General features: G+C 38.6%; 5 protein-coding genes across 6 annotated transcripts in view; 1 reads left to right on the forward strand and 4 right to left on the reverse strand.

Annotated features, from left to right (window-relative positions):
• Positions 1-1,807: 1,807 nt before the first annotated feature.
• Positions 1,808-10,001, reverse strand: LOC121416530 (uncharacterized protein C1orf131-like). The gene is made up of 6 exons (XM_041610021.1): positions 9,905-10,001; positions 7,517-7,881; positions 6,879-7,049; positions 5,084-5,170; positions 4,617-4,672; positions 1,808-2,236 (listed from the first exon to the last, which is right to left on the reverse strand). The coding sequence occupies exons 1-6, from the start codon at positions 9,957-9,959 to the stop codon at positions 2,086-2,088; spliced, it is 885 nt and encodes a 294-aa protein (XP_041465955.1). The 5' UTR covers positions 9,960-10,001; the 3' UTR covers positions 1,808-2,085.
• Positions 10,002-23,429: 13,428 nt separating this feature from the next.
• LOC121417577 lies at positions 23,430-24,182 on the reverse strand. The gene has a single exon (XM_041611311.1). It carries the CDS (start codon positions 24,180-24,182, stop codon positions 23,430-23,432), a length of 753 nt encoding a protein of 250 aa, XP_041467245.1.
• A 332-nt stretch (positions 24,183-24,514) lies between these two features.
• On the reverse strand, positions 24,515-25,798 carry LOC121417578. Its single transcript, XM_041611312.1, has one exon. The coding sequence runs from the start codon at positions 25,796-25,798 to the stop codon at positions 24,515-24,517; it is 1,284 nt and encodes a 427-aa protein (XP_041467246.1).
• Positions 25,799-27,959: 2,161 nt separating this feature from the next.
• LOC121417087 lies at positions 27,960-39,721 on the forward strand. 2 transcript variants are annotated; one of them, XM_041610653.1, is made up of 6 exons: positions 27,960-28,050; positions 31,793-31,931; positions 35,693-36,124; positions 37,096-37,188; positions 38,225-38,382; positions 38,938-39,721. In XM_041610653.1, the coding sequence occupies exons 2-6, from the start codon at positions 31,806-31,808 to the stop codon at positions 39,020-39,022; spliced, it is 894 nt and encodes a 297-aa protein (XP_041466587.1). In that variant the 5' UTR covers positions 27,960-28,050; positions 31,793-31,805; the 3' UTR covers positions 39,023-39,721. The 2 variants fall into 2 exon arrangements, with proteins under 2 accessions (XP_041466587.1, XP_041466586.1); XM_041610652.1 differs by having other exon boundaries at positions 31,787-31,931; positions 38,938-39,719.
• A 10,546-nt stretch (positions 39,722-50,267) lies between these two features.
• The window catches only part of LOC121417579, a 23,624-nt gene continuing 1,802 nt past the window's right edge, over positions 50,268-72,089 (reverse strand). Inside the window, exons 2-15 of the mRNA XM_041611313.1 lie at positions 71,107-71,219; positions 69,223-69,849; positions 67,569-67,787; positions 66,891-67,027; positions 66,317-66,398; positions 65,675-65,877; positions 64,004-64,949; positions 63,292-63,543; positions 61,732-61,800; positions 60,395-61,198; positions 57,198-58,019; positions 55,940-56,146; positions 52,497-53,249; positions 50,268-50,637 (exon numbers count right to left, since the gene is read on the reverse strand). Of these exons, the coding sequence (XP_041467247.1) occupies positions 50,381-50,637; positions 52,497-53,249; positions 55,940-56,146; positions 57,198-58,019; positions 60,395-61,198; positions 61,732-61,800; positions 63,292-63,543; positions 64,004-64,949; positions 65,675-65,877; positions 66,317-66,398; positions 66,891-67,027; positions 67,569-67,787; positions 69,223-69,849; positions 71,107-71,191 (5,463 nt within the window). The 5' untranslated portion in view covers positions 71,192-71,219 and the 3' untranslated portion in view covers positions 50,268-50,380. The remainder of the gene's footprint in view (positions 50,638-52,496; positions 53,250-55,939; positions 56,147-57,197; positions 58,020-60,394; positions 61,199-61,731; positions 61,801-63,291; positions 63,544-64,003; positions 64,950-65,674; positions 65,878-66,316; positions 66,399-66,890; positions 67,028-67,568; positions 67,788-69,222; positions 69,850-71,106; positions 71,220-72,089) is intronic.

The raw sequence follows: 72,089 nt of genomic DNA on the forward strand, positions 1-72,089 counted from the left end.
GGCCCCTGATATCTTTGTTCACCACATTCTATTAAAGAATGGGAATTCATGTCAATGATTCATGGGGGAGCTGCCTGCATATGACTTTTTAAAAAAAATCAAAATTCATAGCTCTTTTATTCTTGAATGGATTGTCATTTTCCTTCACTAATATTTTCTTTTATTAAAGGACAAGTCCACCTCAGAAAAAAGTTGATTTGAATCAATAGAGAAAAATTCAACAAGCATAACACTGAAAATTTCATCAAAATCGGATGTAAAATAAGAAAGTTATGGCATTTTAAAGTTTCGCTTATTTTCAACAAAATAGATGAACGAGCCAGTTACATCCAAATGAGAGAGTTGATGACATCACTCACTCACTATTTCTTTTGTATTTTATTATATGAAATATGAAATATTTTCATTTTCTCATCATTGTCATGTGAAAGGAAGTTTCATTCCTCCCTGAACACGTGGAATTCCATTATTTTAACATTTTGTGCTTCAGGCAAGGAGGACCTAATCGTCAAATTCGTAAAAATTGAAATATTGTATAATTCAAACAATAAAAAACAAAAGAAATAGTGAGTGACATCATCGACTCTCTCATTTGGATGTAACTGGCTCGTTCATATAACTATTTTGTTGAAAATAAGCGAAACTTTGAAATGTCATAACTTTCTTATTTTACATCCGATTTTGATGAAATTTTCAGCATTGTGCTTGTCTGATTTTTCTCTATTGATTCAAATCAACATTTTTCTGAGGTGGACTTGACCTTTAAAACCAGCTCATCAGGTTAATTGTTCCTCTTATCTTTTGATTCTGCCAACACCAAATTTACATCAAGGCCATGTTTCATAATACTTGTAATCGATGGTAAGTTCCAAGCTAATGTTATAAGCTATCGAAAGCCTGCAAATTGATTGGTCATTGGCAATTTGTCATGGATCTCTAATCTAATTTGATGACAAGATTTCTGAAACGGGGCCAATCAGATTTACCCTTTAATAGGAGAATTTAACAACAATATGAACAATAAACTACCATGAATATAAGAGATATTATACATGTATTTGTTTACTCAGGAAACAACTTGTGACTTGTAAAAACAAAGAATGAGAATGATAACAAAAAGAATTTTTACAATTGTGATAAAAATTACAGAGAAATTGGTGGAAATCGCATGGGATAATAGAAATATATGTTTAAAAACAATGGGGTCTATTGTGTAATAAACATCCATCACAGTGATTTTTAGGTCCTGTAGTTAAACATTTCCTTGTTAAATTAATACTGCAATCCAAAATGCAGTAAAAACTTAATCCAAAAATTAAGTTCATCTTCACAAGCAAATCATTTTCAAATGAAATGATAGATTTTAAAAAGAGTCTGTTTGACAAGCATTGATGATGCCCCCTAACTCTTCTTCAATTCCTCAGAACTGTAATCTGTTATTGAGACTACAAACAAAAATACAGGAAACTAATAATTATTGCCATATTTTACCTAAGTAGCCACTTCAATTATAACTATTCTGCCAGAGAAAATAAATATAAAGTAAAAATTAACATTAATAAAAGTAAAAACAAAAAGTCTTGTAGATAATACTCATCAAATCGTCGTACGCACCACGAACCGTCCTCTCTGCGCACTTCGATGCGAAAGTTAGTTTTGCCCACTGTAGCGTAAATAATTCACTTCAAGAAAATATAAAGATATGGGGTGGAACTTTGGAACCTGAACTATCAAACAAAGACACCAGTAAATAATTTGCTCTCCTTGTAGGTGCACTTATTGCTGGTTTTAAAAAAGATTTTCTTTAAATGCCTTTTCTGCCAAACTAACTTTCGCATTGAAGTGCGCAGAGAGGACGGTTCGTGGTGCGTGCGACGAAATGTCATCTAGCTCAAATCCTGCAGTAGTCTAGTCCTAGCAATATCCATATGACAATCCAAATACACCGTGAATGTTGCATCACTTTTCATATACCGAGGCCATGATAAAAGTTAATAATTATTTAATATTCTTGTGACAAGATGTGTCCTTTACATACTAAAGGCATGATAACGATAAGATTTCAAGTTTTTGTGTCAAGCCACGTCACCTCTTCCCTTTTCTCTTTCCTGTCTGATTTTTAATCTTCGCTATGTCCCTCTTTGAGAAGACCTGCACACCCCTCTTGTATTTTCCAAGCTGCCCATCCACATAGACTCCTTTCCGTTGTGTCTTGTCTGTCCAAAAGCCTATGTTCCTGCAAGAGGAGAAGAGAGGAAAATAATATACAATGACATTCAATAATATAATGAATGTTTATGAGTGCAATGGACAGAATACTTCATGAGGTGCAAGATGAAATGATCCATTCAACGAGACATAGCCGAGTTGAATGGATCATCCATTTCATCTTTTACCGAATGAAGTATTCTGTCCATCACACAAATGAAGGAACATTCATAATTTGGTTTATATGACACTTAAAACTAGATTATTCTTCAGAGGAAATTTATCAATTTTGATGCAAAATGTGATCATGCAGTGGACAAAATTGTATGGATCCAAAATTGCACTATAAATGGTTTCTAATTGCAGGGTCGATGACGCCATTTTAAAATGGTCCGATTGAATGCCAAGGATCTATCTAGGTGTCATATAATGCTTGTTCAACTTATCAGCATATTACCAGGGTTCCAGATCCCCATTTTGGGGCTTATTTTCAATTGGTCTAATACCAACTCGTCTATAATCATGTGGTCTACCATCAGTTTGTCCAATATCCACATGGACTATTTGCCAATACGTCCACTCAATATTTCTTCTAATAAATAGTTGGTCCAATTGCCATTTAGTCCATAATCATACCATTTGGTCTAACTGGACTTGGTGTTAATTGGGTGAAATGAATGAAAATAAAATGAATAGGAGACCAACTGGGGCCTGTTGCATAAAACTTTTTACCTGAGAAAACTCTGGTAAAAACTGAAAACTAAGGTTAGTCTGATTTCTCCCATTGACTTTAACACAGGGCAAAAATTCTGGTAAAAACAACCTGAGTTTTCTCAGGTAAAAAGTTTTATGCAATGGGCCCCTGGTTATGAGACAAACTGCAGATTAGACGTAGTGGTCATTGGACCAAATGGTCAGTGGACAAAATGGTTGTTAGACGAATTGTTGATGGATGGAATGGCATTAGATTTAATAAAGGTAGACCATGTGATGAGTGGACGAGTTGGCAATAGACAACTGGGTAATTTACCCATTTTCAGACCTGAAATCTGTTAATATCAGAAGAAACAGAAAAAAAAATTGCTCCAGAGTAGGAATGTTTTATTTCAAGAGGTGATTATTGATTCCACATTAGGTCTAGTGCTGAATGTTGGGCAAGGTTTCTTTCATTTCGGGGATTACCCTGGTGCAAGGGACATTATGCTATAAAAGCTAAACTCATTACGCTGCCACAAATGGATATTGATTTTCCAAAAATTTTTTGAATATTGTTAAGTGCCTGATCTTGGGGCAACTTTAGAAAAGATGGTTGCCCCAACGCATTCCATGTCGAAAATTAATATGGGCCGTCATGAAAGCGAATTTGCCCTTGTGTATTTTCTATGCTGGCTTGTTCAATTTATTCATTAGCATGCTTAGGGCCCCAAATCCTCTGTTTTGGGGGCCTGAAATTTCCAACTTTGAGAACCTTTTAGATGATCCCCTGCCCTGCCATATCCCTTCTATTTTATGAACCCCCCCCCTACCCCAGTGCAACAGTATTTCTCCATCACTGAATTCAACTTCATTTATATAGACCAGTTCGTAGTTACTTCATGGGCAATTTTGGTCAAATGACCTTTCATTTCTTTCATCATGATAGGCAGATTCCAAAGAAAGATATTACGTAAGCTTGTCTTACATAGAAGGATGAAGAAATTGAATAGACCAGGTGACTAGAATTGCACACCAATGATCACTTAATGAAGGTACTTGTTACATTCCTACTTTGAATGCATATCTTAGCATGTTTCACAATGTACTTGACAAACTGTGAAATACCAGACGTTCGTGGAAGCGTTGTTGTTTTTTGTGGATGTAAATGAAAACGACAATTCAAAGGAATATGAATAATCAAGACATCAAAGTTGGTGCTTATCTCATTAGATTTTAAAGCACCATGTCACTTTAGTGCAAATGACCTTCTTCTGATCATGCGTAGAATCTTTTGATCATGCGCAGAAAGGAACTACGAACTGGCTTATTGTTGGTGATTTGGGAATATAAAGAGCTGGTCTCATTTGCATAAAAGTAACTATTATGGTAACTTTGCCATCCAGTGGTAACTACCATGGTAATGCTGATCAACAGCCAATCAGAATCAAGGATTCCATGCAAGTTACCATTGCATGACAAAGTTGCCATAATGGTAACTTTTGTGTAATGTGGCCCTGTTATAAAAGTTTTTTGTGCACATCATAAAAGTGTCATTAGGTCAATTTCTCAAGAGTCTTAAAACTTCTGCAGATAAAAATACAAGACATCATAATGTTTAACATGGAAATGACAAGATAGATCAACTTTAACTAATGTAGCTTTACGACATTTAGGATTTACTAAAAAAAACAAAAAAACAATGCTTTTCTTACTGGAGTTGTATCTTTTCATCTTTCTTCTTGGATGTTTTTAATCCCATCTGTCGATCCTGCCAAAAATGAGAGAAAAAGTGCAATGTTACGACAAAAACTAACATCTTTCTAATGGAGCTAAAAAAAAAACCAAGGCTCCATTACACCAAAGATATGCGATTAATCGCTTATTTGAAAGAACGATTCTGATTGGTCCCTATTCAGTCAACTGAGCAAACTGCGCATGCAACGGATGTCTTGATAGGTCAGTTCATTTAGCGATTAATCACTAACCTTTGTGTTACGGAGCCCATATTACTCTAATAAAGACGCATACATATCTATTTCATATAATACATGAATGCTTCTTAACGTTCATTTCATAGCTACTCTTATACCTAATTTCCTGTTTGCATTATCATTCCTGGGTATTTATTCATATTTCTTTCTATCCTCATAGACGAGTCAAGACACTTTTCCCTACTTACAATTTCTCTTTGCTGTTTCTCTTCAATCTTCTTTTGTCGCTTGGTTTCCATTAGCTCTTTGTAATTCACAAATGCTCTCTTCGGGGGCTGCAAGATGGAATAAAACAATTGACAAAAATAGCACCACTGTCCCTAACATCAATTTCAGATAGGAAAATAAACAACAACTCAACTTTAACATACATTATAGTTACTTGGCTATTTTTAAGCCTCACATCTCAAAATTTCAGAAATTACAAAATTTTGACAGCTCAGAAAAAGTTCGGTTTTAAAGTTATGATTACCTATGGAAATTATTTAAACACAAGAGACTGCTTTCAGATACACCTATGTTTCTAGCTCTCCTCAAAATTTTGTAAATTTTGAGCTGCAATGTTTTTAACACCCAACAATAATAAGGTGTAGCTTGTCTGCATATGTGTATCTCTGCAATTCCAATCAAAGAAGATATGCAATGACAATTTAATCTTTTTATCTGCAAGACATAAACAAATATCTTAGTCCAAACTGGGCATGATATTGACTTTCAGGCATTTCATGTGTAAATGCATATATGTAGTCTCTCTGATTAAACTCCATAATAATGTGTGAAATAATGAGTGCACAACCATTTTTTAAAAGGAGTCAATATACTTTGCTCATAGTTTGACGACACTTTTGGCACACTTACTCTTGAAAATATGAGGAAAATATCAACTTAAACCTTGGAAGACCTCCAAAGCCTGTCTTTGGCTCCCCCCCCCCAAGAAAAAAAAACAGTCATTACAATAACAAGGAAACAACATCTTAAAAAAAACACAGCTAAAGCAAGACAGGAGTGTCCAAGCAGTGCCTGTTGTAGTCTCGCCACATGAGAACTATCGCTTACGTCTTGCTTAACAACATCAGACACTTAACCCATTGTCTACTGAAACGGGGTGATTCCAGTACAAAGTCTTTTAAGAAATAAATAATTCAGTCGTCAATGGTTTAAAGATAAATACCAGGGCTACGTAACACAAAGATAACCGATCAATCGCTAAATGAACTGACCAATCATGATCAATGTTACACACGCATAGGGTTTAAAAAACTGACCAGGGACCAATCAGTGCGGTTCTTTCATATTTGCAATTCATCGCAAACCTTTGTGTTAAGGAGCCCAGTTGTGTTTTTGGTCTAAAAATGAGTTCGAACAGAATCCAATAAAATAACCACCCAAGTGTTGTATGCCAAATGACTGGAAAAATGTGTATTTGCCAAGAAATACAAGCACAGAATTCCATCAAATGTCTGGTATTTTTCCAAGCAATATTAATTGTCCCACATATATGCCTTTTAGTGTAAGTGACCATCAGAATTATAGTTTTCCAGCTAAGATTTGTTTTATTTCACAAATATCACCTTTATTTCACTGTTCCAGATCTATGATAATGATGACCAATAATCTTGATTTTAAAGAACTTTCTCATGAAATAATTGTTTGCTGCAACTTCTTTCTTTTACCTTTCATACGATAAAAGAAAAGACTCAAGACTCTAGTCGCAGACTCAGTCAAGAAGATGGGCAAAGTCCTCTCTTCAGACTATAAATTGGGGGGTGCCTAACAAATAAATTGGGGGTGCCTAACTGGGCGTTGTGGCGTGCACGTGTAATCCAAGCTGTGGGGAAGTTACAAATTGATGCAGAGGTTCGAGGTTCGAGCCCTGGTCACGTCTTTCGGATGGTGACGTTAAAGGTCGGTCCCAGACGTAAATAATCATATCTGATTGATACACGTCTGAAAAAACTCGAATACACACACACACACACTTGCCTTTGCTCCTAGTTGGACAGCCTTAGCCGCTTCATGCTTCTCTTTATCTTCGAAGGATAGTCCGCTAATGCCAAACTTCCAGACCTCATGTCTTGCTTGGTCCAGGTCCACCTCTCCCTCACTCTGTTCTCTGCCCTTGGGTCCTGCACTAGCCTGCACCTTGGACATGTTCTGTGCAGAAGATAAAACCTCGGATAATAATTCACAATAGGCACAGGAATAGACGCTTGAATCTTCTAAAAATCTTCGCAAAAAGTTTTTTTTTCCTCTCTCTCTAGATGCTCCTGGAGCACTCTGCAGGGTGGTTTTGGTGCTTTATAATTCACAATTTATCATTTATTATCTATTTCCTAATTTATCGATTTCATAATCATTATCATAATTATTATTATTATTGAAAGTCAGGCAGGGAGATCACTTCCTTCCTTGCACCCAACATTTAATGACAATTTCTTTAAAGTGTCATACAAGTTTTGAGACCAAACTGTGGTCAAGACATACATTATGTTTGCATGAAAGAGAAAATACCCATGTTATTTCTAGCTCTTTTTTTTCAAATACCCTTTTACTAGTTTCCCAGGAACAAAAATCAAAGATTAATTCATGGGATATCCACAGAAAGAAATCATCATCAATACCTCTTTTTTCCTCTTGGTTGGATCATTAAATACAACCACTTCTGGTGGTTTTCTCTTCTTCTTCTGTTCATCACAGTCTTTCCTTCTGTCAAGCTCAATATTTTCTTCCACCTCTAAATCCTTCTCCTCCTGCGCTGCCTTGAACAATCTCAGTTCTTCGTCAAAACTTCTCAAAGAGTTCTGCTTGCCTTTGTGACATTTGATGTCAGTTGCATCCACAGATACGGCCTGTTTCTTCTTCTTCTTCTTCTTAACCTTTTTCTTGGAGACCGACTCCCCTTTTTCGTTCGTACGGTGATGGCAAGCTTTCCTTCCATTCTGTGTTGTGTGGTGACCAGGCTTTGGGTCTTCGAGTACGCTGTCACCTAAAATATTTAAAAGAAGTGGATATAGTTTTTTTCAATGTATAGATCTAGTCGCTGGGTTGTTAAAAACTTGTTTATCAATTTATTAATTTGAGGAGTGCTCAGGAAAAGTTTCATTCGAACTCAGGTCTAAAATTGTGGTTTAATTTAACTATGGATAGCAGATTGTGACATAAATCTCGAACAAGAGATGTTCATGTTATCAACTCATTTGACTCTTGAATCATTCTCAACTGTCTAGGAGTGGAAGCATGAAGATAATTGTATTCGCTATTAAAGAAGTAGGAAAGGGCACAGTAAACATAAGTAACATACCATGTGCACAAATTTTTCCATGGTTGCATGCCACCAACTTTTGTCATATTTCTACCTACAGCTTTTTCTGCATGTCTGAGCCATCATCGATCTTTTTTTAAAAATAAAAATGCATACCAATTTTGTATATTTTGGGCAAATTAAAGATATTAGTCACTCATCAAAATTCATGCTCATTAATTACCCTCTTATCTTGGCAGCCGCTGCTGCTATTGTCTTTGATTTTACAAAGTCTGTTGCTGTCATACAAAACATAAGCTGTGGAAGTCTTGTACTGCTTTACCGCCTTGGCTTTAGTGAGGTTTTTTTAATTATAGTCGAATGTCCAGACACCATCCACTCACACAACATGCGAGGTTAGTAATACTAACCTCGCACAACGCATGTGGTTTCATAGTGGACTTTGACGTTTTCATTCATCACACGAATGTGAGGGAATAAAAAACGCCAAACATTTGAGTATTTCTCCACTAATGGAAATTTGTTTTTATGATTTAACTTTTTCTTTTAATGAATTGGAAATTATTTATAAAAGTGTTTTTATCGCTTACCTCCAAGTCTCAACCAGGATACTCCGTTCGATCCGTCCTTAATACTGCGGTGGAAAGTACGCAAACAACAATCGAAAAGCAATTTTTCGTATCGAACATTCTCAATTCAAGTCGTCAGCGCATAATAGGAAATTGTACCAAAAATCAACAGGTTGCATCTCATGTATATACTTATTGGTAAAGTACGCCATCTTTTGACAAGATGATGATGAAAGTGGATTGAACGAGCAAGAAAATAATGCTGATCGCCTAGAATGCAGCTAGCTTGCAACACCGTAAACAAAGGTACCGTAGGCACTTAAGAACCAAGTTTGAAAGGACACTCGTAAAATTACGTCACTCTCGCGATGAATAATCATTAGATCGTGGTCGTGCGTGTTCAATAAAAACTCTCTGCATGCATGCACTCAGTGTGTATTGAACACGCACGACCACGATCTAATGAATATTCATCGGCGAGAGTGACATAATTTTACGAGTATCCTTTCAAACTTGGTTCTTAAGTGCCTACCGACTTTGAAATAATATCGCGCGCCCTCTTTAGGCAAAAGTTGATATCAACGCTGATCAAGAGGCATCTACGTGAAGATCACGAAAAATGCTCTTATTTTATTAAAAACAACACCAAACAGAATTCAACAAACGACCCATATGGTATATGGTTCGGTAAGTGTCATAGAATAAATATAATGCTTAGCTACGATGTAAAGTCATAGTTATTTTAGTAAAAAGGGTGTGAAAGATTCGCGTGCACCAGGTGCATATGAATCCTTCACACACGAGACGATTTGAAACCATGAGTGGACACCATCATGACCATCACCATGATCACAGCAGTTTGTAAACTTGTTTTTTTGTATTTATTGTAAGAAAAAAAAATACACCAAATCCTGTTCAAAGCCCATCTTGCTGAGTAAATATTATCAGTCTGTTTTAGTGAATACACATTCATATATTCTAGTAATAAATAGGATTAGTGGTACTGGTACTGGTAGCCATATTTTGGGGGATTACGGTATCTAACGTGAATTTCAATGCGTGGGGCACGTGACTCAGAAACGCTATTTTATTATCGTACAGTTTCTTCATAAATCCACAATTGACCACAAAGAATTCAACTTTATTTCATATCATATTTCTTTCTTTAGCTTTCTTACCATACTCCATTAGCTTTTCTAGAATCGTTCTCTCAATTTCGTCTCCGATATCCATGACTTTTTATGTATTTTTTTTACTCTGAAGCGTGTCAGCATAGTCAGCATTCCATATGCTATGACTATATGGAATGCGAATATATTCGTGCCTCCCTTCCGTTATTTTCCGTCTCCTCCTTCATAATACTTCTCCCTTCTTCGGAAGTTCCTATCTTTCTTTCTATCTCTATAGGCCTACTTAGTTACCTTTCTCTATTTGTTTATTTATGTTATCAATTCTTTCATATTTTCTCACATCTTTTGTTTTTCTATGTTTATTCTTTCCTTTTGTTGCTTATTTTTTTACAGGGCGGCCCCTTCTTTCTTCTTTCTTAAATTTCTTTCTTATCTTTGAAATAAAGTTTACGTAAAATAAATTCCAAAAAAATTTCATATTATAGAAAATGCATAAATTTCAATTTGTTAATGGTTTGTGATTACTTAAAATTTTCTTCTGTCAAGGCAGGGTGTGAAATATTGTCTGCTAAATGCAGTGGCGTAGACAGGTCCTTAGACCTGGGGGGACGATCCCTAGCTGGGTCATACTTTATATATATATATATATATATATATATATATATATATATATATATAAAGCAGACGAGTTAAAGATAACAAAATAACACGATCTGCCTCATGGATTATCTCGTGTGTCTTTTAATCACTTTGCTTTCAGCAATAAACAGGGCATCCAGTAATAAACAAACTTCCTTGCACATTTTTCATGGCAGTAATCTTTTGTTTGATTAATGACAATGAGTAAAGATGATCATAAGAGAAATGTCATTTGTCGGATGTCTAGTTATCATCTTGGTCATGACAGTCCTGCTAAACATGATCTAGAATAACTAGTATTCCTTATTTTACTAGTATAGTAGTATACTCTTTTAAAAGTAGCGATATTGTTAATGATCAAACGAATGAATCAACAACTAAAGGAATAAACAAATAAACAGCCAAATAACTAAAAAAATATCAATTACAATTATAGTAATAGGGGTAAAATAAAAAAAAAAGCTCAACATTATATTTCTTATCCACGTGCAGATATGCGGACACTATTAATGATAAGCACACTCTGTTTAAAATTACCGACAATGAACACGCTGAGGGTCGAGTTAGGCTTGTTCTGTGATCTTAGACCATAAATTAATCTTATCCATGGATTGATTCAATCTGCCTTCGTGAATTAAGGCATGTCTATATTGGATGATTCTACCTTCTTTGAAAAGCGCAAAGTACTCTGAAAAAATTAGTGAAATAGTTCACTCTTTGAGGAGTGAATATTGAGTGAAAAAAAACCGGATATCACTGAGGCCATCCAAAATTTGCACTTTCATTCCAAAATCATTCATTTACTAATTCGCTCCTTAGAGACTGAAAATTTTCACCTTTCCTTTGCAAAGTAGGGGTTGAGGACATGGCCAGCAGGGAAAAGGGTCAGTGTATGTGTATAGGTAATTTCTTATTAATTCGTTTGAACAGTGTTAATGTGTTATGAAAGCAATTGCTCTGAAAGGGAGTGATTAAGCGACACTTTCTTAAATATGTAATGAAATATTTTGAACTTATCTCCTTTGCAAATACATAATTATTATAAGGAAATGTACTTGGTGAAACTCTGAATAACGATCCTTAAATGTATATGACGACGCAAGACAGTTGTTATTACTTAAATCTTGCAAGTTGTAAATGCATATAAGATGAATGACTCTGAATAAAAGTCCAATTTTGATCATGTTTGTCATTGCTGTACGTTATGATTATTACTGCTATTATTATTGATTGATTTTAACTAGCATTCATTGCTTTATTACTGTATAGTTTTGCTTCTTCCCCCACAGAAACCTGGGGGGATGATCGTACACACCATCCCCCCCACCTAAAATTTGGGGGGATGCATCCCCCCATCCCCCCGCTATCTACGCCCCTGGCTAAATGATAAAACCTATTTGTATTTTTTAAGGGAATTACTTTTGATTGTTTTTTTTTCAATTCACGATACATGGGAAGCTGCTCAGATATGACTTTACCAAATTAAAAAAAACTAATAATTTTTCAAAACTTTTATAAATTATCATCAAACCTTCCTTGATACTTTTTTTTATATTTTCTGTCATTATTACAATTTTGGGGGGTGAACTTCCCCTTAAAACATAAAAAAAAATAATAAATTGGTATGTAGGGGGAGGGTAGAATGCTCGCTTGTCCCAATAATTCATTCTGCTCATACATTTGTGCGTTTACAAGAAATGGCTAGCAAAAACAAAAATGCTTCAACTTCAAAGGAGGGGGCATTAGGTGGCTCGTCAGGGATCAGTTGTGACATCAGGGGCCGGGGAACAGAGATACGTCCCTTGCATGGGTTGTGACTCGTCAGGGGGAGGGGGACGAAAAAAAATGCAAAGAAAGGTCTTAACGGCATTTTACATTACAAATTTAAATCGTGCCTCTCAAGGGAGGCAGGGGCCGCCCCCCCCCCCTCCCCCTGGATCCGCCATTGGCTGGCAGTTTAGTGTCATATGATTCAATTCGTGTTTTTTTTTTAAATAGCCGGCACATCATTTTATTAGGCATTGTTTTATCAATCAGAATCATTAATTTAATGTTGAAATATGACCGCTGAAACACTGACTTTCCCCAAAGCTAACATGGCTAATGCCAATTTTGGCCCAATAACCAAAATTACTATAGGGAGCCAATTCTGTCCATAAAGCGTCGTCTTCAAATTACTTCATTAACGATGTTTTTATCAATAAGCACAAAAAGGAAACAAAGGGGTGTCCACTTTGACATCAAAATCCATTCACTTTTCAAACAGCACTTCATGAATGTTGTCATCCATTTCTGTTCCTATAAGTGTCCTCTCCCAAAAATTATGTAATTGATAGGCCTATGTAATTGAAGTTGGATCCCCAACAATGTCCTTCTTTACTGAAACTCGTTGAAGAGTAAATGTAAATCTTACCTGTTAAATAATTGTAGTACTCTTGAATAAGCCTGTCTGTTATTTCTTTGTCTTTCGTTTGTTTTTACTTTTTTTTATTGCTGTTCATATGTTCTACCAGTCTACTGATTTGGTTTGGTGTTGAGATCATTGTTTTCAATCTCAAAAGTTGATTGGAAGATAATGTTTTTGGGGGTTAGTCAGTAATGAATGTAGCCTATTAGGCAAATGGCTTTTTGTTACTCCCTCACATATACTCTGTTTTTAATCATTTTTTGTCTAAATTGTACGACTGTCATTAATTGTTTTTACTCTATCGCATTAAATCACTATGTATTGTATCCTTTTTTAAGAGATGTGAAATAAATGAATTTGAATATTGAATACATGAAAAATACGTGGGTCACCTTATTCTTCAAAGTTTTAAAGAAATACCTGTTTCACTTACCTACAGTAACATACGTACACCGATACCCAATTAAGCCCCCCTATAAAAATTCACCCTCCCCCTAAACAAATATTTTCGTTACGAAACGAGCTCAAATTTGTGTTGCAGACCTTTTTTATCTCATCATTTTTTTTTTAATCTATGGTGAAGACCTTTTTTTTCTTGCTTGTCCATTCTTTTTTTTTTTGGGGGGGGGGGGGGTACCCGGGGGGATACGAAACGGCCTCAATTTTTTGTGACGGCCCGCTTTCTTTTTTATTTTGCTTAATTGTCAACTATATTCATTCAGCTTGAACCCCCCTATATATTCACAATATCACATACCTGGATCATAGTGGGTCCCCGTCATAGAGATGTATATATCTCTATGGTCCCCGTTCAGTTTTTCATTGGGGAAAAGGAAATCACCCCCCCCCCCCCGGCCCCCAGGCGCCCCCCCCCCCCCCCCCCCCCCCCCCTTTCGACTTCGATGTCGAGCGCCCGTCCTCGCCTTCTACTACCGACCAATCGGATGAGCGGTGCTAAATGAATACAATCAGCTGTTTATAAGACACCCCTCCTGATTGGTCGATTCTAAGTGATTGATGTTTGGCGCTCGCACGCGAGGTCTGGGAAAATTTTGAAACCACAACAAAGGAAGTCTGGAATAGCCGAAACATTCGAGATTTCAGGTATGTTTCTAGATGATACACCAATGTATATTATGAGGTGAATGGATGGAATAAATAAGCGAAATGAGTGATTCACTTTACTCGTGAAAAGGTGCTTTTTTTCTGGTGTAATTGTGGTCGTTCCATTGTTTGAATCTTGTGTGAGCGGAGTGTGATCTCGAGGTCCAGTCTCGGCATTGCCGTTTAGGACACGTGCGATTTCGTTTGCATGCAAGTGAATTGGCGATAGCACGTCTCTGTGCTGGATAAGTTGATAGTTAAACTTTAGCTTTGCCTTTGGATTTATTGTCTCCGAATTAGTCAGGCCCCTCTTCGTAGAAGACACACATTGTGATATACCAGCCTATTTATATTAAATACAGAAAAATAATATTAATACAAAGTTTACTTTAGTTTTGTAAAAATGAGAGTGAAGAAAAACTCAGAAATGGCAGATTTTTACTAAAATTTAGTCAGCTGTAATCTGCTGTTTATGAGACCATGAAGACAGCTGGCAGCTGTCTGTTTTGAAGAGTATGTTATGGACTCAGTTAGCGATGCCAAACCAGCCGCGCGTTCGCATCGGTATGCTCTGACCCTGTGTAAAACATGGTCTCAGAAAACTCTTTTCCAGTCTTTAAATATTAATTCAGTAACACTCTGACCCACAAAAATCCGAAGATTATTAAATTAAAATAGGAAATTTTCACTTTACATTCTGATTTGAGGTTAGAATCGCCAGATATTTTGCATTTGAAATGTGTCTTGAAACCTGCCTGATCGTACGATGCGCGCGGCCATTTTGAATCTCAGAAGCCAAAAGTGGAAAGTACTGCTCATGTCATAATCATGTGACACACAAGATTTTGACTTCCACCAGTGTTTGTGGCAATTTGAATCGTTAGTTTAGTACTTTTGCTCTGAAATTATGTCTAAAAAATCCGATTTTTTTTGCATTTTGATATCGTGATTTGTTGAGATTTTGTTGATATGGTGATTTGATGATGACATGAATGTTTTGACCCCTTTATCGTACCCCTACACATAAAAAAACCAAAAAACTCCCAGCATCATGAGATTCTTTGAATTCTAAGCTTTGTAATGATACCAAACTTGTTACCAATTAGCAAACCGCGAATTACCGCCAGCGGGAAAGATAAGGGCTTGCACTGTCCCCAATCTGGAAAATTCAGGGTCAATACAGAGACTGTATAGTCTGTTGAGTAGGGTTGTTTGGTTTTTGGTGATTATGTAACAGATGGTGATGTACCTTTCTTGCCCTTTTAAACCCTGATTATGGTCCAAGGCCCCATTTTTTTTTTGTTTTTTGCCTGATTTATTATGTCTAGATCTATGTTTACCCCTTCCATAATTTGCCCCAGGCCCCTGCGTGGCCTATATGTTTGCAACCCGCCCCTCACCCATAATTGCCATTATTACTCGTCCCAACCCTATTTCTTTTTTTTGGGGGGGGCCTGTAACACGGACCCCAAACTTTATTGGCCCTTGCCCCCTGACCCCATTTTTTTTTTGGGGGGGGCTACCCATTATCGGTACTTGTCCAACGTCACCGGCCTGGCGGCCCCTACCTATCCCGACCCATTTTTTTTAGCTACCTTTAAGCCGTCAAATATTACTGGCCCCCGCCCCTCCCCCCACCAGCCCAATTTTTTTTAGCTTTCTTTAACTTGTCCAACCTTACCGGCCCCTGGCACCCCATCCCGGCCCCTTGGCCCCGACCCAATTTTTTTATTTCTTTTTTATTTTTAGCTTTCTTTAATTTGTCCAACCTTACCGGCCCCTGGCCCCCCTCCCCCCCCCCCATCACGGCCCGTGGCCCCTGACCAAATATTTTTTTTTTTTTTTTTAAGTTTTCTTTAACTTGTCCAACCTTACTGGTCCCTGGCCCCATCCCGGCCCATGGCCCCTGACCCATTTTTTTTTTTTTTTTATAGCTTTCTTTAACTTGTCCAATCTTACCGGCCCTGGTCCCCCTCCCCCCATCACGATCACGGCCCGTGGCCCCTGACCCAATTTTTTTTTTTTTAAATTTATTTTTCTTTAACTTGTCCAACCTTACTGGTCCCTGGCCCCCCTCCCCCATCCCGGCCAGTGGCCCGACCCAATTTTTTTTTTTAGCTTTCTTTAACTTGTCCAACCTTACTGGTCCCTGGCCCCCATACCGGTCCATGGCCCCTGACCCAATTTTTTTTATAGCTTTCTTTAACTTGTCCAACCTTACCGGCCCCTGGCCCCCCTCCCCCCATTCCGGCCCGTGGCCCCCGACCCAATTTTTTTTTTTTTAGCCTTCTCTAACTTGTCCAACCTTACCAAATCACTTTGGAAGGCCAGAAAGGCGATCTTGTAATATCCTTGATGTTGAATATACGTGTTTGGGGGAAAAATAGTATAACAGAATACATCTTTTCACAAGTGAACATTCGATCGTCTTTGAAATGCAGATGATACGTGTGTGGAATACTTTACCACTGACCAATTCATTGATCAGGGATCAGGCAAGTTTCTTGCATAATGATAATAATCAGTATAATGGTATTTCATTTCAAGAATGTTAGAAGCATAAACTGAATTGTACAGAGCTTTTACATGTAAACAAAAGAAAATGTAAACTGCATTTTAGTACTTAATAAAAAATAATATCAAGTTGTATTATACAAATATACATGTATACAAAGCATGAAGAAGCATAAATTTGGTAATGAATGCAGCTGGACAAGTACTTCTGCACTTGAATTGTTCATTACATATTCGTCTCATTTGCATATTTACCACTTTTTGTACATGTAGAAGATAATATTCTATGAATTTGTTCTTGTGCAATTGAACATCATATCACTGATGATGATACTATTATCCAATTTATTTGTAATGAAATGCCATACACAAGAACAAACATCATTGTAACATATATTGTACTACATGTATATTGCATCATAATCTCATTTGCATATGCATTTGCATATTTAAATACATGTATTCTGTTTGAATATTAATATATTATAATAGTTTAATCAAGGAATAGGCCACTTGACATATTGTTGGTGGTTAATTTCCTCATACATGTAGTTTGAAAAGAAATATTTTTAACATACATGTTTACAATATGCATATCATTGGCTTTGCATCATAACCTCATTTACATAAAGATATATGGTATTTTAAATTTGCATATTTAATTATATGAAACACTCTTTTTTAATATTATATATTGGTTTAATCAAAGAATGGGCCAATTGACATATTTTGGTGGTTAATTATCTCAAAATCACTAGCATGGGTGAAACTACAAAGGCAAATACACATTCCGCATGAGCGGCAGACATTTTTAATGATATGCGTGCATATTTAATTAGATATTTGCCTAATTTGCATATATTAAGAAAAAACCGTAGTCTTATTGTGAAGAGCAGGTCACAAGCTTCAAAATGAATGGTCACAACATATGTATACAGTAGATATTTTAAAATGATGTGGCATCGCTAACTCAGTCACTCAATCACCATATAGAGGCGCACGGCCAATATGGGAGACTCTCCAATAGGGGAGACAATCTCCCACATATGAGACTTGCTTTGCAAAAGGACAAAAGAAACAACACAAACAAAAGCATGATTTTTTCCACCCAAAATTTTATCTCACTGAGGTCAGAAGCCCATTTGTTCTGTGTGATTGACAACAAAAATCCTTATCAAAACAAAAGTAGACGGTGAATTTTTAAAATAGACGGTGAAAAGGGGTAATTTTTCATGAGGAATCTGCTTATCACATATTTATTTGCCACCAAGGTAATCCTTTTGCCGCAAATGTAAACAAAGGAAATTGGTCTCCAAAAATGGAGACTGTCTCTGAAATTGGATACCCAAATTCTTCACAAAAGTCTCTGATATAGGAGATAATCTCCCACATTGGAGACAGTCTCCAATAATGGCCGTGCGCCTCTACTGCCATACTTCTACATCTCACATTCTCGTTGTTGCAATGAAGAGACCTTATATCAGTAGAGGCGCTGGTCAGAAAATTGGGATCGTCCCAGTTTACAGGGACTGTCTCAGTTTATAAGGATTTCTTCACACAAGAAATCTAGGAATGTTCATTCACCTGTCAAGTGCCGACACCAATCAAGTGTGCTAGTCAATGTAAACATATCAGGTTTCATAACAAGATTATTGGACGACGGTAAGTCATGAAAAATAGACGGTGAACTGGGGGGAATTGAGGTCACTGAATCTATTTTTAGCACTCTCAATTAATGTTGTAACCCGCACCCGTTGCGGTACGGGTTAACCTGCCGGTATGCCTCCGATTGCGGGCCGGGCCGAGTTCATTCTCAAACCCGCAGACCGTCATGCGAAAAAAAGGGAGAATAAACGACGCATAATAAAAACATTCACAGTGAAAATTGAGTTAAGATCATGTGCTTCTTACGTGGCAGATTCTTTTAGAGACGTAGATATTTCCTTTTAAAAATGCCGGCGTATTTTTGTCTTGTGAATAGTGAACAGGACTGAGTCTGAGACAGTTCAACATGATAAATACATCGAGTTGCTCTATTTCAAAGGCCAGCGCCAGTGCGTGCATGCAGCGCAGTCAAAAGCAACCGCATGGGCCAATGAAACTCGATGTTGAGTTTCCCGTCCCATTTTTTCCAGCTCATAATGAGGAACCGATTTCATTATTCATTATTTTTCAGAAGATGAAAGTTTGACCTTTTGTAACCTTTTAATGCACTTTATTCTGTGGAACTTGAAGCCAGGGAAAAATTAATCATTTTTTTGGGGGGGCTCCATTTTCATTTTTTTAGCAATATTTCAGGGGCTCTTTTCAAATGCTACGTTTTTGTATTTTGAGGAATACCTGTTCACTTATTAAATTAATTATTACTTGTTGTTTAATATTGTATGATTTTTAAAGTTTTTTTTCATGCCTAGAATCTTGGATGTGGGTGTGTTTGTGTGGGTGAGACTGTGAGTTGAACTTGATATAAATGAATTTAATATCTAAATTTTACTCCATCTAATTCCAGTACTTGGCCATGTAATAAAGGCCCACATACCCTTACTTTTCCTGAAGTTCTTTGAAAACGCAGATCTCCACGAAAATTTTATTTCTCTATGGGGGAGTCTAAATTTGGTGAGAATGAACTCATTAATAACTTAAATATACATGACAATGAAGAAATCATCAAACTTCATTGGCAGTTTTGAAAAATATACCCGAAATATAAACTCTGTCTGAAGCAGAAAATCACCATCATTGAGGCCTTTACAGAGCGAATTGTCCCCCAGAGCTCTGGCAGAGAGACAGAGCTCAGACTAGCTAGCACAAGCGCCCATGCGTACGTGGGTGAGTCTCCCGTCGGCCTTGTAACAGATTGAGCTTTGATGATTTTTTTGTCTGATATTTAACTCATCCCCTGGAAAAATAAAACAAATGATTTTTAAGTTATAATTAGCAAATAAGATAAGTTATTTTGGATGAGTACTAGGCCGTATGATAACTCACCAACGCGAGTTTACTAGACTTTGGGATTTATTGAGGTAGCTCAACCATACCTCGAGCGATGTTCGTGCAGGCTCCACCACTTCTACGGTTGTTCAGTGGAGCCTGCACGAACATCCCTCGAGGTATGGTTGAGCATGCAGCGTCATTCCATTCACAAAAAAAGAAAGAAAGAAAAGATTTGCAGGTATTTACAAGATATACAAGTAATTGTCTTACAGAAAAGCTTATATTATGTTTTAAATCAGTTTTGAATCTAGATATCCAAATAGTTTATTTTCAGAATTTGATTTTCAAACGCGGGCCAAATTTCATAACGCGGGCGACGGGAAACTGAACATCGAGTTTTAGCGGCCATATTATCGAATGAAATACAAAAACAGAAGGAAATAATATAGAGATAAACGAGAAGAAAAAATTGACTGTATCATTATCCAGGTATTTATTGCAATTTTGATTACTTTATAGACGAGGTCCCATGGAATTGAATATTGTAATTATGATTGTTGTGAGTCGCATTGTCGACCGACCTGGACTGAAAAACAACATTGCCGTCTGCCGATCCTTGCTGGGCAGCCTGGGCTAGCTAGCGCGCTGAGCTGCGGCTCGCTAGCTCCGATCCGAGGCGTTAATTGCGTAATGCTTTCAATTTCGAGATCAGAGCAGACCCATTTCGTGGTACAAAGTCACCCAAAAAACATTTTCTCTCCGGAATAAAAGGCGAATTTGCAAATTGTAAGTAAATTCACTCTAGGCTAGGTAGTAGTAGACATATATTTTCCTGATTTGAGCCTGTATAGTGTGGGGATTGCAGAAATAATGTTTTTCATTTTTCAAAGATAAATTGACTTGCGGGTTAAAACCCGACGGGTCAGCGGGTCCCGCTTGCAAATTATTGGATTATACGGGACGGTACGGTTCGGGTTTTCACTTGCGGGTTACAACATTACTCTCAATTTCCGTAATTGCTGTCTTTGTCCCGTAGGGGGAAGTGAAAAAAAAACGTCCCCATAAACAAGGACAGTCTCAATTTATCAAGACATGATTTGTCTTGGTTTATGAGGATATCCTTGTTTTCTGGGGAAATCCCAATTTTTGGACCAGCGCCTCTACTGTATATAGAACAGGCGTATAATGAGGTTCGTGTTGCAATAAATCCATTTACTTTGTTGTAAATAACAATAAGTTCCATTTTCATTCTTATTGTTGAACATTTCATATTTATCTCTTTAAGCTTCTCCAAAAAGAGTGAATACAATGAATCCAAATAGAGTGAATACAATGAAATTATGTTAATACTCAATTTCTCTTATACCACTTTTAAATGTATTTCTAACAATACTCCACCTACTTCCAAACTGCAAATTTAGTATATTTAAAACTTGCATTTGTTTACATGCTAAAGATGCATCTTTAAAACCATATGGTTTGGCTGATAAACTGTTAAGATAAAAGAAATGATCAATTTGCTTCTTTTCTATTTCTTTTAGCCAAATCTAAATGTATGTGTTTAAATAATGCATAATTGCATCTATAACAAATTTGTATAAAGCGCCTAGAATTGAAGTCTATACGGAGGCGTATCACACTAAATTTCAAGGAAGAATATCACTCCGCGGTGGACATTGTGCGTAAAGCTTTCACTATGGAAGCTCAACCAAAAATATAGTTCCCTTTTTCCAGTAAAGAATGAATATAAACTCATTTCTAAATGTTTGAACCTTCAAATATTTAGCTAAAGTTAATAATAATCTTTGGCTTTCATCACTACTCTTTTCAGCCCAAAAGTTTGAAACAAATCACTTTCACTTTCAATGTCCACTGCGTGAACCTCTACGGCTCTAACTTTACAATATCAACGTACGATACATTTTACATTGAAATAAACGGATTGTTGTAACCTGATACGTGTCATAAAAAACCTAATAAAATAACCATTTATCACATATTTTGTCCTAGAAGTTTAAGTAAATACTCAAAAAACATACCTTCAGGTGTGGGATGAATCCCGTTGAAATTAATAAAGTTTTGGAGTCATAATAAGCAATCTGCTAACTGGACTTTCTTGGCAAAACTGCCGCTGTGGTACCAAAAAATGTGATCTCGGCAATTGCACAATTGTATGCTCGTAGTTTCTTTTACCAGTCGCCTAAAAACAAATATAACTGTGAACGCTACGATAACGTTAAGTTTTACTTGAGTAGAGCGAAGCTTCTAAATATTTGCAATGATTCGAATTTCGAGAGATTTCTTATTATTTTTTATGTGCCAAGATTTTAAAAAATATTAGCTAAACATATTATTCAAAGGATTAATTACATATATATTAAACAAGTAAATGCATGCTGCAATTTAACATATTCATTTAGCAAATTATTCCAAAAAAATATGTTGCCATGACATTCCGACCCCCCAAAAGCGACGGGACGTCAAAAAATAATGTTTCTCAATACAATACTTGTCCGTAAAGTTCAAAACGAAGTCTAACACAATCTCCTGATCGATTAAACAGTCTTTCAATGTTGTAATCTTCTATTTGAAATGTCCGTTGAAGATGATGAAAATGTCACCGCATAATACTGTTGTTGAAAATACAAAAGTGAGCGATTGTCCAGACCTTTATCGAAAACAAGATTTATAATCAGAAATGTTTGGAATGTCACTAGTTTTAGTCACCTAAATCATCTCGCTCTGACCTTTTCATTAGAGACACAAGTTTTGTCACCGGCTTTTTCGCGATTGTAGGTCAGTGGACTTAACATCTACAATTCTTACGAGATCATCTTGCCCCGGATAGCATTTCACGACCTCTGCCATCATCCACGAGCCTTACTATCCCCAATGACGAGAACTATATCTCCTTCAAGATTCTCTGTTGACCTTTGCCACTTGTTGCGTGGCGACAGTTTGTGAATGCAGTCCATCCATCTGCGCCAGAACCCATCCACCATCGTCTTGCATAGTTCGCGACGCTTCCGCAGGTCTCCCCTGTACTCCTCACAAGGGATGTCAGGGCAGCTCAGATCTCCCCGACCAATGAGGAAATGGTTAGGTGTTAGAGGTGGCTGATCAAGTGGTGACGCCGACATCGCAGTAAGTGGGCGACTATTGATAAGTCCCGAAATCTGGCAGAACACTGTCTCCCACTCAACGAAGGTTAGCTTATCAGCTTTCACAAGGTGCCTCATCGCTTTTTTCACCTCTTGCACCATGCGTTCAACAGCTCCCTGATGATGAGGTCCCCCTGGTGGTCCGAATTTCCATTCCACCTGGTAGTGCAGACCAAGCTCTCTGATTTGTTTCTTATCAAGCTTCAAGTTCAGCTCGTTGATTTTGTTGTCTGCTCCACGGAAGCAAGTTGCATTGTCACTGATCATTGTAGCTGGAGCCCCTCTAATGCTCACAAACCTTTCTAACGCCTGGAGAAATGACTGTGTAGAAAGGTCCTGCACCACAGTTAGGTGGACGGCCCTGGTGACTGCACAAGTAAACAGTGCACAGTACCCCTTCGTTGTGGTATTCCTGTTTAGTTTCACGTTGATTGGGCCCAGATAATCCACTAGTGTAGTTTTGAATGGCGGTGCACAAGGAGGTACTCGAAACGATGGCAAATCAGCCATTCTTTGTTGGACTGCTTTTCCCTTGTACCTCTTGCATGTCACACAGTTTCGGACAAAATGTCGTGCTAGAGATATGTCACCGATAATCCAGAACTTCTTACGGACTTCAGTAGCTGTTCTCAGGTAACCTCCATGGACGGCGTGTACGTGACTATCTCGCACAAGAAGGTAACTGATATGGCACTTCTTCGGGAGAAGGTATGGATGACGCAGGTCATACGACAACGGTGCTCTGTCCAAACGTCCACCAACACGATAGACACCGTCTTCATCAAGGAATGGGTCGAGTTTCAGAATGTTAGGGTCATGAAAGTTGATATCTTTCTGAGCCTGACGAATCCAGTACCGCTCTGCTTCCCGTATGAATTTGTGAGATGACCACTGCAATCTGGATCACGAGTTGCTTCAACCACTGGCTTTTTGGCAGTTCTCTCACAGACAATACTCTTGCGGTGACCATCTTGAGCTTTGTCCAGTTGGAGTACTTTGTAGCATCCAAGATTGGTTTCGTTTTGTCCTCCATCTTGACACCTAGTGCATATGTCTTCGCATTCCGTACATGGAACTTTTTCTTTTCTTTGTCTTTTGGATCTGTAGGGATATTCTCGGGTGTCTTTGGCCACATTGATGGAGAAAGTTTTAAGAACTCTGGACCATCTATCACTCGCTTCATCTCACTTGCAGTACCTCTAGACACCAGGTCAATTGCATTCTGGGCAGATGGTACATAGGCGACATCAGAGATAGGATCAAATCTAGTGGTGATTTCGCCTACCCTGTAGGCGACATACATGTAGGCACGGAAGGATTTGGACTGACCCCTCAACCAGCTGATGGCAGTCATACTGTCAGTCCATATTTTCCAGTATGCTATGTTGATACGGAGGGCATCTCTGATCGTGCACATCAGTCTCGACAGCAAAAGAATTGCTTGCAGCTCTTTCCTGGGCATGCTCGATTGCTTCAGCGGTGTAAGCCTTGCTCTCGCACACACAAAGGACAACTCTGCCCCTGTTCCTTCCAGATGGGACCACCTGAGCCACACTCCCATGCCCATCGCGTCTTCAGATGCATCACTTAGTCCATGTAGTGACACCTCAGGCAAGGGTCTCGTTCCTTTAAACTCCTCTGGAATTAGGCATCTCGGTATCTCAACATCCACTACTTCCTCCAGGTCCTTGTTTATGGCATCCAGTGTTGCACAGAGTTCTTTTTGGGAGTCAATAGGCGTATCCCAATCCAAATTGAGTTGCCATAGTTTTTGCAGGAGGATCTTTGGCCTCACCAATATTCCAGACAAAACTCCGAAGAAATCGTAGTATGATGCCGTCTGTTTCAGAATGCTGCGCTTCGTAGGTATACCCTTGATTGGTTTCACCTCTTTGACGCTCAGCTTGTCTTTCTCCAAATTCCATTTGGTCCAAGCACTGTTGCAGACTTCATATCCTCGGTCTCATCACAAACCTCTCGTTTGTTTGACTGCCACTTACGTAGATTGAACTTTCCCTTCTCTAGGGTCTTTGTGAGCTTCGATTTGAGTTCAAGAGCTTGCTGCACATCAGAAACAGATTCGTTCAAATCGTCCATGTAGAACTGGTGGACAACTACATCTTTCAGTCCTTCATCTCTTGGAGCATGTTCCTCGACGACATGTCGCAGTGTGAGGATGGCAGCTGTTGGTGAGGGTTTGTCCCCAAAAGTCACAGTGCTGAGCTCGAAAACCTGTAACGGGTGACTTGGGCTCTCTCTGAAGACGTAACGATGAAATCTGGCATCATCTGGTTTGATTTTGATGGCTTGGTACATCTTGCTTATATCAGCAATAACTCCAACCTCATTCTCTCTGAAGCGCAAGGCGACTTCATACAGGTTTGAATTAACATTCTCTCCTTTCATCAAATAGTCATTTAGTGCATGACCTTGGAATCGTGACTTTCCATCATACACTACCCGCACAGGAGTGGTAGTTGAGTCCTTGGTGACTGCGAAATGTGGAAGAAACCACATTTTCTTTCCTGTAGCGCGGTCTTGTCTCATCTCTTCGTCTGTCACGTGTCTGGAAACGCCCCTCTTAACCTGATCTCTCATCTGCTTGCAATACACCTCCCATTCAGCAGGCCTGTCAGCAAACTGCTTCTCGAGGTGTTTTTGTCTTTTCACGGCATACTCATAATTGTCTGGTAAACTCTCAGGGGGTTTCTTCCATGGAAGTGCGATCTCATAGGAACCATTTGGGAGTTGAGACACACTTTGCTGCATGACCTCTGTGGCATTTCTGTCCAGAAGGTCTGTTGAACATTTACATCTTTTTGGTTCCAGACCCATAGTCTCTAACCCAATAAACTCTTCAATTGGACCGATGGCAGATACATTGAGGTAGTTGAGGAGTGGGGTAGTACCGCACGAACGTCCTCCTTGGATATACCATCCCAATGGACATCTGACTGCAACTGGATCATCACATCTCGGGCCCCTGATGAACTCTTCCCAGATCATGAGGTACGTATTGTCAACACCAAGAAGAACATCGATAGTTGTCGAAGGAGCAGTGTTGACCTCAATTTCACTCAAGTGGGCATACTGCTGTATAATATCTGCTTGAATGACTTGAGCGTTTCCACATGGCTTATCAATCTCTGTTAATGTCAGTGGGTAAGAGTGCTTCCCTTCCATGTCCTCTATTTGACAATCAATGAGTTTCAGTCTCCGTGAGATGGTGTTTCCCCCAACTAGTGTTAATTCATGCTCTTGATATCTGTCATGTTCCGTCCTTGGGAAGATCCCTTCTCTAACAAGTGAAGCTTGGCTTCCACCATCAAGTAATATGCGTACCAATTGGCGAAGGTTCCCTATTCAAAGATAGCCCATAACTGTTGGGAGAATACCATGGAGTTCCTTTCCCGTTACGGTAGTTACAGATGCTGGACGAAATGACCTTGCATTGGCATTCATCTGGTCTGGTGGATGAACCCGGGGTGGATTCACCGAAGCAGTATTACTCCCATATACTACAGGACAAATGGCAGAGAAATGGGCATCACTGCCACACGTCTGGATAGTGCATGGTGAAGGAAACTGGCAGGACTTCAGATCGAAAGGAGGCTTCCCAGCTTGACAATTGTTATGACCACAACGATTACAAATGTTGTGTTTTTTCATAATGTCATATTTTTCCTGGAGGCTCAAATTCCTGAATTTCATACACGTTTTCAGAAAATGTGTATTTGAGTTTGTATGAAAAGCGCACTTGGGTACCTTGGGGCCTTTCTGTTCTTTGAAACGATTCTGCTGTTTAGGTTGGTTCCAAGTTGCAGCGTTTGATGATTTGGTACTTTTATTCTGCATCGTCTCAGAAGAACTAAGTTTCTCCCGAAAGGGTGACTTGGCCTTCTCTTGTAGTAGAAGCTGACTATGTAGCCATTTAACCAGACCTCCAAGCGTGTCACTGTTGTGTTCATCTCTGACACTCTTGTAGTAGGCAATGCGATGTTCCTCAGGCATCTTTTGCTTGATTTGACTAAGCAAGATTTTACTATTCAGCTCTCCAGAAAGGCCAATTGTTTCTGCTTGCATTTCAAACACCTGCAATGTCTGGACAAATACAGTCATGGCGCTCAGACTAACTTTACCTTTGGTTTGATAAGGCTTCAAGTTCTCCAATTCCTGGAGCAGATTGTCCACAACTCTATCCTGGTCGCCGTACTTCTCATCTAGAACTTGCCAGGCTCTCTGTACGTTGATGCAACCCTTTATCATGTTGCGCTCACGTGCATTGATCATGGATTGAGTAAGCTGGTAAAAACACTCTATTTCTGTTAGATCTGTGGCACAATGTTTGAACAAAGTACAGAAACGTTGATACTCTTTAATGTCCCCATTAAATGTAGGAAATTTCATCTTTTGCATTTTTGGAGTACCAGCTGACAGACCAGATGTTGGGCTAGGAGAAACCGAATTGGTCATTGCTGCTGGGTCGGTAGGTTGGGATGTAGGAATAGATGTAGCTTCCACTGGTGGTGGGGATGCACCTTGTGTGACAGATGAAGGCGTGGGTGTTGGCTGCGTTTCAGACTTGAGAGTAATTGGCTCACTTTGGTTCAGAGACCCGATGAACTTCCGTGCATGAACGATGGTCTCCACAAACCTCTGTTCACACTCTCCCATCCATTCTTCTTCTTCTTCGTATATTGCTTCATCTGTTATGTTCTCTACCAACTTGGTGTGTTTACATTCCACTTCTTTGAACTGTTCCCCTGCTTTGGCTATGTATTCTTTTATGGTTTCAGCATCATTTGCAGGGTCTGCTAGCAACCTCTCAATGGAGTTTAAGGTGCGAGTTAAAGCTCCTTTAGTATTCCGTCTCAATAACTTCAGTTGGCTTATGTCGGCCATGGTAGATTCAGGAAACTTCCAAGTCCTTATGCTGACTAAATCTAGTGTAAGATGGAGGTAGGTTGTTCTCAGAGTCCAATTTGGTTCAGTTGTTGAAGATTGTTATGGACTCAGTCATTCAATCACCATACTTCCACATCTCAAATTCTCGTAGTTGCAATGAAGAGACCTTATATAGAACAGGCGTATAATGAGATTCATGTTGCTTTCTTTAATCTCTTGTAGTTTCACTTTCAAGCACCATTCAACAACTGAGTTGATTAACCCTGTAACAAGTAAACAAAACAAGAAAGCATTCATAAGAAAAATGCCCCCCCTCCCTTTGACTTTGATGTCGAGCGCCCGTCCTCGCCTTCTACTACCGACCAATCGGATGAGCGGTGCTTAATGAATACAATCAGCTGTTTATAAGACACCCCTCCTGATTGGTCGATTCTAAGTGATTGATGTTTGGCGCTCGCACGCGAGGTCTGGGAAAATTTTGAAACCACAACAAAGGAAGTCTGGAATAGCCGAAACATTCGAGATTTCAGGTATGTTTTTAGATGATACACCAATGTATATCATGAGGTGAATGGATGGAATAAATAAGCGAAAGGAGTGATTCACTTTACTCGTGAAAAGGTGCTTTTTTTCTGGTGTAATTGTGGTCGTTCCATTGTTTGAATCTTGTGTGAGCGGAGTGTGATCTCGAGGTCCAGTCTCGGCATTGCCGTTTAGGACACGTGCGATTTCGTTTGCATGCAAGTGAATTGGCGATAGCACGTCTCTGTGTTGACTTTAGCTTTGGATTTATTGTCTCCGAATTAGTCAGGCCCCTCTTCGTAGAAGACACACATTGTGATATACCAGCCTATTTATATTAAATACAGAAAAATAATATTAATACAAAGTTTACTTTAGTTTTGTAAAATTGAGAGTGAAGAAAAACTCAGAAATGGCAGATTTTTACTAAAATTTAGTCAGCTGTAATCTGCTGTTTATGAGACCATGAAGACAGCTGGCAGCTGTCTGTTTTGAAGAGTATGTTATGGACTCAGTCACTCAATCACCATACTTCTACATCTCAAATTCTCGTTGTTGCAATGAAGAGACCTTATATAGAACAGGCGTATAATGAGATTCATGTTGCCTTCTTTAATCTCTTGTAGTTTCACTTTCAAGCACCATTCAACAACTGAGTTGATTAACCCTGTAACAAGTAAACAAAACAAGAAAGCATTCATAAGAAAAATGCTCCTGTGAAGTGTTACACTGAGTTACTCTTGTGGAGTATTAACTGTGTAAGCATGTATGCTCAATAAATCCATTTACTTTGTTGTAAATAACAATAAGTTCCATTTTCATTCTTATTGTTGTGAACATTTCATATTTATCTCTTTAAGCTTCTCCAAAAAGAGTGAATACAATGAATCCAAATAGAGTGAATACAATGAAATTATGTTAATACTCAATTTCTCTTATACCACTTTTAAATGTATTTCTAACAATACTCCACCTACTTCCAAACTGCAAATTTAGTATATTTAAAACTTGCATTTGTTTACATGCTAAAGATGCATCTTTAAAACAATATGGTTTGGCTGATAAACTGTTAAGATAAAAGAAATGATCAATTTGCTTCTTTTCTATTTCTTTTAGCCAAATCTAAATGTATGTGTTTAAATAATGCATAATTGCATCTATAACAAATTTGTATAAAGCGCCTAGAATTGAAGTCTATACGGAGGCGTATCACACTAAATTTCAAGGAAGAATATCACTCCGCGGTGGACATTGTGCGTAAAGCTTTCACTATGGAAGCTCAACCAAAAATATAGTTCCTTTTTCCAGTAATGAATGCATATAAACTCATTTCTAAATGTTTGAACCTTCAAATATAATAGCTCAAGTTAATAATAATCTTTGGCTTTCATCACTACTCTTTTCAGCCCAAAAGTTTGACACAAATCACTTTCACTTTCAATGTCCACTGCGTGAACCTCTACGGCTCTAACTTTACAATATCAACGTACGATACATTTTACATTGAAATAAACGGATTGTTGTAACCTGATACGTGTCATAAAAAACCTAATAAAATAACCATTTATCACATATTTTGTCCTAGAACTTTAAGTAAATACTCAAAAAACATACCTTCAGGTGTGGGATGAATCCGGTTGAAATTAATAAAGTTTTGGAGTCATAATAAGCAATCTGCTAACTGGACTTTCTTGGCAAAACTGCCGCTGTGGTACCAAAAAATGTGATCTCGGCAATTGCACAATTGTATGCTCGTAGTTTCTTTTACCAGTCGCCTAAAAACAAATATAACTGTGAAAGCTACGATAACGTTAAGTTTTACTTGAGTAGAGCGAAGCTTCTAAATATTTGCAATGATACGAATTTCGAGAGATTTCTTATTATTTTTTATGTGCCAAGATTTTAAAAAATATTAGCTAAACATATTATTCAAAGGATTAATTACATATATATTAAACAAGTAAATGCATGCTGCAATTTAACATATTCATTTAGCAAATTATTCCAAAAAAAATATGTTGCCATGACAGAGTATATTAATAATTTTAATTTTTCTTTTTTTCTCCTCGTTCACTGATGGTTCGCGATCATACAGCCGCCAGGCCAGTTAGCAATACAAAAAAAACCCAAAGGTCGACGGGCAGTAGAGGCGCACGCAGGACGCACAAGGCCAATATGGGAGACTCTCCATCCAATTAGGGAGACAATCTCCCATATTGGAGACTTGCTTTGCAAAAGAACAAAAGAAACAACACTAACAAAAGCATGATTTTTCCACCTAAAATTTTGTCCTACTGACTGAGGTCAGACTCAGAAGCCCATTTGTTTTGTGTGTGGATGACAACAAAAATCCTTTATAAAAACAAAGGTAGACGGCAAATTTTGTAAAGTAGATCACTAGATGGTGAAAAGGGGTAATTTTTCATGAGGAATCTGCTTATCACATTTTTATTTGCTGCCAAGGTAATCGTTTTGCAGCAAATGTAAACAAAGGAAATTTGTCTCCCAAACTGGAGACTGTCTCTAAATTGGATACCCAAATTCTTTACAAGTGATATTGGAGATAATCTCTTTCATGGGAGACGGTCTCCCATATTGGCTGTGCACGTCTACTGACGGGGCTCTTTTGTCCTTTTTATTTCATAGAAATATATAAAAAGAAATAACAGATCCCAAAGCTTTTGATCTAAGACTGAGTAGGCTAAAGGAAGGACACCCTATCATTTTAAGGCTGCCGGCTGCCTAGGAAGTAGATCTATAAACAAGTAGTATGCCAAATGTTAAAGTTCTGGACTTCTGGGTTATTTTTTAGACAGTCCTTGTAACTTACTTTGTAGACGTAGTCATTTACAGATGAGATGAAGACTCCCATCCTCCATGTCAACTTCAATACTCTGGCTCTGCTGTAGATCTGCTTTTAGTTTTACCACATTTAGGTTTCAGTTTATGTTTATTCAATAACCACCTTACTTGCTGATAATTTTTTTGTGACATTTGTGACTTTTTGTCACATGTCAATTATGCATTTTTTTATTTTTTGTGGGGATTTATTTTTTTTAATTTGGCATATACATGTATGACCATTGCCTTGGCAATTTTTTTTTTTTTTTTTTTGCAATGCATACTCTTAGCTGTGCTGCATGCGCTACCCCACGGTAGTGTTTGTGAGTTTAAGTGCAACCCTGGTGACGTCATTAACTTGACACATGAGAGGCTGGTTACAATTGAAGAGATCTGACCATCAGGACAGTCTTTAAAATGGATGTTGTTTGCATCAAAAGAGCAACCTACACACTCCAATCATTGCAATGAACACAAAAATAAAAAACTTAAATTTGTAATAACTCTCCTAATATTTAAGACTGATCAATTTTGAATTTCCTCAAACCTTCACCAATATTTTGTATTACTAGTATTTTCTTCCGGTTATCTTCCCTTTAAAAGTTAGGGATCTTTTTTTTAAATTCACGTGTATATACCAAAAACTGGTAGAGTGCTGTTTTTGATAGACCCTCAGGTGGAGAGTAAAAATGTATTCCACAAAATCTCTTAATTAGAGAAAGGAAGAAAATCGGAAGATTTTTATGAAGTTTTTGCCTTTGTGGCCAAAGCATGAGGTGAAATTTATGATGCAAAGATATTGTATTTCCTGTGATTCAATATCATTAAAGTTTAAAAAACTGACAATTTGAGTATTTGAACCTGTATAGAATATGTAATTTTATGTTTTCTTTGACTCGTTAGATCAAGATTGGTGCCAACGATGGAAGTTTCATCGTGTGATCAGATAGGGGTGCCCCCAAGATGGACCATGAACAAGACGTTATTTGGAATGTATGGGACCAAGAGGAAATCCAATTTTAACCATGATGAGGAGCCACATGATCAGGTATAGTATGGATATACTCTAAGCTTTTTCGGTATTGATATTTTCAATACCGGTATTACTAATAGCTTCAATACCGGTATACCGACTAATACCGAGTAAATTCCCAATTTATTGTGCAAACAGTGTCCAATGTTTGTTTAGCCCTGATATGGCCTCGGATAAAGAGGGATGCTTGTGGTCAGCTGAGGAATGCTCAGCATGGTCCATTCTCATTGACAAAAACTTTCTCTTTCTTTGCCAAAAGTTATACGATCATGCTCTCTCCCCAGCGAGAGCTGTGAATTACCTGTGCATGTGTGCAAAATTATCTCAGCAAGCACATGGTACGAAATGAACAAGTCAAGTTGCCAAATGCTACACCGCACAAACTCACTGCTACTTACTTTGCTAAACGTGTGTACATGCCCTAACTTCCAAGCACCAAAATTCCCTGCTAAAACTGTCTAGGATATATGTGTGATTTTCCCTTCACCGATCTGGCCCCACTCATTCACATTTGGATTCGCCCCTTTTGTTTACCACTCACATCAACACGTGTTCGGTGTTCGTCGAAGGTTCAAAGTTTGCTGACCTCAAATTTTGACGTCTCGTAAATAACTTCTTATAAATGTCCATTGTGTTGAACCCCCCCCCCCCTCTTGTGAATCTCCACGTTGTCTAAAAGTAAAACCTTCCCCCTAAACTTCTTATCTCCCGGCTGCCTCTTTCTCACTCATTTTTTCTTGCTTTTGTTTTTCTTTATCTCCCCAGCCCCTTAATTCTTCACTCTCTCTTTCCCATCGGCCCATTCTCTCCCCGTCACCACCCCTCTCTTACCACGAACAATCAACATCCTCCTCTCCGAATCTCGATCTTCCCCTCTTTTTTGTCAATTTCATCTTTCACACATGCCAAATTTTAGTTGATCAACATCTTATCACGCCACGAGACCATCATAAATTTAAATTACAATCAATCCAATAGTTTATTTTATTTTATTCATGACCGCACATGCACAAAACGGATACAACACCCATCACAAATCACACAAATATTCTCAGCCACTTTCTTCCATTTACGATCACATCACAGATCAAAATAAACAAAGAGGGATGGCGTAACATTTTTTTTCCTGTTAATGTTATCAACATTTTCTGTCTTTTTTTTTCATTTTCATATTTAATTTATTTATTCATTAATGTATTATTTTTTCTTTATGTATTTATTTATTTACTATTATTATTTTTTTTGGGGGGGGGTCAGACGATTTTTGTAGCAGTCTTATAGTATAAAAGTAAACTTGTCATAATTGAAACAAGTCAAGAGCAGTCCAGAAAAAAACATTGCATAAAGAAAAAAAGTGTTAATCCCTGTGGTTTGTCTGTCAATGCACAGCACCCCCCCCAAAAAAAAAAAAAAAAAAACTTAGTGGACATTCCCATACAAGTTAAGAGCAGTCCGAGAAAAAAAACTTGCATAAAGAAAAAACAAGTGTTAATCCCTGTGGTTTGTCTGTCAACGCCCCAAGCCAAGGTTGATACTTTGTTGAAGCCCGCAATACACCACGTGGTCAAAAGGCAGGCTAGAGAGTGTTTCAAAAAGAGTTTTGTCAGTGATTTTGTTTGTGTAGAGGGATGTTACAAGCTAGGAAACCCTCGCATGTGATTGGCGGAAAGCAAATCTGTTGTTGAAACCACTGAAAAAAAAACTCTTCATGAAATGCTCTCTGTCTCGGTCGACTTCGTTGTTTACTGTAGCTGTGTACACGAGTGCATGGAGCTGAGCCGACATGCACCCCATTATCAGTAGCGGTGGGGCCGAGGCCTTATGCAGTGGCTAACGGAGCTCAGACAGTAGTTAAGGGGCGATGTATTCATTTCGAGGTTAGATTATTGGATTCTAATTTCATTAAATACGTTGAGAGCCAAAGAACTTATTGTTTTGGCTTAATTTTACTGTAAAAATACCCATAAACGACAATACAGAAGAAAATACCGGTATGATATTTTCAACTTTTGGTATGACGGTATTTCGGTATTGAAATTTCAACGGCGGTATCCATACCGGTATGACTTTCATACCGAACGGTATTACTAATACCGGTATATCGAAAAAGCTTAATATACTCCCTTTGATAATTCATAACGATTTCTTGGTACTGGGGCCCGTTGCAGAAAGAGTTGCAATCAATCGCAACTCTGAAAATCATGCGCAACTTGATTTTTCAATCAACAACGCGAATTTGGGATTTGCGATTATTTTTTTTTTGGCTTGCGTTTAAACGCAAAGTTCTCTTTCTGCAACGGGCCCCAGATCTAATGATGAAAGAGACCAGGCCTTTGATAATAAATGCCAACATTTTTGGGGCAAGGTCACTTTTCCATATCTTAATAGGGCTGTGTCCTTTAGTGGCCTCAAAATTAAAACTAGGGGCCCATCTTACAAACGGTAACGATTGATCCAATCAATTGTTACAAAGAGTAACGATTGTTCCAATCAATTGTTACTCTATGGAAATTCATCCATGTCATAATTTGTTTTACAGAAAATTTGCAAAGTGTGTGTCCTTTGTAAACAAAGGAGAACACACCAAATTGTCAGGAAATCAATGAATTTATGGATATACATGTAGGCTACATTTATATCTAGAAATTTTTTGAACAAACATGCATTTTATATGTAGACTTTGCTGGCTTTCCGTAGTTGCAATCGATCGGATCGATCGTAACTCTTTGTAAGATAGGGCCCTGGACAGTATATGAATTGAATGCATGAAATTCATTGGATTCAATCTAGGGATGTGATTTTCCATTTGAAAAAAATGGTCTTTTCCATTTCTGAAAACTTAAATTCCATTCCATACTTGATCTTAAATGGAAGTTCTGTTTTGTCATGGAAAATACATGCAGCAAGAATATGATTTTTTTGTCAAAGGTTTAATGATTCAATGAATTTGATATGAAATGTAAAGAACCAAGAAGATCTTCAGATTAGATTTTTAGATATTTAAATCGAAATCATTGTCTTTCCCTAAGTCCTGCCTATGAGTGAGATTCTAAATTATTTGTAATCACATTATATCAATTTTAGATCTTAAATTTTTCTTTTCTTTCAAATTGACGTATTTTATCCAAATTTTGGAGAATTAAATAATCTGATTTTGGAAGTTTGATTGGGGGTTATTGCAATCCCATTATGTATTTAAAACAAACAATGTGGGGTATCTCATAGCCAAAAAATGGTCACTGGATATGAGTAATTATGCAAACAGCCTCCACCCCAATCATTTTACAGTGTTCAATCCTTGACTTTTTTTTCGGGGGGGGGGGGCTATACACATGAACTATTTTGAAAAAGTCAAAAGCAAGGGAGCAAAAAAGCCACCAAGTGAAATTGAAATATTTTGTGAAGATTTCAGTGAAAGAAGGACAATACAAAAAAATTCTGAGGGTGGGGGGAACTGCCTACTCCCCCTTACGCTGCTTATTACCATGTTATAGACACCTTTAAGGCATGGTCACACCACCCGAGCGTTGTTGGAGCGGTCGTGGAGCGGAAGGGAAAGAGGGTCGAATTTTGCTCACAAAATTGGGGGAAAAAATCAGAAAAAAAAACAATCGAAATAAAAAATGGTGAACGGTAGCGAGCGTTGATGATTTTTTTTCTCTCCGCTCCACGACCGCTCCAACAACACTCGGGCGGTGTGACCATGCCTTTAATGTTTAAATACTGATTTTCTTTTTATAACACCAGAACCTGATCTTGTGGTTTGTGTTTTACAGTTCTGTCCAGTTGCCAAGAAGGTGTGTCCCTCAACAGACCTTGCAATGGATGACGATTGCCTTCCAGAGATGCCACCCCCAGCCATCACCAACCAACCATTGACGCACCAAGTACCTCACATGCCACCATCATTCCACCAACACGAAAGCGACCGCATGGGACTGGACGAAGAGCCAGAGAAGCAGGACGCCCCCAAGTGGATCTCCTGGCAGGAAGGCCGGTTGGCGAGTTGGTCAGCCGTTGTTCGGTCCTGCCAGGGTGGGGACAATGCTGATACGGACAGAGGGGTGACGGGGGAGAGTGGACCGTGCCAAGGGGGCGGGGAGGAGAGACTTGGGTGGGGTACGGAAGAGGAAGCACTGCAGATGCTGCCAAGGGTCGAGATTGACCGCTGGTCACCGACCCCTGATGACATCCAGAAGCAATTAGAGGTGAGTCGATGCTGACGTCTGTCCTTCAGGAGACAAACAGAAAGATAAAGAAAAAATGGTTCCATTCATGCTGATGATGCAGTATGTACTACCATAATAATAATAATAACGCAGTTCTTGTACAGCGCATATCACATTATGTCATAATGTCCCTATGCGCTTCCAAAGGACTTGGATATTATTACCCCGGCTTTAGCCCTGCAGCCTTTTGCAGCGCGGTGGCATTTCAAGGAATAAATTCCTGCCAGGTACCCATTCACCTCACCTGGGTTGAGTGCAGCACAATATGGATGAATTTCTTGCTGAAGGAAATTACGCCATGGCTGGGATTCGAACCCATGACCCTCTGTTTCAAAGTCAGAAGACTAATCCTCTGGGCCCCAATGCTCTGCCATTCCTAAATACATCTTAAAGCCATTCGACTAAAATGTAATCATTACATATGACAGTAAAAATGACTTTTTAAAATTATTCATTATTTCACCAGTGGCATTTGATCATTAATTAAGATTAATTTTAACAATTGATGCTCTTCTCTATGTAACATAGATCCATGTCATGAATTATGACAAATATTGTTTTTAGGGTGCTACATTTGATTGATTAATTCTATTTTACATATTTCACATGTTCATAATACAAAAAGAATTTAACATCAAAAGAATTAACACGGTATATGAATCAGACATTGCATCATTCATCTGAATTAGATAATACAGCAATCGTTGAAAGTCAAATTTAAAATATGGTGAAATATGATGGAGCTGCATAAATAGCCATAAATTTTCACAACCTACTGAATACTCCATAAATCTGCAATACTGGATAAGCTTTAACATTGCAATGAATAGGGACTTTTCAGGGTTGTTTTGAGCATTTCATTGGCTAAATCTCCCCAAGCCTGATGTAATGTTTTCCCAGGTTCTATATTAAGCTTTGTTCAACTTGGCACTCCTTTCTTGTTCTTATAGAAACAAGTCCGAACTCCTGAACTTGCTCAGGCGAGGCAGGCATCTCTACGAGCAAGGGTAGATAAATTACAATCACAACTCCAGTATATGAAGGTAAGTGCTAACTGAAAAGTATATTTTTGAAGAAAAAAAACCTTTCAATTAAAACCTGTTTGTGAAGACCACCTGATGGTGGTAGGAAAAGTCTTTATAAACAAGTTTCAATCAGGGTCTGTGTCTATAGACTAGAGTGGGTCCTCGGGGCCTTTTATGAAAGTTGTCAGCACTGACTTGAAATTGGCAGTGCTGACTGAAATCCTTGGTTTTGATGGGCCAAGAAGCACTGGCCTCTGTCTGTTACTATGGTAACTGTCAGAGAAAGACTACTTTTCAGTGCTGAAGACGTCCATGAAATGGCCCAAAGATCACATAATCTTGAATTTGGTGGGTTCACAATGCAGTGCGCGATCCATCCGTTGCAGCTGACATGCCAATGCGAACTTCGGGGTTGACATTGCAGGCAGCGCACAGTGCTGGTGTACTGTAATGTGACTTTGTGTGCGTGTGTTTACCGTCCATTGCAATGAGAGACGCGCAGTCAACGATTTCAATGCCGACTTTTCCCATGAGACGTTTTGGCCCGAATTCACAAAGGTGGTTTTGAAAACCCATGGTTGAGTCCATGGTTTATGCAGATTTCCTGTATAAATTACGCTTAATTTACCGCGTATCGGGCGCGTGTATGAAAAATGTCAAATGCTGATGCGCACTTTTGCCACAGTGCGCCAAATTGACGCCTGTTACCATGGTTATCTACGCTATTATATTCATGAGTCCACTGTTTGAAGAGTGGACTCATGAATAAAATGCATTGATAACCAAGTCAACAGCCGTCAATTTGGCGCACTGTGACAAAAGCGCGCATCAGCATTGGACATTTTTCATACACGTGCCCGATACGCGGTAAAATAAGCGTAATTTATACAGGAAATCTGAATAAACCATGGACTCAACCGTGGGTTTTCAAAACCACCTTTGTGAATTCGGGCCATTGAATTTTGGCCTGTCTGCTGCAACCGATATAAGCAGTTGTTCATATGAAATGATTTATTTGCAAAGTTAACAGTATTTTTAATATGTTTTTTTGCAGTCTATGGACGTTGAAAGCAACGACTACTGGGCGCTACCTCAAGAAAACCGTTTGAAAATGGAGGATGAGCTAGAGCAGGCTCGTATTGCCATGGAGTCTGACTATGTTCCGGATCCATTCCAGTATCATTGCAGTGATATACCGGTACCGATGGCTGGGTGAGTTCAGTGATGATGGTGATGATGAGAAGGAGGAGGGAGAGGAAGGGTGGTGGTGATGATGATGTTGGAGGTGGTGGTTGTGGTGGTGGTGATGATATTGATGTTGCTGTTGATGATATTGGTAGTGGTGGTGATGATGATGACAATAATGATGATGAAGATGATGGTGATAATGATGATGATGATGATTGTGGTGGTGATGATAATGATGATCAGATGATGATGATTGATGGTGGTGATGATGATAATGATGACGATGGTGGTGATGATGAAAATGATGACGATGATAATGATGGTGATGATGATGATGATGGAGGTGTTGTTGATGAAGATGATGGTGGTGATGGTGTTGATGTTAATGAAATTGGTTTTGATGATGATGATGATAATGCTCATAATTTGTGATACCTAGTCAATGATGATAGTTTGACGATGATGATGATGTCTTTATGTTACCACAAACTTTAAGATTCAAAAGATCATAGTTATTTCATACCACAACCCCACCTCACATGATATTTCATTTACTTTCACTTTCTTGTTCACTTTCAGCCATGATACCGGTTCTGTCAACCAAGTCCGCTGTTACTGCAAGCCTAATTGGGAGGGGATGCTGGATCCGATAGGGTATATATGATAGCCCCCCAGCTGCCACGCCCATTGCCTTGTGACTTTCACTTCCAATTCATAGGATTGGTTTTATGTCGACTTTAACTGTCAAAGTGATTCACAAGCCAAATAATTCCAAGGGACAAGCATGCCTTCATCTCGTCAACTTTCCAAAGTTTCCGAAATGACTATCATTCCACGGCTTTAGCACGAGCGGCAAGTTTCCAGCACTCACTCCTTGGATGCAACCACTCAATCCTGCCACGTACCAATTCTCCCCTGGGTTGGGTGCAGCACAAGTAGGATGAATTCTTGCAGATGGAAAATAAGTGGTATGGCTGGGATCTGAACCTAGGCCCATCGGTATCAAAGACGAGATCCAGGACCACTGGACCAAGATGCTTCACTGGAGTCTCTTCAAGTACATTCCGTTATGTTGAATTTTTGTGACAATATGTAGATAGGAGTATTCATGTAAGGTTCCTTATTTAATATGAATAAATTTTCAGTGTGCTGATATGCTGCAAGAGTGAAACAACAATTGAAAATGATTGTTGACCGTTTCAATTGTTTTACATTTGGTCTGTCGGTCAACACCATGAAAGTCTCCATGTAGTCCCACATGTAGACTATCATGGTCTTGGCTGATTTAAACATCATAAAACAATCTTTCAGAGTCAAAAAAGAGGGAAATCTTCAATTTTTGGTAGTTCGCTTCTAAAATTTATTTCAAAAAAAGTAAGAAAAATAGATGGCCATTTCATGAACATAAAAATGTAAAATGGGATATTTCAGCAAATTTAGGGGAAGGTTCCCCGGCCCTAGATCTATATAAGGTTAAACGGGTGTCAAAGTATGTAAACGTTTTGTGCAGTTAACGGTTGTTTGAGCAGCATTTAAACGTTTCAACTCGACCCTAATTATATTGAAATTAAATTGCCAAAATCTTCAAAAGTGGTTTAAAATGATTCCTTTGTACATTAATGCAGACTTGTGTATTAGGTTGGCTGAATTCAGTGCATAAGCTGGGATACATTCAGAAAGTCAAACATTTGTATTACGGATATGGGATCTTTCAACTGGTATGCAGCCGCACACAACACTCTTTTTAGTTATTTAGTGACCAAATTTCGAAGCAATTTGTTTCTCGAAAAGGTTAGCTTAAAATTGCTTTGTGTGGGAAGAAGAAAGATGGTGACTCTGTTAGTTTGGGACATGGACATCGAATCTCATTCATAAAATAATTCTCTTTCACCTCTGCAGAGCTGCCAATTATTAAGAATAGGTCATAATTTTTATAATTTTCATACCAAATAATGCCAATATGCTTTTGACCTCAATTATTATGCTTTTGGGGTAGAATACCGGGGTATGTACACATTTAGTACACACATAGTAATACATTGTGCAGTTGTAAAATGTACATGGCTGACTAGGCAAGCTAGTTAGTGCTTCTCAAAAGTAATGTATATGTAGCGCCCTAGATGAATATACCTGACAACCATCATGTAAGGTTGGCAAACTTGGCATTTATGAGCATCGTGCGTCTGTTCCATATGTATTACCTCTTCTAAGAAATTTATAGTACCGCATGGCACGTATGAAATTATGACTTTTATCTCAAAATTATGACAATTCGATTCAATTCTTTTATTTCATTTCCATTCAAAACATAATACAAAGTAATACAAAGCAATATAAATCAAGTACAATTTTATAGGGCATTCTTACTTCGTAAAACAGAAAAAAACAGTATAATATAGAGCATAAATGGATATGAAAATGAGGGGGATCCACTAAAAAGCAAAGCTTGTAAAGTGTGGATCCCCCTTGGAAATGAAGAAATTATAGTTGACTTATTCTTATATGCGTACATGCATGTATTACAGGAAAGAAAAAGAGAACAAAAATCATATTGATGCAAACATAATTACTGAAATGATGCAAAGCTCTTCACACAAAGAGGTCTTCGTTGTAAAGGATATTTGAGCTCCTGGACTACTACTTTTCAATTTTAAAGGTTGGCAGCTCTGCATGTGACAACATCACAGGAATAAGTTGACGCACGTCGTTCCCAATGATGAATGCAATCCTAGTATCTCATTCTTTATATGTGTTAGTCTCTGTCCTTCCTAGTTATTGGTTTTGTGTACCAATAACTAGTTTATTGCTTTTTGCTAGAGTTTGTCTTACATGACCAAAGTGGTCCTCAAAAAAAAAAATCTGATCTCATGGGCCTGTATTCTGAAGTCAAGTTTAACTTAGACCATGGTTTAACTCTGCTAAAATTATGGGAAGCCAAAAGTGTCAAAATCTTTATTAAGTTGTATGTTTCTTATGTTCACTGTGCTCTTTCCTGATTCTTCAATGGTGAAGACCAATAATCTATTTATACTTCCTAGACAATTATGAATGATTTGAGAGCCAAATGAGCTGAAATATGATATCTCTACTGTTGTGATTTATGTAACAATTGGCTATCCATACTTAAACCACAATTTTAAACCCGAGTTTCAGAATACGGGCCATTAGGTTTGGAAAGTTATTTGCACAGTATAGAAATAGAAGTTGAGTGTGTATTATACGGTACAATTACCTATCGGTTCAGTTAAAACCTTTTTGTCACATGTTGTATTTGAGATTACAAACTTAGTTTGTTTTATTGTAGAAATGTTATTGTGTAAATACTAGTGTGGACTACTGGTGCTTTATTTTCTAGCTTCAATCTGTATTTATTCTCAGAAGAACCTATTTGTATGCATGTCAAATTCAATGCAAAAAAATAATTACATTGTATTATTAAAAGGAATATCTGCAATTCTGATGCAGAAAAATCAATGTTGCTTCCTTTTCTGTCCACCTCCCTTTTTTCTTAAAGGGGAATGAAACCTTTGGAACAAATAGGCTTGTGTAGAAACAGAAAAATCAAAGAATAAGAATAAAGAAAGTTTGAGAAAAATAGTGAGAAAGTTATGAGCATTTGAATATTGCGATCACTAATGCTATGGAGATCCTCCCATTGGCAATGCGACAAGGATGTGTGATGTCACTGATGAACAACTTTCCCTTTGGTGGACTATAAAATACCCTCAAAATGTCTCTTTTTGCTCTTATGATGATACAAACTCTTTATCCATGATGTATTCTTAAAAAATATGTATTACATGCCCTCATGTAGAAAGAACACATGACTTTATGGATAGATGTGATAAAAGAGGCAATTCAAGTGAAATATATACTAAAGTAATGGGGAGAGTTGTTCACAAGTGACATCACACATCTTTGTCGCATTGCCAATTTGCTATCTCCATAGCATTAGTGATCGCAATATTCAAATGCTCATAACTTTCTCATTATTTGTCCGATTTTTCTCAAACTTTTGTTGATCTGTTTCTTTGATTTTTCTGTTTTCACACAAGCTATCTTGTTCCAATGGTTTCATTCTCCTTTAATATAATGTGGAGTGAATTGACTATGACCCTGATGATGACGTTATGATAACTATTAGGAAGAAGGGGATGATGATGATGAAGTTGACAATGACGGCTACGACAAAAGTAGTGATATGGAAGATGGTGATGATGATGGTGATGCTGATGGTGGTGATGGTGATGATGAAAATGAAGGTGGTGGTGCTGATGATGGTGGTGATAATGATGGTGGTGGTGATGATGATGGTGGTGGTGGTAATGATGATGGTGGTGCTGATTATGGTGATGATGATAGTGGTGGTAATGATGATGATGGTAATGATGATGGTGATGATGGTAATGATGATGGTGGTGCTGATGATGATGGTGGTGGTGATGGTGGTGGTGCTGATGGTGATGATGATGATAGTGGTGGTAATGATGATGATGATGGTGATGATGATGGTGGTGCTGATGGTTGTGATGATGATGGTGGTGGTGATGGTGGTGGTGCTGATGGTGATGATGATGATAGTGGTGGCAATGATGATGATGATGGTGATGATGATGATGGTGCTGATGGTGATGATGATGATAGTGGTGGTAATGATGGTGATGATGGTGGTGATGATGATGGTGATGATGGTAATGATGATGGTGATGATGATGATGGTGATGATGGTGGTGATGATGATAGTGATGATGGTGGTGCTGATGGTGATGATGGTAATGATGATGGTGATGATGGTGATGGTAATGATGATAGTGGTGATGATGATGATGATGGTGGTGCTGATGGTGATGATGGTGGTGGTGATGATGGTGATGATGGTGGTGATGATGGTGATGATGATGATGGTGGTGCTGATGGTGGTGATGATGATGGTGGTGGTGCTGATGGTGATGATGGTGGTGATGATGGTGATGATGATGATAGTGGTGGTAATGATGATGATGGTAATGATGGTGATGATGATGGTGATGATGGTAATGATGATGGTGATGATGGTGATGATGATGATGGTGGTGTTGATGGTGGTGATGATGATGGTGGTGCTGATGGTGATGATGGTAATGATGATGGTAATGATAGTGGTGGTAATGATGATGATGATGGTGGTGGTGGTGATGATGATGATGATGGTGGTGCTGATGGTGATGATGATGATGGTGGTGGTGATGATGGTACTGATGATGATAGTGGTGGTAATGATGATGGTGATGATGGTGGTGATGATGGTGATGATGATGATAGTGGTGGTAATGATGATGATGGTGGTGGTAATGATGATGATGATGGTAATGATGATGATGGTGCTGATGGTGGTGATGATGGTGATGATGATAGTGGTGGTAATGATGGTGATGATGGTGGTGATGATGATGGTGATGATGGTAATGATGATGGTGATGATGATGATGGTGCTGATGGTGGTGCTGATGGTGGTGATGATGATGGTGATGATGGTGGTGCTGATGGTGATGATGGTAATGATGATGGTGATGATGGTGATGGTAATGATAGTGGTGATGATGATGATGGTGGTGCTGATGGTGATGATGGTGGTGGTGGTGATGATGGTAATGATGATGGCGATGATGATGATGGTGGTGCTGATGGTGGTGATGATGATGGTGGTGGTGCTGATGGTGGTGATGATGGTGATGATGATGATAGTGGTGGTAATGATGATGGTGATGATGATGGTGATGATGGTGATGATGGTAATGATGATGATGATGGTGATGATGGTGGTGCTGATGGTGGTGATGATGATGGTGGTGCTGATGGTGATGATGGTAATGATGATGGTGATGATGGTAATGATAGTGGTGGTAATGATGATGATGATGGTGGTGGTGGTGGTGGTGGTGATGATGATGATGATGATGGTGGTGCTGATGGTGATGATGATGATGGTGGTGGTGATGATGGTACTGATGATGGTGATGATGATGATAGTGGTGGTAATGATGATGATGATGGTAATGATGATGATGATGATGTTGATTATGATGAAAATGATGGTGATGATGGTGGTCATGATAATGAAGATGATGATGAAAATTATGGTGATGAAGGTGGTGATGATGGTGTTGATGATTATGAGGATGGTAGTGATGATGATGATGAAAATGATGGTGATGATAATGAAGATGATGGTGATGATAATTATAAAGATAATGATGATGCTATGGTGGTGATGAAGATGAACTGGTGATGATATGGCGATGGTGGTGATTGTGATAGTAATTCCGATGTGATGATGTTACCAGTGATGGTACTGGTTATGAGATGGTCATGTGCTGATGTCAGAGGGTGGTAATGATCTGATGGTAGTCAGGAAAAATCCCTCTCATGATCAATCTCTTCTCAAATCATTGTATTCACTTAATCCATTCTCCTTCTCTTAGACCTTGGGCCTGCTGCAGAAAGAGCTACGTTTAAACGCATGTCGAGATATCAAGCGCAAGTTCAGAATAAGGGTGCTTCATTGGCCTTAAAATAAAGTTGCACAAGTTTTTGAGTTGCGTTTGATTGCAACTCTTTCTGCAACGGGCCCCTTATGTATCTTTCATTTATCTCTCCCTTATCCCATTTCCTTTTCTCCATGCTCTCTTACGACTCTCTTTCACCATTATCTTTTTTGCTCTCTTTATATTCACTCTTTACTTCGTCTCTATAATCTGTCTCTCTCCTCTTCCCAAATTTTCCTTCCCCTCTTCTTTTCATTCTCATTCTTTCCCCTCTTCTCATTCTTTCTCCTCTTCCCATTCTCTCTTCTCTTCTAATTTTCTCATTCTCTCTTCCCATTCTCATTCTTTTTTCCTCTTCTCATCTTTTTTCCTCTTCTCATCCTTTCTCCTCTTCCCATTCTTTCTCCTCTTCTCTCCCCATTCTTTCTCCTCTTCCCATTCTCTTCTAATTTTCTCATTCATTTTCCTCTTCTCATTCTTACTCCACTTCTCATTCTTTCTCCTCTTCCCAATCTCTCTCCTCTTCCCAATCTCTCTCCTCTTCTCATTCTCTCTTCCTATTCTCTTTCTCCTCTTCCCATTTCTGTTTACCTTTCTTTCCATTCTCTATTGCCATTATCTTTATTTCATCTTTCTCCAATCAAAACTATTCTTTACGTTCTCTTGGTCCCTTCCCCCCCCCCCTCCTCAGTGTCATCATAGTCTGCTATGCAAACTCTTCACACAAGTTAAGGGTCAGAAAGTGCGGCCTACTCATGCCTTTACTGAACTGAAGGCCCAACAGCAAGTTTTGTATGTGCTAGTCTTTGCATGGAGACGCACTTGTTGATCAATCAGGGTCTGTACCTGCAGACTAATGTCATGGTGTGAGTGTCGGTAGTCCTTTGTAAGAAGGAAAATGCCGACTGAAATACACATCTCATGACAACTTATCTTACTGCTCTCAATCACAGACACCCACACACAACAAATACACACCCAAATTACTCCTTATCAACTCAACAGAATTGCAAATGTCAATCCAGTGTCAGAAATAACTCCTCTTTAATGCCTTAACTCGACCAACAATTAAGCACAATATTCACATAACCATTACTAATTGAAATCAAATTTGCTCCTAGTTATATATATATTCAAAAGTAACTTGGCAATTCTGAGTACAATATTCATGGAGAATGGCTGGAAAATAGGACACTGCCTTCCCTCGTCCTCCAAGAATCCTTTCAATCTTTGTATGAACGATTTTTCAATTTTCACTGGTTTTTGTCCTTTTCGATGACTTCCTTCACTTTGGATACAGTTCATACATGTTGATATCCATAAATGCAGCTCAATATTTGTATCTGATGAGAGTAACTGAATATCGTAATTCTAATAAGAATATTGAATAAATGAACTTGAACTATTTAACTATTTTCATTTCTATTGATGTGACATTAGTGGGTCACTAATAGAGACATAAATATAGAATGAAATCATACAAAAAGAAATATCTACCAAGTCTTTTATGTGCAATAATTAAACAGATCTTTGTGAAATATATTCAATGACTTTTCCTTTCGATTGATGTGACAATACTAGGCCACACATACATGTAGAGACATAAATATGAAATGAAATATTAAATCATACCAAAAGAAATATCTTCCAAGTCTTAGACGTGAAACATTAAGCAGATCTCTGAAATATATTCAATTCATGACTTTGAAATATGTATACATTCCTCAAAATACATACAATCAATAACTAAACAATCACGCCCTCCATTATCTAGCACGAAAGAACAGGGGGGGGGGGGCATTTCATAAATCTGTTCGAAAAAAAACAAGACTTACACATACAACTGATAACCCATTCCTGTCCTTAGATATATACCAAAACTTTCTGTGCACATTTTTGTCCAAAACCAAACTTTGAAAAGTACATGAAATAAACTTTCCATAACCCTTTCCTTGCTGTTGCCTAAAAGTTACTATAGTGGTAACCTTGCCTTTCAATGGCAACTTCCGTGGTAACATGGCTCAAAAGCCAATCAAAAAAAGGGATTTCATGATAGTTACCATTGAATGACGACGTTACTATTAACTTTTATGTAATGGGAGCCAGCAGATGCTTATAAAGAATTATAATTTTCATCTTCAAAGATCTGATTTCATCTATAGCTCATGGGAATTAAAATAGATTGAGAATCAGGGTCCCATTTCACATAGACTTAACAAATGCACAATGTCTATAACAAGTTTACTATCAACCAATCAAAGCAAAGAATTTCAGTAGCTTTAAACGGTTATTGCAAGTTTGTTACTATAAAAAGTTTTGTGAAAAGGGCCCCTCATCTTGTGCCAAAAAAAGGGTGATCAGACGGGTGCATTTCATGAAAGGACTTGTCGGACGTTTTATCTGACAAATCCTGTTTTATCCGACAGTTGCCATCGTAACAGTGACTCTAAGCCAATCAGAATGAAGGAAAGATGTCAGATCTGACATCTTGTCGGACAAAATTGTTGATGAAACGCTCCCCTGACGTGTGAAGTTTCATGATATAATTAACAGGGTTCCCACAGAAATTTGAAAACACAATTCCATGACTAAATTGCTGCTTTCCATGACTTTCCGTGACGTCCCGGGAGTTATGTAGAATTTGGGATGTCACAAAATGGGGAAAAATGAAAATCATGAACACCACTGATAATAGAGTATGATCACAGAGTATGAGAGTTGCGAGACACGACAAACTGGAAAGCTGCCATAGCCAAGACGATGTAAATGCAATTCCATGACTTTTTCATTACCAAAATCCCCTTTCCATCACTTTTCACAAATTTTCCAAATTCCCTGACTTTTCCTCGGCATTCCATGACCACAAATTTTTCCAGGATTTTCCATGACTATTGGAACCCTGAATACAAACAGCTTTATGAAACACAACTCACAAATATTAGAGTACTTGCTATATGACATGTTTGGCAATCAACTTTTCAAACACTATCAAAACAATAATACAACAATAGAAAAGTGGCAAAAAGGTGACCCACGCTTCCTCCAGTTATTTTTCTTGAGACATAACAATACTTTTACTAATGTCGTGTTTGCATTTAGAAATTCCTTTGTTATAATTTGAATACATGCATGATATAGAGTAGGTTTAGATGATGTCAAAGTTGAGTGCATAGCAATAGAAAACCAGTGTGCACATCGGACCATAAAACAATGATGGACCATGGTATGATGAACAGGTTTTTATTTTAATGTCCTATAACATGACTGTTTGTGGGGGTGATGTATAACATAGGCATAGATACATGATGTCATACAATTCAAGTAAGGGGGGGTGTAACAATAGGTCATCCCCCCCCACCCTGAACAATAGGTTTGCTGCTTGAATTTACACCAGGGCCCAGCATTACAAAGAGTTGCGATTGATCGAATCAACCGCAACTATGGAAATCCAACAAGGTCATAATTTTTTGTACAGGAAATTTTCACGATATCCTTTGCGAACACAGAGAATCATACAAAATGTTCAAGAAAACAATGTTGGTATGAATATTTAACATATTATGTAGACTACATTCTGAAGAAACATGCATTTTATATGTGGACGTTGCTGGATTTCCATAGTTGTTGATCGGATCAATTGTAACCCTACGTAAGACGGGGCCCAGTGCTCTATTAAAGGACAAGTCCACCCCAACAAAAACCTTGATTTGAATAAAAAGAGAAAAATTCAACAAGCATAACACTAAAAATTTCATCAAAATCGGATGTAAAATAAAAAAGTTATGGCATTTTAAAGTTTCGCTTATTTTCAACAAAATAGTTATATGAACGAGCCAGTTACATCAAAATGAGAGAGTTGATGACATCACTCACTCACTATTTCTTTTGTATTTTATTATATGAAATATGAAATATTTTTATTTTCTCGTCATTGTCATGTGAAATGAAGTTTCATTCCTCCCTGAACACGCAGAATTCCATTATTTTAACATTTTGTGCTTCAGGCAATGAGGTCCTAATCATCAAATTCGTAAAAATTGAAATATTGCATAATACCATGATACAATTCTATTCAATAGATATATGATATTATTATATTCAATAGATCTTATATCTGGTTTATCTTCATTCCCATATACCAGGGCCCAATTGCATGAAACTTACTACTATGGTTACTCTGCCATCCAATGGTATCTTTCATGGAATCCTTGATTCTGATTGGCTGTTGAGCCATGTTACCATGGTAGTTACCATTGGATGGGAAAGTTATCATGATAGTAAAGTTTATGCAACGGGATCCTGATATAGCAATGTAATACCGGTTCAATGCTCTTCAAATTTTTCCCAAAGAATAGGACACATTTATGAATAAGATTCCTGCTTTACCATAGATGTAGATTGTTTTGAGAAAAATTGTATCATCTTTTCTGGGTTCTACTCTAAGAAGCCTTGATAAAATGGCCATTGATTCCTTGAATATATATATATACATATAATATCCATATTCAAGTTATGAGTCCTGCTATAACATTAGTAATATGATTGATAAGAAAAATGTGTAACATAACTCTGGGTTCCATTCTATAGCAGTCATACAATAGCATGGTCACCGGTACCTTGAATAATCTAATCAGATAATATCAATTTCCAACCAAAAGAAGTTAAGATTCCTGCTTTAACACTAGTGATACAATTATTTATAAAATTCGTGTTTTTCTGGGTTCCATTCTTCAGTAGTAATACAATAATGTGGTCATTGGTTCCTTGCAGGGCTGGGCTTGAATATCTATTTAATCAGGTAATATCCATATTCAACCAAAATAAATTCCACTCATGTTACATGGCAAGAACATAATGTATGAATTATAACAAAGATATACAGTTTAGCTGACCTTCCATACATCAAATATTTGCCAAGTAAATCAAAGAAAAAATTTTTTTTTAGATCAGAATCAAAACAATATACACTACACCTCTTTACAGTCAAAAGGCAAAACAAACATTATTTTTGTGGTTGCTTACATGTAGTATATATATATATATACTACACTGAATTGCAAAATAATATCTTACAATTATGGCAAAGTGCATTAATTAGTAGGAGTATTCAAAAATGGAAAGTAAAATACTACCAATTCATTTCATGCTTGGGATTTAGCATCAGAAATCAATGAAAAACTAATTTAAAAAAAAGGAAAGAAAGAAAGAAGAAATCCATGAAGCAGCATGGGCAAATTGACTTGAAAATAAAGTAAAATGTGAATGAATTAGAGCAGCTTTATGAAATAAATAAAGAAAAGATGGAAAGTGAAATGTACAGTTTATGTGAGATATACATGTAACACCCTTCTGCCTATAACTAACAGTGATGAGAATTGCGTTTTCTTGGCATGAACCTCGAGGTGCCACCTTGGATTGTTCAATTTGAATTATATTAGGCTTCAATTTCATGTGCATATATTGCTGGAACAAACTTTAAAAAATCACAATAACTTGTTTCATGCCGTCGCCTCTGTCGGCATCAGCCCAGTAAATTGTGCCTTCCTGGCGTGCACCTCAAGATGGCGCTTCAGATGTTCCGATCGGTAGAAAGCCTTGTCGCATTGGGTGCACTGGTACGGTTTCACGTCACTGTGCGTCATCTTATGCCTGGCCAGACGACCGGGGACGATCTTGTGACAAATGTCGCACCAGTTGCTCTTTGACGGCGAGGTTTCACTGGGCTGGGCGTTGTCCCTTGTTACGCCTAATTCAACTGAGAAGGAAAAGAAAAGGCAGCAATCAATCAATCACCGAACTTGAGCAGGGGTAGCGTTTCATCAACATGTTTCATCTGACAACTTTCTTGGATTTTGATTGGCTGAGAAGCAACATTACTATGGTAACTGTCGGATAAAACCGGACCTGTGGGATTCAACGTCCGACAAGTCCTTTAATAAAATGCTCCCCTGAATTTGGTATTTTCATGGGTGTGTCATACCTTCTGATCTGGACAGCCAGGAAATAAGAACAAATTTCAAAGACATTTCCAGAAATAGGACCATTTATGAATTTTTAGGGGTTTTTTTAACAGTATCCAATGAACAATGCACTGTCTGGCTGAATAAAAATCAACAAAAGCACTGATTTTTCACCTCATATTAAAAAAAAAGGAATAACGTAGGATATGAATAAATGAATGAATGTTTGATCATTCAAATACATAATAGAAATTAAACTAATTTGACCGCTTTTGTAACAGAAAATGAAAATCTCTTCATACATGCCAATAATTGATAATCATGGACAATCATGTTAAATCATAATTTCTTCAAAGATATTGAGGACTACCACACATTGTCTATTTCATTTTGGTGCATTTTTGTCAAAAAATTTGTCCATTTTCTTCTTTAAAAAATGCCTAATGGATTTGATGATAAATTCAGGTATATCACATTTTATGTCAAGTAAAAAACATCAGCAATGAAGAGGCTGTTACGACAATTTAAAGTTTGATACAGAAAGTAGCATGCAAAATAATACAACAGTTAGTGCAATAAAATCTAGAGTATTAGTATCAAGCATCAACCAGGCTGGCAGAACTGTGCCCTGTAACACAAAAGAAAATTCATCAATCACAAGTCACTAACCAATCAAAATCATTGTTGCATGTGTACTTTGATCAAACCATTGACCAGGAACCAACCAGATTTGTTCTTTCACATTTACAACCCATCATACTTTTTGGTGCTACAGGCCAATGGAGACCCAGGGAATAATTTTGCTTTCCAAATTTAAATAGCAGCATTTTTGGTCATAAGAGAAAAGCTCTCAACTAAGTAATGTACAGTCCTATATAAAAATATGCTACACAAATGATTCTATGCATAGCAGTCTTTCAAAAATGTGGAGTAAATTGCAATGTCACAACTGGAAAATTATTCCTTGAGGCCCATCTTGACAAGGGTATAATTTATTTTAAGTGTGGTTTGGGTAGGGGAAGCAAAATGAGACAACTGTTTCTACAGATTTCAAGGAAAATTATTTGAAAATGAAATCATTGACTCCCAGACATCTGTAAATAATCTTTCCTAAAAACAGAAAAGCTAATGATAAATCAAGCATGTATTTTCATTTCAAGTTTTGCACCATATCTGCCGAACAAACATTGGTTGGACCACTGGTCAAAGCCATGACTTAAATTGTAACTTTGTAAAAGAGGGCCCACAATGTTACCTTGAAGAACACCATGCTGCAAAACCTTCAACTAATAACTTGAACAACACAGAGCGTCACACCGCAGTCACACCAACACAGACCGATCAAAGATATCACATTATTTTTATTGGAATACCATTGGTCAGTTCGGAGTCGGATACGTTGGTGTGACTGTTACAATAACAATATCACCTGGAAGCATATGCCAGCCAAAGCAACACAGATGCATAAACTTTTTCGCCTGGTCTCAAGAAGTGACTATGTTGCCAAACCACAAGACATCACCGTGAAGCACACGCGGACTAAAGCTACATGAATGCAAAACCTACAGACTCTGAGACAGTTCAAGCTCGACACAGATACTAGGGCAAGGGATTGTGGGAAGGGGTAGATGGAAGCCTGGGTAATCTTACTCACGTAGCTGTTTATGATCGCTTGGAGCATTGCCATCCTTGAGATGTTGCCAGAGGTGCCTCTTCAGATGCTCCATTCGATTGAAACCCTTGGGGCAGATCTCGCAGTTGTATTTCTTCTCCCCGGTGTGCGTCCTCATATGACGGGCCATGTGTCCGCTGAAGAACTGCCCGCAGATCTTGCATTCATGCGCCTTCACCCCAGCATGCGCATCCAGGTGACGCCTCAAGTTGGCCATAGCTGTGAACTCCTTGCCGCAGAGGTCACACTTGTAAGGCTTGACTTCCGCATGGATCTTGATATGCCTGGTGTAATCCTTGCGGCACTTCAACACCCTGGGGCAGTGCGGACAAGGGATATTCTTACTCGGTGTGGGGCCTCCTTCGGAATCTCTTACCTGTGCAGGTCTGGAGGACCTTGACGGCATCGTTGGCAGGCCCATCACGCAGGCACCGCACTTGTAGATCTTCACGCCGTCTTTCATCACCGTGGCAGTCCTGGTCATCTCTACTTCTTGGTGGCACACCTCACACTGTACGGTCATGACCTTGTGGGTGTCCAGGTGAGGGATGAGGTTGTTGATGCAGCACAGGACATGGCCGCAGGTTTCACAGGTCACCTGAGCTTGAAGACATATATGATCATCCACCCGACTCTCTTGGACTTGACCCTGGGTAGGTTCCACCTTCACTGGTGATCCGTTCAAAGGTTCAACGTTGGTCACGGTGGCCATGGGCGGAGGAACAGGTAGTGGATCTACAGAAGAAATAAACTCAAGAATGTCAATTTGAATTGTTCAGAAAATATGTGAACAGTATAAAGAAACAAAATTAAACAAATAAGAAATAAATAACATCAGTGATAAGGCTTCCATTCAGAAAATGGAAGAATGGAAAAAAGGAGAAACAGAATTATCAAAATCATATCAATTTCCAATTCACGAAAGCAAAAACAGAAGGAAAGACAAAAACAAATGTCGAACTTTGTAATTCACTGCTGCATAACAGGAAAATCGGGGCGATCTCACAGTAATCATCCTAATCCCCTCCCTCCATTTAACTCCATTCAGTGAAGTTCAATGACAGTTGCTCCGATGACAACTGCTCCGCTGCAAAATTCCACACATTGATGGAATGGCCAACTTCAACCCTGCTATAGAACACCATATCCTATCCTAAACCTAACATAAAACCCTATTGCAACCCTAACTCTATATCTTAGACGAAAAAGAGCTAGCAGCAAACGTGTCTCCAGCAACCTTTGCCCTCAACCAATTACTCCTACTCGCCTCCATCACTTGCAGATCTTCCATGTCTTCCCCTTTCCCCTATGGCTAGCCACCTCAAACTTAACCCTAAATCTCCCGGGGTATTTTGATTCTTGTCATTCCCGGGGGGGGCCATTATGGCCCCCCCTTAAGATCTCGGCCGCCGATCGCGCGAGCGACGCAAAAATTTGCACACTGGTAGTGTGCGATGTAATCTACAAGGCTGTATGGTAAAATTTTCCAAAATAATGAGATTTTATTTTATATGAATTAATTATGCTAATTTATGCATAAATCATACTTTTTGCTCTAATTCACTAAATAAAGCTCCTAGAATGCTAATTTTTGGTAAAAATTTTCTTTGTAGCATTCTTAACAATCGTAATTCAAAAAAACTTTGCTTTGGAAATAAATTTCTTATGTATTTTATTGTTTTATGAATTTCTTATGTATTTCTTTGTTTTTTTACTTTTTGTTTTTTATTGTTTTTTCAATGGAAATTGTTCCAGACATAATTCTGATCATAAACAAGGCAAAATTAATTAAGTTTAATCAGTAAAAGTAGAAATAATGAAACATGAATTTTGGCTAAATACGCAATTTGCATTGGATTTGTACATGAAATCACGTTTATGAGCAATTTTGGGTCTGACATGCACTTGCATAATGTTGCGTAATGTCGTAACCGCGTACCCGGGCGTCACAAATTTGGTCTCAAAATTTGCGCGAGACTTGAATGTAAAAAGTCAGTGAGCTGCGAGGTGAAAAAATTTCGCGCAGCAGATATATCGCGAAAATTGTTGAGGGGGGGGCCATTATGGCCCCCCCCCCGGGAGTATTAGGGTTAAGTGTCCTTCTCATAACATGATTTATATCCCTTACAATATTTTTGTCTAGTTACATCACATACTGAAGCAGCCTGGCATCAAGCGTCATACAAATTTGGAATTCAACTCCATTCACTAATTTCACAGGTTTATATCCGATTCGTCTTATGCCAATTCATCCAAATGCCAACTCGTCTATTATCATTTGGTCTACTATCAGTTTGTCCACTACCCACACGGTCTAATTGCCAATTTGTCCACTCACCAATTTGTCTAATAACCAGTTGGTCCAATAGCCATTTAGTCCATATACCATTTGGTCTAATTCGACTACAAATAAGTGTAAATTGTGCAAAATGAATGAAAATGAAATGGATATTAGACCAACTAAGTATAAGAAATGGTGATTATTTGATGATTGGACCAAATGGTTGTTAGACGAAATGTTGATGGATGGAATGGCATTAGACTAAAAGAAAGTAGACCTTGTGGTGAGTGGATGATTTGGCAGTAGACAAATTGGCAATTCACCTTTCTCACATTAATAAATATCTTGTAGAAGCAAGCAGGGTGACTTCTGCCTTAAGGCCTGGTCACACCGCCCGAGCGTTATTGGAGCGGTCGTGGAGCGGAGAGAAAAAATCATCACCGCTCGCTACCGTTCACCATTTTCGATTTCTATTGGTTTTTTGGTTTTCTATTTTTTTCCCCCAATTTTGTGAGCGAAATTCGACTCTCTTTCCCTTCCACTCCACGACCGCTCCAACAACGCTCGGGCGGTGTGACCGGGCCTTTACATAGACAAAGGAACACAAATGAGTTGCGAGCAGAGCTGCCGATGTGAACAAGGATATAATCTGACATCGGTAAGGAAGTCAGCAGTTTCAAAGAAATAACGTAGAAAAAAATCTAAAGTTCTCTACTTGGCAGCTTTGTGTAAGGTGTTTGTATTTAACAGTCAGACCATATCATTGGCAGTGTCTTTCTATATATTGAATCACACAATATTTTGCTATTTTACAGCATATTACAGTATTGTTAAAGTCAGGCAGATTCATTTTGCAGAAGAAAAATAAGCTTCTATGCCATGGGCGTAGTTTCCTTCAGCAAGAAATCTATCCACATTGTGCTGCACTCATCCCAAGTGACGTGAATGGGTACCTGACAGAAATTTATTCCTTGAAATGCCGAGTGCTGGAAAGGTTGCTTGAGCTACAGCCAGGGTAGTAATATCCAAGTCCACTGGAAGTGCATAGAGACGTTATTCATAATGTGCTATATGCTATACAAGACTGACTATTATTATCACTCTAGTCTAACGTTTCTCATAGGATCCCCCCCTCACCACATACCTGGCTCAGGGATTCCCTGGAGGAAATTGGCGACACTGGCCCAGTCAAACTCTTCTGTATGTTCTTCTACCACTGCACGTGCACCGGCACCACCATTAATCACAACCTCGGCGGTCTCTGATGCTGTCACTGCTCTTGGCGCTTCAACTGCCTCGGGAGCTTCAACAACTTCTCCAGCAACTGAAGCTGGGACTTCTTGAATCTCACCTACAGATATGTGAAAAAAAGTAAAAATCTCAATAAGCCAATCTTCTCTCTGTTGATAAATTGCCAAAGGGCAAAGGCAATGCAAATTTTAAGACCAGGCACCCGTTTCGAGGTTACGCTGCCATCTTTTGTAATGAAGAGCGGTTCCGCAATGTTGCGCAGATCACTCATCGAGAAAATTGAAACAATGTACGTTTTCAATTGTCTCTGCAAGCGATAGAACAAGGTTTGACCTAATATGGGTAGTCATGTGTTTATTTCCCAAGTCCAAGTAATATTTTCAAACCAGATGAAGCGAAACATGTAATACATACTTTGGGAGTAAAAAAAATTGACACCTCAAAAATTCCCATTTTAATAAGGAAAAAGATCTGTCATGAATGCATCATTATATATGGCTGGAAAGAGTATCTTTTCCCAATTAATTTGATACCATATTTATTTGATATGTGCTAGCGCTTGGATAATCAGGTATTTATTGCAGTGATGTAAATTTTGACTTGCGCCAAAGTAAGGCATGACTGCAATGAATGAATCCAGATGCCATGACGTCATAATCCAACATGAGTTAGCAAACATGTTTGCAAATCCCTTTTTTTATTGAAACTAATTTCAGAACTGATACCAAAAAGTGTTTATCAAATAATTATGATGTAAAATACTGAAAAAGTGTTCTGAAATGCATGTTAATGCAACCGTTGTAGGATTATGGCATCATAGACATCAAGATTCATTCATTGCAGTCATGCGTTACTTTGGCACAAATCAAAATTTACATCACTGCAAAGAATACCTCCTGATCATCCAAGCATTAACACATACCACCTAAATATGGTATCAAATTATTTGGGAGAACATACTCTTTCAGGCCATATATAATAATTATGTGTGCATGACATACTATTTCCTTAAATTGGGGATTTATGAGGTGCCAATTTTTTTTTACTCAAATGGTATATAAAATTCTTCAAAGTCAAATTTCTCCCAGTCAAACAAATGTTTGTGGTCCAAAAGATTTCACTTTGGCAAAGTTTCCTGGAATTAATCATACCTGTAGTATCAGCTTCATGAGCTTCTTCTTCCATGGGTATTTCTTCATTGGTAATGCCCACAACCTCCTCTTGGACGACTGTCTCCTGGTTCAAGATTTCACTGTGCAGCTCCATATGGAAAGGAATGTAATTTGGGCAACAGCATGGCTCTCCACAGACCCCACAGCTGACTATTTCGTGAGTACAAGGGTGTGGTTTGACATCGCCAATGATCTCAGAAGCATGAAGAGCTTTCTCGAGGATATCATCAGGATGATCCTGTCCTCTTGTCTCTGCAGCCTGCTTGGTTTGCTTCACCATGTGGAGCGCAATGTAGTTGGCACAGCAGAATGTCTCACCAGAAATACCACAGACAACCTTTTCTCCCAAGCACGAGTGATCTTTCAATTGTTCCACAGGTGATTCAGGGGCTTCCTCTGGGATCCGTTCGTCAACCTTCATCTGGACTTCTTCTCTGACATTCTTGAGGATCTGGTCTTTGGCAAAGTCGGTTGGTTTCTCTCCATGAAGTTCCATGTGTATGGGTATGTAGTTTGCACAGCAGCAAACCTCTCCGCAATGGCCACAGGAGACTGGATCAAAGGTGCAGGAGTGTTCCCTGACTGTCCTTCCACCATCACCACCTTGCATGGGCGTGACTTCCTTCTTGACTAGACGCCCATCGATGTAGTCTTCGGCCTTTTCTCCATGCACTTCCATGTGATAGGGAATGTAGTTGGCACAACAGCAGACGTCACCACAAAGACCGCACACAGCAACATCGTAGGTGCAGGGATGTTCCTTGTAGGGCTGGTCATTCACTGGAGGACGCACAGGTTTGACTGTGAATCAAGAACAAGGTAAATATAACAGCAATCGATATCACAAGCTCTGTTATACCAAATACAGTCAAACAAACAAAAACGACTCCAGTTCGATCAAAGCTATCATCTATGATTTTCAATAGCCATTTGTAGATTGTTGTTTACTTGTTTTGTTGGTGTAGAAAAAGACTTAAAAAGAACTTTTTGATGATACTTGTGAGTAAATGTTTGAAATGAGGATCGGACTGGTGATACTGTATATAATCCATAAAGCAAAAAGCGCTTCCTGTAATTTATATATTATTTTCTAAAGCATGCCAGGGTTGGCGATTTTTTTGATTTTTTTAAAAAAATAAAAAAAATCGGATTTATTTGATTTAAATCAGATTTTTTTGATTTAAATCAGATTTTTTTGATTTTTTTAAAAGTTCCTTCGAAAAAAAGGGTAATTATCCCCCCCCCCCTTACTCTTACAATGACATCAATATTGATGTTATACATTTCACCCCTAATATTGTTCTTAACCACATATTTTGTAATTAAAATCCAGTAAAAATGGACAATTAAAAATAAATTTGAGGAATCATGTATCTGAACTTACTTCTATCATACATAGGCCTATGAAGGAATATTCCATAGGGAATTCCCAGTGAGTAGAGAAAATTCCCTCTGGGATTTTTCATTCAAATATTTAAAAAATCCAAGAGAAAAAATCCCTTATCAAAACTGCCAACAAACCCTTTGCCAATCACTAGTATTCATGTATATTGTAAGAGAAATAATTCAAATCAATGATTTTTTTCAATTAGTCACAGCTTTACAATAGTCAAAGAGAGACTACAACTGTATATGTTTAGGAACTTTTTGATAAAAAGCTCTTCTCTTGCTACAGATATAGATGCAAAACTCTCAGTTTTGGAGAACAATATAGGAGATAGCTTAGTCAAAGGGTGACTATACTACATTCTGTTACTGTGATTTTTTTTTACATTAATCTACAATTTTTATTCCCATATTCTCTACAAAAAAATCTGTTTGATCCATTAAGTATGAAAAAAAATCTACTTACTTTTACCTTAAAGGATAAAAACTGCAAAACTGCTTAAATTACAACATATGTATTACAAAAAGAAGTATTTTATTTTAAATGAGACACAGCTTACAACTGCCAATGATTGTAACTGAAGTACCTGCATCTTAACATTAAAATGCAGTGTTAAATGTTTATTCTGAGTTTTGCAAATTGTTGTTATAGAGCTCTTTCCATTATTACATGCAGATACAAAACTTCCATTATTTGTAGCACTGAACATAAAATGGGCTGCAGTGACTTAAAAGGTTTATAAGAGAAAGCTTTTCTCAACAGTCAAATTATGACTGTACTACATTATGTGACAGAATGACAGAAGTAGTTATGTGTAGGTGAAGGATCAAAACTGGAAAACTGCCAACAAACCTTTCTCATTGACTTTTATATATCATACATGTATATATTTTTTTACAAACTGCTCTCTGAAAAGTCTTTGGATTATGTGAAAACTTTATGTTAAGAAAGAAATTGACTAATAATAACTGACAAAGAATGTAAAATTTCAGAAGAAAAACTTGACATAATTTACAAAAAATGAGTACGTATTGACAACATACATCTGTAGTTTTTAAGGAATAACCTGATTTTATTAATTTGTTTTAAGTAGATATGAAGACTTTGTTGATCTTTTATTGATATAAAGTTAATTCAAAGTTTTTCAGTTGACTTGAAGAATTAAAACTGCATTGAACAAATAATTTGTCCATGATTTGTACATTTTTCAATGGAAGTGATTTAAATCAATGATTTTTTTAAAAAAATCATGGTGATTTAAATCGCGATTTAAATCACGATTTAAATCAACGTGATTTAAATCCGCCAACCCTGATGGGTGCACATCCAAAAACTGAGATAAATGTCAGCGTGATACAGGATATGACAAATTTCTGACAAACAAATTGAAAAATCTAAATATTGTGACATTGTCAACGAATAAAAGATACAAAGTCACTGCAATCTTGCCTTATAGAATTTAGGCCTCAATGTGCTTCTGACAGGAAATCGACCTTGACAGCCTATATCAAATAACCCATACATTGTCGACTACTGTCTACTTAGTATATCCCAATCCAACTTACCAGGGTCCCAGAGAAATTAATCTCAAACTTTATTTGGTACCAACAGTGTCCCTTAATGAAACCACCTCTATTGCCTAGTAACCCAAAGATTTAGGATTGATCGTAGGACACTTTTTCACAAAAGAAAAAACACAATGTACCATCAGCATGAAAATCAATGGTAAAATCAAGCACTATATTTTACATTACAAGACCTTGGTCACACAAGGATAACTTCATCTTACCTGGGCTTGCTTCAGAAGATGTAGCATCTCCCCCTGATCCAAGAGAACCATCCATGTGAGACTTCACATGTCGCTTCAAGTGCTCCTTCCGCATGAACTTCTTTGCGCAGATATGGCACTGGTACTGCTCTTTCGAGCCAAGGTGTGTCTTCAGGTGCCTCTTGAGATGTTCTGAACGGTTGAAACCCTTGCCACACATGTTGCAGACATAGCTCTTCTCTGCAGAGTGGCTCCGCATGTGCCTGGCAAGGTGTCCCGAGATACCCTTATTGCAGATATGGCACCAGTTGGGCTTCTCGCCAGTGTGCCTCTGGATGTGACGCTTGAAGTTGCGGCTGTGCGAGAATGCCATTCCACAGAAGGAGCAGTGGTAGCGCTTCTCGCCTGAATGGATGCGGAGATGCTCCCGGAAGGACCGGCGATCGACAAAGCTCTTTGGACATTGTGGACACTCCAACCGCTGCGGCGTCGATTCACTGACTGGCGAATCAGGCGGCAAGACCTTGTTGCGGAGAATCTGATGGAGGCGCATCTGTTTCCTCGAGCGGGAAGTGCAAATGCTGCAGATGCGTCCACCTTGAACTCGAGTGGCTGGGAGGTCACCCAATTCCTTCCCGCACTTGCCGCATGTGTCAGATTCCTCATTGTGAATCTCCATGTGGAATGTTATGTAGTTTGCACAGCAGCAGCTGTGTCCGCATATCCCACAATTCACCTGGTCGTTCAGACATTCATGCTCCTTCACAACTTCGGGCTCCTGCTGACCAAGATTTAGGATATTGTCCATCGACATTGGCATTGAATCTGGAAGAATACAAAAATAATACATCATCAAGGGCATTAGTAAAGGATCACACATACATGGCACATTTGGCAACAGTGTTAACATGCCCGAGGCATAGCCGAGTTCTTTCGTACTGTTTCAAAAACAAGAAGTGTTTTGCCCAAGCAAAACAGTATGAAAAACATGTTTTATAAGATAATAATGTGCGTTTGTATCATTTGATCCTCATCTCCATGGAACTAGTCGCAATTATCAGTCATTACCAAATTCACCTATAAGTTAACATGACTGATTTGTCCTGCGAGAGATTTTTCAACAATCATTTGATGAGGATTCCTATCACTATTTTAACATATTGCAATAATACCTTGGTCACATTTGCTCTACGGCGCCGTACAGCGAGTCGAAAACAGCCGTATTATTAATTTCAATTCAAACCACCTATATGTAGTTGGTACAAAAAATGTCAAAACGGCTGTTTTCGACTCGCCATACGGCTGCCGTAGAGCAAATGTGACCAAGGTATAAGTAAAGAAGAATCAAGGATATTTACCATCGTTGCCAAAATGATCCAAGTCTCCTTCATTGAAATCATCACCATCAGGAGATGCAGGGGCTTCATCTGAAATAGATATAATTGTGATTAAAGGTCAGGGTTCCCAGCCTTTCAAGAAACCATAATTCCCTGATTTTTCCCTGATGAAGTTTTTAAAATAAAAATTCCCTGATAATCATTTACCCATTCCCAGTTTTGCATGTTTTCTAAGTCGTTGCAGTGAATTACATGTATTTTCAGTATGAAACAATAGTGTAAAACTTACCAGTACTATTACACAGGCATGTAATGGTCTCCCTTCTCCCCATACAGCCATCCACCTGAACCCATAACCACCATAACCAGTCATTCAATGGATGTTGTTTTGATATGCAACAAAATATAACGGACTGACTACCGCGCTTTTCGACTTTTTGAGCCGATCAAAATTGTAACTCTTCATGACAGAGCTACCCAGTCTCACGCATTATGCGTGAGACTCAAGCATTTTGGACTCTTGTTCATCCCCTCAAATCTCTGTCTCACGCAACTATCACAGCCTATCCCCATATACATTGTACACAATGTCTGTGATCTCACTCAGATTCACAGAAAATCTCACGCATAGCTGGTCTTTGAACTTGCATCTCTGTTATGAAAAAGGCCCCAGATGTCAATTTTTTCCCCCATAAGGCATTGCAAATTTCGGCCTGTCCGCTGGAAACGATAGGTGGTCCACTGTATTGTGAATCCATCAAAATGATTGTGATCAAACTTACTATTGATTTCATCTCAGGTAAAACTGATTTTAGCTGGTATTGTATGAATAACCGAGACCAATTAATATAAAGCTTTGCAATCGATCGTGGGCCGATTCCAACGATGGATCATACACTACAGTCCATGCATTCCACAACCTATTGCTAAACACTATGGCCCGTATTCTGAAGTCGGGTTTAACTTAAACTCAGGTTTAAAGTTGTAGTTCAAGTATGGACAGCCAATTGTTACATAACCAGTAACAGTGGAGATATCATACTTTCAGTTCATTCGGCTCTCAAATCATTCATAATTGTGTAGGAAGTATAAACAGATGATTGTCTTCACCATCGATGAATCAGGAAAGAGCACAGTAAACATAAAAAACATACAACTTAATAAAAATTTTGATACTTTTGGCTTCCCATACTTAAACCACAACTTTAAACCTGAGTTTAAGTTAAACCCGACTTCAGAATACGGGCCCAAGCTATGGGGCACTGTATTGGTTACATGACATATGTTCCTACAATAACTGGTCAGGGCTTTATTTTGTCTAAAATGTAGGGTTAGAGTTAGGGATGCAATTAGTATTTTTTGTTAGGTTTCGGATTAGGTTTAGGGTATGGTGACATGCTTTGGGTATGCAGGGTTCCCACAGAAATTTGAAAACAAGATTCTTTGACTATTCCCGACTTTCCATGACCACAATTTTTTCCAGGATTTTCCATGACTGTGGGAACCCTGTGTGTGGAATTTGGCACCGGGCAATTGTCCCTGGAGCAAATATCATAGAACCCCCTGACGTATCGATTTTACCTTTCATATAGACGATTCCGGGATGAGGTTTTGCAATAGCCACCCTCTGCTGTGGACTGCTCTGCTGCTTCTGGAGCTGTGGAGACGCCCCTTGGTTACTGTCTCTAGCCCTTTTGATTTCGTCATCTGAATGGATCTTCATGTGACGCTGGAGGTGGAGCCCTTTACACACCTTGCCGCATACGGGACACGACTGGAGTTGCGGCGAAATGCCTACGTTCGCGTTCACGTAGGAATTGACCTTCATTTCATCTGAGAAAGACAAGAAAACAATGATATCAATAATACTATATTCTGAATACTGTTGAATAACATTTGTAATAACAGTTGTAATAACAGTCTACAGCTACTGAAATGATTCATTTTGATTGACTGATTCTATAATGGAAACAGAGAAAAATTATCACAGTGATAAATCTCAATAAAGGTATCAAAATGTGACATAAAGGTTTATATTCAGGACTTCCTTATAACAATTCTTGTTTGAATATCGGCTCTCTTAATTGCCAAAATTGGTAGAGGGAATAAGTTTGCTTTACAAATTTGAATAGCATTTTTGATAAGAGAAAAGCCCTCAACTAAGTAATGTACAGTCCTATGTAAAAATATGCTATACTAAAGACTTGATGTGTAGCACGAAAAAATGTAGAGCAAATTGCGATGCGACACCAGGAAAATTAATCCCTGTGGTATATTACTTAGTCCAACTTACCGAGCTGCGGATGATCCTTTGGGATGGTACCTTCACGAAGGTGATTCAGAAGATGACGCTTCAAAGGTACCCTCTTCGGAAACCCTTTCCCACAGGCGCAGCACACAAATGGCATATGCCTGGACAGTGGTCTCGGTATCGCATACATGTTCTCCTGGACCGGAACGGCTGGCTGGACAATGGTCGGCTCTGGGGGGCTCTCCAAAAGCGGTGGGCTACCGACTTTCCGCTTGATCGCCACGATATGCATTGGAAGCCTGCCACCCGTTGCCTTTTCCAGGGTCTCCGAAGGCTGTCGGTCGATAATCCCTTCAATTACACTATGCAGTGGAGGCCTGCCGATTCTCCCCTTCACTGTGGTCTCCGCTGGCGGCCTATCAACCCTCTCCTCAGACACCCTATGCAGCGGAGGTCTGCCAATTCTACCCTTCATCCCTGAATAGAGAGGAGGCCTTCCAATTCTCCCCCTCACTGTGGTATGCAACGGTGGTCTTCCAATCCTCCCCTTCACTGTGGAATGAATTGGTGGCCGCCCAATTCTACCCCTCATCCCTGTATACAGTGGCGGCCTGCCCATTCTCCCCCGGACTGGTGCACCGTGCGAGCTGGATTGGTTCTCCTGCTGCTGTCTTTCGACTCTTGCGTGGATCAGTTGATGCCGATTCAGGTGGTATCTCTTAGAGAAGAACTTGCCGCAGGTATTGCATTTGTACGGTCGGTACCCACCGGCATGGACACGGGCGTGCTCTTTGAGATGCTTCAGGAACTTGTACGACTTGTCACACTGGAGACATTGGTATCTCTTTCCCGAGCCGTCATCAAACCCGTCGTCTTCATGAAGATCATCATGGAGATTGTCTTGATCGTCTGTTTCATCCGCTTCCACCTTCTGGAGTTCTGCTCCTGCTCCGCTTTCTGCCTGCTCCGGTTTACACACGTTGCAGATCTGGGGATAATGAACAGAGTAGCACCATGAATGAAATTCGACCATCAAGATATTGATGGAAATCTATGAAACCACTGACTGCATTTTGGAAGGGGTCACTGAACAGGCTCAAATGTTGTGCAAAACCAACTGTTAATGGACTATTTAAGAGCTTGGATAGACTGAAACTGACGTGTATCCTGTGACAGAAAGACTTTGGAATCAGTTGCTACTTAGCTTTAGCCAACCAAAATGCACAACAAAGTCATCATCAACCGATGAATGTTGTTGTTTGAATTGAGCAATTGATTCTAAAAGTTTGTGTAATGGGACCAGGACAGAAATTTACCCACATTGTGCTGCACTTAAACCAGGTAAGGTGAATGGGGGAATGGTCTAGTGCTTAGAACTTGAGAGTTCTAAGCACTATAAGGCTGGTGTAATCATGATGGCTCCTTTTTGAATAGATTGCATCCAGATAGATTATGCTATACAAATGATTCCATGACATTTTCTCCAGTAGCAATTACGAGGCTTTAAATTCTACATGCTAATCAAATGGCTGACTTCAACACTGGATTAAACACTAAACCCTACCTTAAACCTCACCCGAAACCTAACATAAAACCCTGTTGAAATCCTAAACTTATTTCTTATACAAAATTAGGCCAATGGCAATTATCACAGGAGCAAGTGTAGTGTCACCATACAAATGCCCAATAGATGTTTACAATTATTATCATCACCTGAGATGTGGTGTTTACACCTGCTGGGGCAAAGTCCATTCCACAGGACCTACACTGGATCATAGTCTCTTCATGATTCACCATGTGAAGCGGGATGTAATTGGTACAGCAACAGGCATGGCCACAGATCCCACAGGTCACCCGATCATCAAGGCAAGCATGTTCCTCTGGGACTGCACTCTGCAATGAAAGACAAGGATAAGATTATCAAGGCAAGCATGTTCCTCTGGGACTGCACTCTGCAATGACAGACAAGGATAAGATTATTTTCTCCATGCAGGAGTACAGCAACAGGCATGGCCACAGATCCCACAGGTCACCCGATCATCAAGGCAAGCATGTTCCTCTGGGACTGCACTCTGCAATGAAAGACAAGGATAAGATTATCAAGGCAAGCGTGTTCCTCAGGGACTGCACTCTGCCATAACAAACAAGGATAAGATTATCATGTGAGATTTAACTAGTACAGCAACAGGCATGGCCATAGATCCCACAGGTTACCCGATCATCAAGGCAAGCATGTTCCTCTGGGACTGCACTCTGCAATGAAAGACAAGGATAAGATTATCAAGGCAAGCGTGTTCCTCAGGGACTGCACTCTGCCATAACAAACAAGGATAAGATTATCATGTGAGATTTAACTAGTACTACAGCAACAGGCATGGCCACAGATCCCACAGGTCACCCGATCATCAAGGCAAGCATGTTCCTCTGGGACTGCACTCTGCAATGAAAGACAAGGATAAGATTATTTTCACCATGTGGGATTTAACTAGTACAGCAACAGGCATGGCCATAGATCCCACAGGTCATCCGATCATCAAGCAAAGGCAAGCACATTCTTTCGAGACTGCGCTCTGTAAACTCAGCTAATAAACAAGATTATTTTCTCCATATAAAGTGAGAAGTATGGCCAAAGATCCCAAAGGACACACGATCTTGAAGGCAAGCATATTCTTCTAGGATGAACTCTGTAATAACAAACGATAAGAATACCTCCTTGTGAAGTGTAGTCTGTAATCTGGGCAGATGTGTGATAACTTTGCCGTAATGCTAAACATAAGTTATGTTCAATGCCATCGAGTGTCCTGATCATCATCGCCACCACCATCGTCACCACTATAATCCTCATCATCACCACCACCATCATCATCATCGCCATCATCATCATCACCACCATTCTCATCATCAACATTAGAAAAAAAATTACTCCTACCTGTGATGGCATATTATCTGGGGTGTTTGCTGCAGGGGAAGGTTGCTCCTTCATCGGAGGTTCTTCATTGTCCGGGACAGCCTCCTCTTCATCAGGAGCAGAAGGCATCCCATTGGTCAATGCAGTAGCATTGGCAACTGGAAATACAAAGAGAAAGTGCAAAGTGAATCTCACATGTTAGAATAATATATCGTTCAGGCTTAAGCCTTGAACATCTGTGCCTTTAATGCGATGTCACGCCTGACCAAAGCTCAATAGAGGCTTTACCCCAGACATATTTGAGACAATATCCATCAGTTAGAAATCATTTTATATGAAGTAACTACCAATTTTTTTTGTTTTAGTTGTACATAAGGGTTCCATGGTAAGTATGCTAAGTCTTATTTTTCATCTTTACAGTATGTGACCAAAGAACAAAATCCATTGATGTTATAAATAGGGCTGCAAAATATGACAACACTGAAGTTTTTTAAATTGAAACTTCCCCAAATAGATCTTTTTTGGTTCATGGTACACTGCCTCTCACGTAATTGCAATAAAATAGGGTCTCAACATATTTTAGATAGGAAATCTGCCTTTGAATAATTTCAATAAAACCCAAGATCTAACACCATTCCCCTTGACTACAGCAATACACAACACCACAACCATAAAAGCACCCAAAGTGTATGATCTTACATGTGGCAGCGATGATTGCTGCAAGGTCTTCCTTGCTGTGGCCCTGAAGGTGTTCCTGCAGTGCTTCCTTGGCGCTGAACACCTCGGTGCATACACCACACCTGAGGACATTCTGACTGTTGTGTTGCTGCTTCATGTGTCTGGCAAGGTGTCCTGGGCTGGTGTAAGTCTTGTCACAGATCAAGCACGTCTGCTGATGGTTCTTCTGAACGATATCGTCTGTAAACACAAGAACAACAAAACGATCATGAAAGTTCATGTGTTTAAGCCAGTTCGTAGTTTTTTTCTGCGCATGATCAGAGGAAGGTCATTGGTACTATTAAAAGTGACATGGTGGTTTATGAGATTAGCACCAACTTCGATATCTTGATTATTCATATATTCTTTTCAATTGTGTTTTTCATTTACAGCCACAAAAAACAACAATGCATCCACGAACGACTGGTATTTCACGGTTTGCCAAGTAGATTGTGCAAAGTAGAAATGCAATACCTTCATAAAGTGTTAATTGGTGTGCTATTCTAGTCACCTGGTCTATTAAATGATAATAATAACAATACCAACATGCTTATATAGCGCATATCACTATTTTATTCATCCTCTATGTAAGGCATGCTTACATAATATCTTGCTTTGAAATCTGCCTATCATAATGAAAGAAATGAAAGGTCAATTGACCAAAATTGTCCATGAAGTAACTACGAACTGGTCTATTGGTGGTAAATAACAAAGTGTTAAAATTTTGATCTAAAACACAAAAAAAATCATGACGAGTTGCTGTACCTCAAAACTTTCAGCTTCCCTCAGCGATGTTACCGGATTTGACTTTAATAGTGGCATAATGATCAATGATCGGGTCATTGACATTCGGTAGCTTGTATAATCCTCCGTCAAATCGGGTCACATCGCTGAGAAAGGCTGCACTCAGCAGGAAAAAATTTTTGAGGTAACTCTCTCAAGAATATTTGTGTGTTGAGATTTAAACTTTATCAAATTGAGACCTTGGGCTCGAAATAATGATTGTTGTCAGTGAATAACACAAACAAAACAGACTGATATATCAGGGGGTGGGAGTTTCACAAGAGCTAGGAAAGAGTATAGTAAATATAAGAAACATAAATTTTAAGGAAAAATGTGTGACGTACTTGGATTTCCATAATTTTAGCACAGAGTTAGACTATGGTTTAAGTTCAACCTGACTTCAGAATACAGGCCATAGTGATTTTCACTGACAAATGTTAAAAGCTACTGAAATCCTTACATCTGATTTACTCAGCACAAATTAGTCAGTGAAAATGATTTATTAACTGCTCCCTGAAGCACTCCCCATGTCCCAATTGCATATGTAAATCATGTTGGAAATTCATACACAAAAAAAAACAATTAACTGGGAGGTGTTTCACAAAAATTTACATGTAAGTATGACTTAGAGTCGCACTGAAATGCTTAGTTGCGTGCATTATAATAGCCGTTGGTCGGATCATGCTAAGAGGATGTGCACAACTGCGTATTAATCAATAAGATTGCGCATTACCGGTACATATATACGCGCCGGCATTTAAGTGCGAATTTAAGTCATTCTTAACTCAGTGTAAAACAGCCCCCAGGTACATGCAGGCTTAGTCTCTAGCAAGGGGACATAGCTCTAGCTTACCTAGCTGTGTTTTAGAACAGGTAACACTCCCGTCTCTCATATGCTCCGTCAGATGCTTCTTCAATAGCTCACTCTTGTAAAACCCTTTCTGGCAAATCTGGCACTTGAATGGCTTCTCCCCCGTATGGGTTCTCATATGACGGGCAAGATGGCCCTTGAAGTTCAGTCCACAAACCTTGCAATGGTGTGGCTTAACGTCGGTGTGCGTCAATAGGTGGCGCTTCAGACTACCGCTCTGCGTAAAGGACTTCCCGCAGGTATCGCAAGAAAACGGCTTCAATCCCCTATGGATGTTCGCATGTCTCTGCAGATCGGTCTGCGAGATGAATTCCTTACCGCAGTCCGGGCACGAGTGCTTCAGCTTCGGTTCCACCCGCTTTAGTTCTTCAGAGGGCACCTTGCCGTTGAGGAGTTGGTGGAGGCGCAGCTTCTTCTGGGCTCTTGATTTGCAGATATCGCAGATGTAGGAGGATTCGGTCAGATGGGAAGGCGCGTCGTCCTCATGGACCACTGCCTCCTTTCCGCAGCCACCACACTTAACGTTTATTGAGGACAGTAGAGGGAAATTGTCTTTCAAAATCTCCTCTTTATTTGGGCTAGGATTCTGTTGAACAGTGAGCTTAGGGTCTGGGGAGTTGGAAAAAAAAAATCATGAGTGGTGATGAAGTATCAAATGGTACAGACTCATTTTATTATCAGTACTTTGAAGCCTTTGTTACAATCTAAGAAACAATAAACATTTTTTAAAGGATGGAAAGCAGTTCATCTCTTCACCTTGTTTATTTACTATAGTTTGTTTTATGTTGTTTATATGTTGTACTCTCATATCCCTGAGAGGGGGTCGATATAGTGAATAAAATCTAAAAATTATTTCAAGGATGGAAGACCTTGGTGAAGGTTTGAGGAAAATCCAACAGATTAAGAAAGTTATACAAATTCTATTTCTTTCTTTATTTTGTGACGTCATATACCAGCAGCTGCCACATACAGGTATGTTACGTAATAAAAAAGGTGTGAATTTCCAAACTTTAAATGGTTCATGATGAATTTTTTTTATTTCAGGAGCAGGTGGGTGTTTCATAAAGCTGTTCGTAAAATTATGCACGACTGGAACATGATCTTAGGTCCTAACTCAATTACATAGGGATATATCACTTGGCATGAGAAAGGGTTACCAGTTGTGTGTAAAGTCATTTGTATCTTACGAACAGCTTTATGAAATACCCACCAGATGTGAAATGATTTGTCTGTTCATGTACTTGGCAAGTCAATAATAAGAACCATTTTCGATTATTTGAGATAATGACATTCCATTTATTTTGCTTTTACTTCACAATACAAGGAAAGCTACTGGCATTTGACATCATAAATAAAAAATATCAATTATTTTTTTTATCTTTGATAGATTTTCCTCAAGCCTTCACCCATTTTATTTTTAATGCTATTTTTACAAAGAACTTCTTATCAGGGTGAACTTTCCCTTTAATTTAGGTTACACTTCGTAATTCTGAAGGTTCTTTATTCCGAAGATTTGTAATTCCGAAACACGTAAATTGCCTATACCTCGATGTTCATTAATCCGAAAACGTAAAAGGGTTCGTTAATCCGAATATTTGTGGCGTTATTCCGAATGTTCGCTAATCCGAAAACAAAATAAGGTTCTATGTTCCGAAGGTTCATTAATCCGAAAACGAACTAAGGTTCGTTGTTCCGAAAGTTCGTTAGTCCGTAAACGAAATGATTAACGAACCTTCGGAATTACGAACCTCATTTCGTTTTTGGATTAACGAACCTTCGGAAATTAAGAACCTTCAGAATAACGAAGCTTCGGAATTACGAATGCATGCGTTAATTTAAACTGGCTTATTATCAGGGCACACTAACCTTTGGTTTGTATTTCCTGTTGGGTTAAAATAGTTTCATCCTTTATCTTTGATTCTAGCTTTTCAGCTGTAATCAGTGTTGTCATCGCTCGTAGGTCATTGACCCTTCATCATCTGAATAGAATGAAAAGGAATAGAGGATAGGTCAACAATGAAAGGTCAACTTAAATAAGTTTTACTGGTCCCAGTATTACTGGAATAGTCTCCCCAGCAACATCCCTCCATTCATGGGTTTATTTCCAATTCGTCCAATTGCCAACTCGTCTAATATGAATTGATCTACCATCAGTTTGTTCACTCACCACATGGTCTACTTTCATTTAGTCTAATATGCCATTCCATCTAATAACCAGTTGTTCCAATAGCCATTTAGTCTATATACATGTACCATTTGGTCTAATTAGACTTAGTGTAAAATCATGCAAAATGAATGAAAAAGAACCAGATATTAGACCAACTGGTTATGAAACAAAAATGGTGATTAGACGAAGTGACCATTGTACCAAATGGGACCAAATGGCTGTTAGTCGAAATGTTGATGGGTGGAGTGGCATTAGACAAAGTGAAAGTAGACCATGTGGTGAGCAGACGAGTTGGCAGGAGACGAATTGGCAATTTACCCATTCATGTTCTTTCAATTTTATACATACAGGCCTAAGTTATTAAAAAAAGGAAATTAAAACCTATATTTTCTACATTATTTTCATTTTTTCACATGTGACATCCCCATTATAATGTAAGCTCTTGTAGAAAAGAATATATCATGATAATTGTAATCATAATGGCAAAAAGGGAGAAGTTGCCTCCAATTGGATTCAACTGGTTTTAATAGGGAAATTGGAAGAACTGGAACCAATTGAAAACCAATTGAAACCAATAGCCAACTGGTTCCAGTTGGCCAATTGGTTTTAACTGGAACCAATTGGCAACTGGTTTTCAATTGGAACCAGTTGTTCCAATTTCTCTATTGAAACCAGTTGGCCA

Source organism: Lytechinus variegatus, chromosome 6 (assembly GCF_018143015.1).
Source record: "Lytechinus variegatus isolate NC3 chromosome 6, Lvar_3.0, whole genome shotgun sequence".
NCBI classification, from domain to species: Eukaryota; Metazoa; Echinodermata; class Echinoidea; order Temnopleuroida; family Toxopneustidae; genus Lytechinus; species Lytechinus variegatus.

What these genes read in the sequence shown, in the direction of transcription:
- LOC121417578 (XM_041611312.1), bottom strand. Translation starts at nt 25,798, where the DNA reads ATGGAAGGGAAGCACTCTTACCCACTGACATTAACAGAGATTGATAAG.
- LOC121417577 (XM_041611311.1), bottom strand. Translation starts at nt 24,182, where the DNA reads ATGGGCATGGGAGTGTGGCTCAGGTGGTCCCATCTGGAAGGAACAGGG.
- LOC121417087 (XM_041610653.1), top strand. Translation starts at nt 31,806, where the DNA reads ATGGAAGTTTCATCGTGTGATCAGATAGGGGTGCCCCCAAGATGGACC. An exon ending in ATGAGGAGCCACATGATCAG is followed by an intron (nt 31,932 to 35,692) that starts GTATAGTATGGA and finishes TGTGTTTTACAG; the next exon opens with TTCTGTCCAGTTGCCAAGAA. An exon ending in CACAACTCCAGTATATGAAG is followed by an intron (nt 37,189 to 38,224) that starts GTAAGTGCTAAC and finishes GTTTTTTTGCAG; the next exon opens with TCTATGGACGTTGAAAGCAA.
- LOC121416530 (XM_041610021.1), bottom strand. Translation starts at nt 9,959, where the DNA reads ATGGATATCGGAGACGAAATTGAGAGAACGATTCTAGAAAAGCTAATG. An exon ending in CTGTCCAACTAGGAGCAAAG is followed by an intron (nt 5,171 to 6,878) that starts GCAAGTGTGTGT and finishes TCCATCTTGCAG; the next exon opens with CCCCCGAAGAGAGCATTTGT. An exon ending in AGAAACAGCAAAGAGAAATT is followed by an intron (nt 4,673 to 5,083) that starts GTAAGTAGGGAA and finishes CATTTTTGGCAG; the next exon opens with GATCGACAGATGGGATTAAA.